Source organism: Salmo salar, chromosome ssa17, assembly GCF_905237065.1.
Source record: "Salmo salar chromosome ssa17, Ssal_v3.1, whole genome shotgun sequence".
NCBI lineage: Eukaryota > Metazoa > Chordata > Actinopteri > Salmoniformes > Salmonidae > Salmo > Salmo salar.
In genome coordinates this window covers 8,017,463-8,089,551 of record NC_059458.1, presented here as the reverse complement: position 1 = coordinate 8,089,551, position 72,089 = coordinate 8,017,463, and the positions used below count along the sequence as shown (strand labels likewise).

The following is a 72,089-nucleotide window of genomic DNA, read 5'->3' as shown; positions in this document are numbered from 1 at the left end:
GTTTAAGTGTGTGTGTCTGTGTGCTGCGGGGTTGAAGCTAGGAGTGAGCCCAATGAGTCCTCTGGTTTCATTCACACAGAACTACCCTACGCCTTGACCTCTTTCTCCCCTCTCTCTCCAGATGACATCCTGCGACTAGTGAGGTCTGGCCGCCCGACAACCTGCCCGCTTGACCCCTTCTCCCTTCTCTAGACAATCTCTGGAGACCTTCTCCCATTCCTCAATTCCCTCATCCCTGACCACTGGCTGCATCCCGTCTGACGTCAAAATGGCCTGAGTTGCTTCCCTCCTCAAGAAACCAACACTCGTCTCATCAAACATCAAAAACTATAGACCTGTATCCCTTATTTATTTTCTTTCCAAAACACTTGAGCGTGCTGTCTCTGATAAACTTTCTCGTTATCTCTCTCAGAACGATCTTCTTGACCCTAACCAGTCAGTCTTCAAGACTGAACCGAGACTGCTCTTCTCTGTGTCACGGAGGCTCTCCGCACTGTACAAGCTGACTCTATCTCCTCTGTTCTCATCCTACTAGATCTATCTGCTGCCTTTGACACCTTGAACCATCAGATCCTCCTCTTCACCCTCTCAGAGCTGGGTGTCTCAGGGGCAGCACACTTTTGGATTGCATCCTACCTGGCAGGCCGCTCCTACCAGGTGACATGGAGAGGATCTGTGTCTGCACTACGTACACTCAATATTGGTGTCCCCCAGGGCTCGGTTCTAGGCCCTCTCCTCTTCTCTCTATATACCAAGTCAGTTGGCTCTGTCATATCTTCACATGGTCGCTCCTATCATTGCTATGTGGATGACACTCAACTACTTTTCTCCTTCCCCTCTTCTGACACCCAGGTGGCGACACTTATCTCTGTGTGCCTGGCAGTTATCTCAACTTGGATGTCTGTCCACCACCTCAAGCTTACCCTCGACAAGACAGAACTGTTCTTCCTCCCATGGGAGGCCTGCCCGCTCAAAGACCTCTCCATAGCGGTTGACAACTCCACAGTGTCGCCCTCCCAGAGTGAAAATAAGTTTGGCGTGACCCTGGACAACACCCTGTTATTCTCTGTAAACATCAAAGTAGTGACCCGCTCCTGCAGGTTCATGCTCTACAACATCCATGGAGTACGACCTTACCTCACACAGGAATACGGCACAGGTCCTAATTAGGGCTGTTGCTTTTACCGTATTACCGTTCCTATACCCCAAGGTGTCTCCCTCCCCATATTTACTGATACCATTCAATTCAATAATAAAAAAGACAATACAAGTAAAAGTTGTGTCTTGCAAAAATGTCAGAGTGGTCAAACCTTCCTGTGAGGTGTCCCATATACAACAGGAGTTCCCTGATCATGGTACAGAATACTGGTTTCTCCCTTCCCATATTGACTGATACCATTCAATTCAATAATTCAAAAAAGACAATACAAGTAAAAGCTGTGCCTAGTAAACATGTTCTATTACCAATGGCAGTTAGGATAGGTATTATCTGACACACAAACAGGTACTATGTTGAAGTTTGAACAGGTCAGATTAAACCTACCCAATTATGGTCTCCCCATCAAACGACTGAGGCTGCAGTGGGAAAAGCATCTAGTCCATCTGTAGAAATAGGCAGAGTTGAGGCAGAGTTCATCAGTGACAGATGAAATGAAAAAGGTGTTGCTATTACTGGACATTTGTGCTGTACTGTATTATTAGTAATCACCTCATTGTGGATATGTTGAGTACCAGTTCTCTCTGCATCTCATGCATCTTTGAAAACATACACACAGTCACTGTTCTATTACCAATGGCAGTAAGGGATACGTGATATCTGACAATATGTTGAAGTTTGAACAGGTTATCCCCATCGATGACTGTTGGTGAGCATACAAGAGGTGAGACTGGAGGGTGAGGTCTTTGCCAGAGCCCCAGTGATGGGCATAGCAGCAGCAGATCAGCTCCTGGCCCCTCCTCAAGGATACTGGTCAGTCACGCACTCACACACACTCACACACAGAGCACTGGTTATGATTAGATTGGTGGAACCAAACTGATTGGTGCGTTCAACTTTCTATTTCCCTTCAGATATAATAAAATGTGATGTGAAATAGAATGGTGAACACAGCGACCAGGTTGGTTCCACCAGGCTAGGTTATGCCATGGACATTATATGCATCTAAGAAGAAGAGAATAAGCAAAAATGATGATTCACGATTGGGTGATCAAATGTATCAAAGTAATGAAGTGGGTTAACTTCTGTATCTCTACAAATGATGAGCCTGTGAAAGCTGTTGCTGCTGATAGGTGAAGGTTGCTGGCCAGATATTTGCCAACATGTTCCATTCATAGGAATACTCATAGCAAGGTCATGTCTGCATGATGCTGGTGAGGGGCCCCTTGCTGGTCTTCTCTATGCTGCATGTTCGGCTGCAAACTGGACATCTCTCGAACAACTGCAGCAGCCAATTTTATGAGGTGGTGTTGACTGGGAGGGCCTGCCACAGGATGATATAATAGACAGCAAAGAGGTAAAATTTATTTAATTCTTAATTTAAGGACACAGCTTTTTTCTAATGGACTTAACGACCGAAATGACTCTACTAGTTGTATCTGCTTGGCTGGGGAATTAGCCTACTATTTTATCAAGCTGTGTATTTCTAAATACAACTTTTCACATAACACACATTACCTGTCATCGTGATGAAGCCGTCTGTGTCATCAGGGCAGTAACCGGGGTCACTATCAGAGGCCTCATGATGGCATGTCCTTTTCATAGGATTGGGGCAGCAGGTAGCCTAGTGGTTAGACTTGTTCTGCCCCTGAACAAGGCAGTTAACCCACTGTTCCTAGGCATTCATTGAAAATAAGAATGTGTTCTTAACTGACTTGCCTAGTTAAAAAATATTATTTAAAAATTAAAAAAATAAATAAAAAAATAATAATAATCAGCAAATCGGTGGCCAAAAATACTGATTACCGATTGTTATGAAAACTTCAAATCGGCCCTAATTAATCAGCCATTCCGATTAATCGGCCGACCTCTAGTGTGGTGTGGCGCTGAGCCATGACTGAGCCCTGGTGGTGTACATGGGTGTGTCTGGGACAACCCTGAGGTGGTGGTGGATTGTATTATGAGGTTAGATGAAGGCCACTGTGAACCCCTGACCCGAGAAGGCTATAGCTACAGTATTCTGTATACCTCAGGTCCAAAACATTTTCACAGGGATCCACCCAGCTTCAGCCACACACACACACACACACACACACACACACACACACACACACACACACACACACACACACACACACACACACACACACACACACTTTGTCTAGTCTGTGTGTGTGTGTGTGTGTGTGTGTGTGTGTGCGTGTGTGTGCGTGACACTGCAGAGAGTTGTGATCGGGCCCTAAAAGGAGGAGTGGAGGTGTGAGGTGATAATGCAGGAAAAATCTGCTGTTTGTTCTACACACTCCCACTGGTTGGCTACTAACTCCCATAACTCCCCAAAGAAACACAGAGTGTCAGCTTACTCCCTCTCCCACCTTTGATAGTGATAGCCTGAGAACCACTTGGGGGCGATTAGGAGCAAAACAACTCAGCTACTGTTTTTATTGGTCATCTGGTGAATGTAGGCCACATTTTCTGTTCATGATAGCCCCCCTACCCACATCTCTCTCTCTCTCTCTTTTTCTCCTTCTCTCTCCTGTCTGCCGTATAATGCCAGACTGACTTTAACTAGCTGCAGCTGGTCACTCTCCAGGAAACTCCAGGGAGACTGAGCCCATGGAGGTGGGCACGACGCACCTTCTCCGTGAGGAACGTCAACGCCACCGTCAACAGGGTCTCTGCTCCTACTGTGGGGAGTCGGACAACCCCAGGAACACCTGTCCCAGAAGGAGAACCAGGAAGCAACAGGCCGAGGAGCGCTCCTGCACCTTCCCAGGTAGACGTGGAAGTTCCTTGCTCCTCTCTGTCCACCCAGCCTGTCCTCCTCCCTGTCACCTTCCCTGACTATCCTGGCCCCCCACTGAGTCCTGCCCTAGTGGACTCAGGTGCTGCAGGCAATTTCCTAGACCGGTCAGTGGCCGTATCATTATGCAATCCTCTAGTCCCTAGACAACCCCCTATCCCAGTCCTTGCCCTAGACAACCGTCCCCTAGGAACAGGACACGTAGTTTTAGGTTTCCCCTGGCAACAGTTGCATAACCCCAGTATATCGTGGACAGAGAGGAGGTTGTTGGGTTGGTCGCAGCAGTGTCAGGGGAGGTGTCTCTGTGTCAATCTGTGCAACCTCCGTGGAAAGTCCGGACCACGCCACCCATGTCCCTATCCCGGAGGAGTACCGGCACCTACAGGTGGCCTTTTCGAAGACTCGTGCCACGTGCCTGCCCCCTCATCGCCCTCTCATCCACCTACTGTCTGGTTCTACCCTCCCGCAGGGGCCATTTACCCTCTCTCGCATGCAGAGACCTAAGCCATGGAGGCCTACGTCGGGGGGGGGGGGGGGGCCAAGGATTCATCCATGGGCCAGCCACCTCCAGCTTATTTTTCATGAAGAAGGAGGGTGGTCTCCGCCCCTGCATTGATTACCGGACACTGAATAAGGCTACTGTTAAATTCAGTTATCCCCTGCTTCTCATACCCACTGTGATCGAACAGATGCACAGTGTTAAGTACTTTACTAAATTGGATTTACACAGTGCCTACAATCTGGTGTGAATCAGAGAGGGGGATGAATGGAAGACCGCCTTCAGCACCAGCATCGAGCACTACGAATACAGGGTAATGCCCTACGGCCTGACAAATGCACCCTCGGTGTTTCAATCATTCATTAACGAGGTGTTTAGAGTCATGTTGGGTCATTGTGTAGTGATGTACATAGACAACATCTTGGTGTACTCCACTATACGCGAGCAACATGTCTCTCATGTCAGGTCCATCTTGGAGAGGCTGATAGGGCATCACTTGTACGCCAAGGCGGAGAAGTGCCTTTTCTTTCAGCAGGCGGTCTCCTTCCTGTGCTATCAGATATCCATCGTGGGAGTGGAGATGGAAGAGCAGAGGGTCAGTGCAGTACGGATGTGGCCTGTTCCATCCAACATCAAGGCGGTGCAGCGCTTCCTTGGTTTTGCCAACTATTTCAGGCGCTTCATTAGGGGTTTCAGCACAGTGGTGGCCCCTCTCACCTACCTCCTGAAGGGAGGTCCTTCACAGCTGCGCTGGAATGGTGAGGCCAACGAAGCCTTCCATGCGCTCAAGGAACATTTAACTAACGCACCTGTTCTGGCTCACACTGACCCGTCTCTGCCCTTCATCGTGGAGGTGGACGCCTCCGAGGTTAGAGTAGGGGCTGTTCTCTCCCAACGCACTGAATCGCCACCTAAACTCCATCCATGCGCCTTCTACACATGGAAGTCATGCGCCTTCTACTCATCGATCCTGGTCTTCCATCACGTCGGGATCCCGGAAGACATCGTGTCTGACCGTGGTCCTCAGTTCACCTCCCGTGTCTGGAAGGCCTTCATGGAACGACTGGGGGTCACGGTCAGCCTCCCCTCCAGGTACCGGCCCCAATCAAATGGACAGGTGGAAAGGGTAAATCACAAACTGGGTAGGACCTTAATAGTTACTGTCAAGACCGGCCGGGGGAGTGGGTTGCGCCTTAGGCAGAATATGCGCCTTAGGCAGAATACGCACAAAACTCCTACCATCACTTCTCCACTAACCTCACACCCTTTCAGTGTGTTCTAGGCTATCAGCCAGCCCTGGCATCCTGGCACCAGAGTCAGATCGAGGATCCAGTGGTGGAAGATTGGTTCCGGCGCACTGTGGAGGTATGGAACACCGCGCACACCCGTCTCCAGCGCGTTGTCCTTCGGCAGAAGGCGCAGGCTGATTGTCACCTCAGTGTGGCCCTGGTCTTTCACCCCGGTGACAGGGTCTGGCTTTCTACGAAGGACCTTTCCCTCCGCCTGCCCTGCCGAAAGCTGAGCCCGAAGAGCGGTGCTGGGTTCCGGCGCAGGATCGTTCTCTCATTCGGGACTTCCACAGGCATTGTCCTGAACGACCGGCCCACACCGTGTCTCTGGGGTCATCCCCAAGGTCGGCGGGGGGGGGGGGGTACTGTCACTGTCATACCAGCCTTCGCTTTGGCTCCCCCTCTTGTCCAGCTAAGGCTAGACCTTCTAGCTGCTAACGAACCTACTGCTGGAAAATGCCCTTCACTCATCATCAATCCCGGACTTGTCTCATCATCATTACACACACCTGGTTCCAATCCCCAATCTATCACTGTATACAGTGGGGGGGAAAAGTATTTGATCCCCTGCTGATTTTGTACGTTTGCCCACTGACAAAGAAAGGATCAGTCTATAATTTTAATGGTATGTTTAATTGAACAGTGAGAGACGGCATAACAACAAAAACTCCAGAAAAACGCATGTCAAAAATGTTATGAATTGATTTGCATTTTAATGAGGGAAATAAGTATTTGACCCCCCCTCAATCAGAAAGATTTCTGGCTCCCAGGTGTCTTTTTTACAGGTAACGAGCTGAGATTAGGAGCACACTCTTAAAGGGAGTGGTCCTAATCTCAGCTTGTTACCTGTATAAAAGACACCTGACCACAGAAGCAATCAATCAATCAGATTCCAAACTCTCTACCATGGCCAAGACCAAAGAGCTCTCCAAGGATGTCAGGGACAAGATTGTAGACCTACACAAGGCTGGAATGGGCTACAAGACCATCGCCAAGCAGCTTGGTTAGAAGGTGACAACATTTGGTGCGATTATTCGCAAATGGAAGAAACACAAAAGAACTGTCAATATCCCTTGGCCTGGGGCTCCATGCAAGATCTCAACTCGTGGAGTTGCAATGATCATGAGAACGGTGAGGAATCAGCCCAGAACTACACGGGAGGATCTTGTAAATGATTTCAAGGCAGCTGGGACCATAGTCACCAAGAAAACAATTGGTAACACACTACGCCGTGAAGGACTGAAATCCTGCAGCGCCCGCAAGGTCTCCCTGCTCTAGAATACATATACATGCCCGTCTGAAGTTTGCCAATGAACATCTGAACGACTCAGAGGACAACTGGTGAAAGTGTTGTGGTCAGATGAGACCAAAATGGAGCTCTTTGACATCAACTCAACTCGCCGTGTTTGGAGGAGGAGGAATGCTGCCTATCACCCCAAGAACACCATCTCCACCGTCAAACATGGAGGTGGAAACATTATGCTTTGGGGGTGTTTTTCTGCTAAGGGGACGGGACAACTTCACCGCATCATTTGACGAGGCCATGTACTGTCAAATCTTGGGTGAGAACCTTCTTCCCCCAGCCAGGGCATTGAAAATGGGTCGTGGATGGGTATTCCAGTACGACAATGACCCAAAACACACGGCCAAGGCAACAAAGGAGTGGCTCAAGAAGAAGCACATTAAGGTCCTGGAGTGGCCTAGCCAGTCTCCAGACCTTAATCCCATAGAAAATCTATGGAGGAAGCTGAAGGTTCGAGTTGCCAAACATCAGCCTCGAAACCTTAATGACTTGGAGAAGATCTGCAAAGAGGAGTGGGTCAAAATCCCTCCTGAGATGTGTGCAAACCTGGTGGCCAACTACAAGAAACGTCTGACCTCTGATTGCCAACAAGGGTTTTGCCACCAAGTACTAAGTCATGTTTTGCAGAGGGGTCAAATACTTATTTCCCTCATTAAAATGCAAATCATTGTATAACATTTTTGATATGTGTTTTTCTGGATTTTTTGTTGTTGTTATTCTGTCTCTCACTGTTCAAGTGAACCTACTATTAAAATTATAGAGTGATCATTTCTTTGTAAGTGGGCAAACGTACAAAATCAGCAGGGGATCAAATGTTTTTTTCCCCCACTGTATATACTCCCTCTGCCATTTGTCTTTGTCGGTCTTTGTAAATTTTACTTGTTTTCCTTAGAGTAATCTCTCCTACTATTTCCTGAGTACTTTATGTTTTACGCTTTTTGTTTATGAAGATTTTTTTATTTTTTTATTTCACCTTTATTTAACCAGGTAAGCTAATTGAGAACAAGTTCTCATTTACAACTGTGACCTGGCCAAGATAAAGCAAAGCAGTGTGACACAAAAAACAACACAGAGTTACACATGGAATAAACAAGCGTACAGTCAACAACACAATAGAAGAAAAAAAAGAAAGTCTATATACAGTGTGTTCAAATGGCGTGAGGAGGTAAGGAAATAAATAGGACGTAATAGTGAAGTAATTACAATTTAGAAAATTAACACTGAAGTGATAGATGAGCAGATGGTGATGTGCAAGTAGAAATACTGGTGTGCAAAAGAGCAGAAAAGTAAATAAAAACAGTATGGGGAGGAGGTAGGTAGATTGGGTGGGCTATTTACAGATGGGCTATGTACAGCTGCAGCGAACAGTTAGCTGCTCAGACAGCTGATGTTTAAAGTTAGTGAGGGAAATATAAGTCTCCAGCTTCAGCGATTTTTGCAATTCGTTCCAGTCATTAGCAGCAGAGAACCGATAGGGGAAAGGCGACCAAAGGAGGTGTTGGCTTTGGGGATGACCAGTGAGATATACCTGCTGGAGCGGGTGCTACAGGTGGGTGTTGCTTTCGTGACCAGTGAGCTGAGATAAGGCGGAGCTTTACCTAGCATAGACTTATAGATGACCTGGAGCCAGTGGGTCTGGCGACGAATAAATATTTTGGGCACAACAGCGGTTGAGTATCGTCCTGCTTTGTTCTATGGTGCTTAAATAAATTCAGTAGTTCTAAACCTGCAACTGCCTCCTGCCTACTCCTCTCTACACCAGTGACAACATCCCTTTTAGTGAGCATTTATCCAAGATAATCCATCCCCCTGACAGGTGTGGCATATCAAGTAGCTGATTAAAAAGCATGATCCTTACACAGGCACACCTTGTGCTGGGGACAATAAAAGACTATAATTTGCAGTTTTGTCACACAACACAACACCACGTCTCAAGTTTTGACGGAGCCTGCAGTTGGCATACTGACTGCAGGAATGTCCACCAGAGCTGTTTCCAGATAATTGAATGTTAATTTCTCTACCATAAGCCACTTCCAACTTCGTTTTAGAGAATTTGGCAATAGGTCCAAACGGCCTCACAACCACAGACCACCTGTAATGCATCATTGGGCGAGCGGTTTGCTGATGTCAACGTTGTGAACAGACTGCCACGTGGTGGCGGTGGGGTTGTGGAAAACTGTGACAAGGTCCTGAGGCCCACTGTGAGGCCCATTTTTTAAAGATATCTGTGACCAACAGATGCATACCTGTATTTCCAGTCATGTGAAATCCATAGATTAGGGCCTAATTAATTTATTTAAATTGGCTGATTTCCTCATATGAACTGTACTGTAAAATCAATGAAATTGCTGCATCATGTGTTTATATTTTTCTTCAGTGTATATATAGGGAAAATGGGAAATGGCAACCTCCCATGAGCAGAACACATTTTATAGAAAAGGTTTTATGTCTAGTTCCTCGTTTAGAGCACATGGAGACAGGGTGTTGAGGAAATGTATCCAAAAGGACTCTCGTCTCAGGAGTAAATTGTCTATATCCCCCCACACTCTCCAATTTACAGTAGCTATTAAAGTGAAAACATACCACGCTATTGTTTGAGGAGTGCACAGTTATGTACTTGAAAATATATATTGACCAATTAGGCACATTTGGGCAGACTTGATACAACATTTTTAACAGAAATGTAAGGGTTCATTGGATCAGTCTAAAACGTTGCACATACACTGCTGCCATCTAGTGGCCAACATCTAAATTGCGCCTAAACCGGAATAATACATTGTGGCCTTTCTCTTGCATTTCAAAGATGATGGAACAAAAAAAAAAGATTATTTTTCTTTGTATTATCCTTTACCAGATCTAATATGTTATATTCTCCTACATTAATTTCACATTTCCACAGTGTTTCCTTTCAAATGGTATCAAGAATATGCATATTCTTGCTTCAGGTCATGAGCTACAGACAGTTAGATTTGGGTATGTCATTTTAGGCAAAAATTGAAAAAAAGGGTCCGATCCCTAAGAGGTTGAGGAGGCAGAACACACCTCAATTCAAACTGTTGTTAGAGAATCATTTGAAATTGACCATTTGAAGCATAGCCTTTAGATAACTAGCAGGCAGCGTGCCTTGGTTTGAGTGCAGCATGGGTTAACTGTCCTGTTGCGTAACAATCACATTTTGGAACACTGAGTGCATTCTGACATAACACGCATCACATTTTTTTTGTAACTCATACTGGGGCAAACGTTAGAGATATTTGAAACTCAGGTGGGAAAAGGTAAAAAACAAGAACCACCAGTCCGAAGGATAGACAGCTGAAGAGGTATCCACAGATATGCAGAAAAATAGGCATATTTTCTTTTACATAGAATGAAGCATACTGATTACAGCTCTAGATTGCAGGAAAAGGGTGTTTCAGGTGTTTGAAAAATACAAAATTCTCCAACCACCCCAAGCTATCCTCATTTACTTTGTGCCCCCTTAGATTTTTGGGGTCCCTGACCATCGACCACCGATTGACCCAATAAACCTTCAATATAAAACTAGCATTTTTCTCCTCTGTACCAAATGTTGCACTACATCCTCCTCAGTTACACTGCGGTGTTTCACTGAAGAAAATAAATCCTTTGAAATATTTTAATACTGGTTGGTTAACAATAGTCGCCCCATAAAATACAACTTGAGTCATGTGAGAAGAGTGGGTAACTGAAAAGTGAGTAACTGAACAGTATGCACAGTCAGTCAGAACATGCTGCACTGTATTAGCCAACAACATAGCTAGTGATAGCCTCTTGACGCTTTGGCTGAGGGATGAAGGAGAACAATACTGCCAGTTGCCTAAGCTGGGCTAATCCTCGCTCATAAAGTTGTCAGTCAGACTTCTGAGGGAGAGCTGGAGGGGAATCAAAGTCTCAAAGATCTGAGCATACAGAGTTGGTTTTGTACCCATTAGCTTTAGTGCTAGAGGGAGCACTGCATAGGCGGCTCCAGTTTTGTTGGCTTTAAAGTCAATTAAATTTCCCTAGCTTTGCTGGCATGACAAAGCAAGGATTACAGTAGTTTGACCAAATCAGGACACAGAAATGACAGAGAAATAACACAACATATTATTCTCAACATAGCCAATGCATGTGATGATGGGTGATATTTGATGCAATAATAAGCATTTATTACTTGTACATCTTCTAACTAACTGAGATCCTCACAGCTGACTCATCCACTATAGAGAGGGAGTTTGTGATCTGCTGTCATAGACACCGAATGCACACATGCATAAAAGGTCAGTATGGTATGTCAGTCCTCGTCTCCCCTTTTCAGACATGCCTTCTGTGGTCACTGATAAGGTATCTCCTATGCTATGTCAGTTTAAAAAACATTAGATTTTTGTACTGATGCCAAATTACACCCTTATGACTCATCCATACCAGGCTATACTTGGATATAGTCTAACAGGAAATGTATGGAGTAAAGGTTAAAGACCAATTGGTTGTGATTTGTGCTATACTGTGTAAGCTCCCTTGACACTCGCCTTTGATTTATACTTGGTATGCACCTGTACTGAGGTTGTACTGGGGAATTCAGTGATTATCAAAATACAGCCAAAGAAGCCAGTAATTAGATCTTCAGAAATGATGAGCAAACACTAATCGGTGCTCCGAGTTGTAGGGAGTTTTCTAAGATGGCTGCCCACACACGTTCACCTTGTGATGGTACCGGAGGGTTGGCAGAAAGCCATGAGGTCAGATTTTTGTGTTATCCTGAGATAAAGTGGGATGAATCCTACATAGCTATGGTTCCTATCAAAAAGCTAGTTTCAACGTTGTTATGAAGAGGCCCAGCTTTCTAACACTGGATTCGGCAACGGATAATAACCAGTAAGGTTAATGACATTAAAAACAAACACTTTCAAAGCATGCTGGGTATTATTCTAATAAGCTCTGCCCCCAAACAAATAGAAATGTGGTCGGTCCGGAACAGATCCAAATCTGAAAGAATGAAAGACGTCTAGGCTACAGTGCATTCGGAAAGTATTCAGACCCCTTGACCTTTTTCCACATTTTGTTAAGTTACAGCCTTATTCTAAAATAGATTTAATTCCTCCCCCCCCCCTCTTTAATCTACACACAATACCTGATAATGACAAAGCAAAAATAGGTTTTAAGAATTTCTTGAAAATGTTTTAAAAATGAAAAACAGAAATCTTAAATTTACATAAGTATTTGGGATGGTGCCAGGTTTCCTCCAAACGTGACGCTTGGCATTAAGGCCAAAGAGTTCAATCTTGGTTTCATCAGACCAGAGAATCTTGTTTCTCATGGTATGAGAGTCCTTTAGGTGCATTTTGGCAAACTCCAAGCAGGCTGTCATGTGCCTTTTACTGAAGAGTGGCTTCCGTTTGGCGACTCTACCATAAAGGCCTGATTGGTGGAGTGCTGCAGAGACGTTTTTTGTCTGGAAGGTTCTCCCATCTCCACAGAGGAACTCTGGAGCTCTCTCAGAGTGACTATCGGGTTCTTTGTCACTTCCCTGACCAAGGCCCTTCTCCCCCAATTGCTCAGTTTGACCAGGCGGTAAGAGTCTTGGTGGTTCCAAACTTCATCCATTTAAGAATGATGGAGGCCACTGTGTTAATGGGGACCTTCAATGCTGCAGACATTTTTTGATACCCTTCCCCAGATCTGTGCCTCGACACAATCCTGTCTCTGAGGACAATTCCTTCGACTTCATGGCTTGGTTTTCGCTCTGACATCTGCGGGACCTTATATAGACAGGTGTGTGCCTTTCCAAATCATGTCCAATCAATTACATTTTACACAGGTGGACTCCAATCAAGTTGTAGAAACATCTCAAGGATAATCAATAGAAACAGGATGCGCCTGAGCTCAATTTCGAGTCTCATAGCAAATGGTCTGAATACTTTTAAATTTTAATACATTTGCAAAAATTTCTAAAAACCTTTTTTCCCTTTGTCATTATGGGGAATTGTGTGAAGATTGATGAGGGAAAAAAAAGATTTAATCAATTTTAGAATAAGGCTGTAACGTAAGAAAATCTGGAAAATGGAAGGGGTCTGAATACTTTCCAAATGCACTGCATGTTTCACGATTTTGAACATCACAGTACAGCAGGGCACAGTTTAGTACAGTAAAGCACAGTAGAACACAGAAGAGTATGGTACAGTACAATATGGTACGGTACAGGACAGTAGAGTTTTATTGAATAGAGTACAGTACAGTTTAATTTATTAGAGTGGAGTACAGTAAAGTACAGGACAGCAGAGAACAGTATAGTTTATTTCAGTAGTGTACAGTATTGTACAGTACAGTAGAGTTTAATTCAGTAGAGTACATTAGTTACAGTACAATAGAGTACAGTACAATAGAGTACAGTATAATTTAATTCAGTAGAGTACCATACAGTTTAGTTAAGTACACTATACTTTACTTTTCTTTACTTTACTGTACTCTAGTGTGCTATATTGTACTGTACTGTACTTTTCTTTTCTGTACTGTGTACTATAATGTACTGTACTCTGCTGTGATCTTCTGTGCTGTACTGTGAAGTCCAAATTTGTGAAACATAGGCCGTGTCTTTCATTACAGTTCATGCATTTTGTTGTATTCTTATCACGGAGGTCTGATTTTGGAATTCCGAACACATCATGCATCTACACCTACATTTGATTGTGTCTACTGTGTCCACATTGTGTCCAGATTCCTTTTCCCTGCGATATATTCAAATACAAGTATGCATTTTGAAAACGGTGGAACAGGCTAAATCTGATAATATCACAACAACAACTTGATGGCAGTAGCTACCGTAGCTAAATAGCCGGTTAACCTCTAACTAGCCAGCAAGCTAGCTAGCAAAGTGAAAGGGATTGCAAACAGGTTAGCATAACTCTAGCCAAACATTTTTTTCCCTAATAAGCTAGCTGGCTAGCATTTATGAAGCCAGCAAACACATTCCTCAAACACTAGGAACATATTTCCTCCAATGTTTAAGGAAAAAATATGCCTTTTGCTCTCAAAACACATGTTTTCTGGAGACTTGTGGGCAGAGTGCTGATGATGTCGCCCACTGTATGCAATTTCGGTGGAGAAATCAGCACACAATGTGTCACTGACCACCTCCTGAAGTGGCCAGCCAGATCTGAACAAAATCCGGCCACATTGCGACTTTCGTGCATCTAGACCTGTCTTTTCAATGCAATCGTTGTACTCTAATAGAAGAAGTTGCATGTAAGTGTCAAGTGCAGACACAGCCATGGACATCTATGATTGGTTTTGAACCAATTATAGACGTCTATGTCTAAGCTAAATCAAGGTCGGTCCGGACCAAATCTGAACATCTACAGTATGTTTGGGCCAAATACAGTTGAAGTTGGAAGTTTACATACACATAGGTTGGAGTCATTAAAACTCGTTTTTCAACCACTCCACACATTTCTTTTTAACAATCTATAGTTTTGGCAAGTCGGTTAGGACATCTACTTTATGCATGACAAAAGTAATTTTTACAACAATTGTTTACAGACTGATTATTTCATTTATAATTCACTGTATCATAATTCCAGTGGGTCAGAAGTTTACATACACTAAGTTGACTGTGCCTATAAACAGCTTGGAAAATTCCAGAAAATTATGTCATGGCTTTAGAAGCTTCTGATAGGCTAATTGACATTGTTTGAGTCAATTGGAGGTGTACCTGTGGATGTATTTCAAGGCCTACCTTCAAATGCAGTGCCTCTTTGCTTGACATCATGGGAAAATCAAAAGAAATCAGCCAAGACCTCAGAAAAAAATTGTAGACCTACACAAGTTTGGTTCATCCTTGGGAGCAATGTCCAAACACCTGAAGGTACCACGTTCATCTGTACAAACAATAGTATGCAAGTATAAACACCATGGGACCATGCAGCCGTCATACAGCTCAGGAAGGAGACGCGTTCTGTCTCCTAATGATGAACATACTTTGGTGTGAAAAGTGCAAATCAATCCCAGAACAGCAGCAAAGGACCTTGTGAGATGCTGGAGGAAACAGGTACAAAAGTATCTGTATCCACAGTAAAACGAGTCCTATATCGATGTAGTGGTCTTTATATGTACTTTATATGTACAGGAGAACCAAGAAATGAAGAGCGACACCACGGCTGTCTTTTTGTTTTTTATGTCGATCTGTAATGGTATTGTGAAAAGACAGGACAGGAACACATCAGTCTCCAATGCACCATCTGACAAGTTGTTCTTTCACTCTGTGTTTTCTCGGACTCACACAATCACATTCATACATAAAACCATAATGTATAGTATAAAATAATAACCAGTCCTTAATACAAAGAATGTATAATCTTAATTCTTAGACAATAGAACCATACCTGCAATAGTATTGTGAAAAGACAGGACAGGAACACATCAGTCTCCAATGCGCCATCTGACAAGTTGTTCTATACAGGAGCATGAAGAAAGGTAAAACACATATCCTGTCTCACATCCCCAATAAATTGCTAGGTGCTTTCAGTGTTGACAGTACCAAAACACAACAACACATGTACAAAAACACTGCACACAAACAAGTTACAATGTGAAATCACCTCTATCCCATCCAGACCTTAGAGGGCCAAAACTACATCTCTCATAATGCAAAGCCAGCACCAGACGGCAGCTCAGCTAACCGTCTGCATCACAGAAAAGCATGCTAGCTAGCAACAGCAACACTTTTTAGCACTCTGTAAACTACATGCTTCAATAGTCTCACACTCCCTTATAACAATATCTACAGCATTAACCTTGGGATGTTTTATTTATTTCACATTATGGACTTTTACAAAAGGAGTAATCTGCAACACATACCTTTCTCTCTCAGTGTTTTCTCGGGCTGAGGAGAACAGGAGGAGAACGAGTAGTACCAGGGTGTTAGTAGGTGACGCAAGCACCCAGATGAAATAAAATACATTTAATGAAACAAAACCCGAAGATGTTAACATCATTCAGCTACTGTAGCTGCCTACCTAACATCAACAGGCAGCACCAGTAGCGCAGCAATTAAAAATAGACACTAAAAGTAAAGTTCCTGGCGATCATAGCGATCTGACTCCCCCCTTCTGTCTGAACTTGGAATATTCCTCTTCGCGGGTTTGGGCCACTGACCTCCAACCTGATTGTTCTGTTCTGTGTTGTGTACTATTCTAAAAATGTGAAGTTTGATGGAATAACCTTTTTAACTCTCCTACATCGACATAACCTGAAAGGCCGTTCAGCAAGGAAGAAGCCACTGCTCCAAAACCGCCATAAAAAAAGCCAGACTACAGTTTGCAACTGCACATGGGGATAAAGATTGCACTTTTGGGAGAAATGTCCTCTGGTTTGATGACAGCATCATGTTGTGGGGCTGCTTTGCTGCAAGAGGGACTGGCGGACTTCACAAAATAGATGGCATAATGAGGATGGAACATTATGTGGATATATTGAAGCAAAATCTCAAGACATCAGTCAGGAAGTTAAAGCTTGGTCGCAAATGGGTCTTCCAAATGGACAATAACCCCAAGCATACTTCCAAAGTTGTGGCAAAATGGCTTAAGGACAACAAAGTCAAGGTATTGGAGTGGCCATCACAAAGCCCTGACCTCAATCCCATAGAAGATTTGTGGGCAGAACTGAAAAAGCGTGTGCGACCAAGGAGGCTTACAAACCTGACTCAGTTACACCAGCTCTGTCAGGAGGAATGGGCCATAATTCACCCAATTTATTGTGGGAAGCTTGTGGAAGGCTACCTGAAACGTTTGACCCAAGTTAAACAATTTAAAGGCAATGCTACCAAATACTAATTGAGTGTATGTAAACTTCTGACCCACTAGGAATGTGATGAAAGCAGGGGCGAAAATCTGATATCAACTTTGGAGGGGACAATTACATTACATTTTCTCAAGAGCAATTCCTGAGGGGGACACCAAAAGTAGTGCTGTAACACATAGCCTACATTGTAATATGGTAAATGTATATTGAGGAACCAAAGAAATAAGGTGTTTGCCGTACTCCTAACTACCGGTACCAAAAACTACACAACTAATCACAACAGCAATACCATTGCCTTTAACAAATCTTAGTTCAGTCACCAGTTTAAGTTGAGAGTGGGGGTATCCATGGCATTTTCCAATTATGTTCCTATTTTACAAGTCAAAAAAATTGAGAACCTTTCATAATGTTGCCAAACAAAGACTCAACAAACTTACCTGAGACTCTCTGTCTCTGCCAGTCTGTCCCTGCATATCTGTCCCCAACTCTGCTGTCTGTGTGCCATCTGTTGCCTGCTCTGCCTAATGACATCATTGTGAAACATTTCCATTAGAATTTCATTTCTTTCTTATGAACATTTTATCAACTAGTCTTTGAGATATTAGGCTACTAGGGTTCTTACTATGCGTTTTGGTGTATTGAAAAATACTCTGATGTCCGTCTTTTATTTTTCTGCCATTTTTCTACCTGGCTGGCTGGCTGGCTACACACACACACAGTGTGTAGGTTATTTACAGTAGGAGATGGGCTTCTATCATCTTCTATCATTCTATTTGGGCTTCGATCTAAAAGGTAGCTAGCAAATGTGAAACAGATTAAAATGACAAGAGTTGACAGCTGTATGAGTTCACCATTTACACAACATATGCTGCAACCTTTTGTAATTTTAATAGTTTGTTTCATATTGGCTGGCTTCCAACAATAGCTGAATTTGCAAAGCTAGCGAGCACCAATTCAGTTTCAGTGGTGTTTGCTATAATCTTTGCTACCCGGGTTAAATAAAGGTGAAATAAAATAAATAAATAAAAGTTCCCTTGTGACAATTTAGCTTTTGCAACGAGACCATTAAATATATTTAAGACAATTGTAGAAGAGAGTGTAGTTCTGTTCAGTTTGGACTTCAGTTTATCGCTAACCTTATCACAGGGACTTTGAAGCACTAACTTACATCATCTGCATGCTGATCTTGGAATAAATTGACGATAGCAAAGATTCCATCTTTGACGACGCCACATAAATGGAATAGGTACTAGCTAGCTTAATAGTTCATATTTGCGCGCTAGCTCTGCATATTCAGCTAGTGTGTGTGCGCGATTGACTGGATTAACCTCACGTCAGTTACGTGCATTGAGTGCCTTTCAGACAGTAGACACGACCCCTCTGTTACCTTGCCAACTAAGGAACTGGTAGTGGATCAAACCATTGAGGGAAAGGGTGGGGGGGTCGTAATCTTTTGAAACTTAAAAACGCGCTATTAACTATTAAGTGTCTATAATCAGCACAATTGCTTTCATTGCGTCTTATTAATATTATTTAAATTACATAGTTATGTTTCAGTGATATATTGGGGGGGACGAATCATATTTTTCCCAGGATGGGGGGGTCGTGTCCCCCCCGGGATTTCCGCCCCTGGATGAAAGAAACAAAAGCTGAAATAAGTCATCCTCTCTACTATTATTCTGACATTTCAAATTCTTAAAATAAAGTGGTGATCCTAATTTACCTAATACAGGGAATTTTTACTAGGATTAAAAGTCAAGAAATGTGAAAAACTGGGTTTAAATGTATTTGCTAAGGTGTATGTAAACTTCCGACTTCAACTGTACAGGCTGGTTCGGACCGGACGTCAGTGGATGTCTATGATTGGTTTAGATTTGGTTCGGACTGGAACAAAAATCTATGTCAGTGGATTTTGAAATCAAGGCCATTCCGGACCATACCAACGGCAAAAAAAAAAATGATGGGAAAAAAATGATGTCAAATGCTTAGTGGGTAAGCACTGCTTGTCCTCTTCCAAACCTTCCAAAACAGAGGAGAGTGAAAGAAAGTAAACACAATCATGTTTTTCCTTGTTCAAGAGAGACCAGTGTCAGGAAAACACACACACACAATCCATTTCTGGGTCGGTCTGTGTTCGTTTGTTGTAAAGATCCATGCTGCCCTCCAGTGGCAATGGATGCTAAAATAACACTTTTTGAGGAAGGTCAAGAAACACCATCATCAGTCCTTCACTACATATTTATAGTTGCCCATGAAGGCATGGCAGATAAAAAATATTGTGGATATAGAGTCTTCATAATGGGGAAAATGCTTACTTCCTAACTTTGCATTTTGACTTAAGTCACCCATTAAGTCTCCCAAGTCTGCGCATGTTCCGAGGCATTTAAACGTGTTAACCCTCGCAAGGCTGCCGGCCCAAACGGCATCCCTAGACACGTCCTCAAAGCAATCGCCATCACACTGCCCTATCCCATCTGGACAAAAGGAATACCTATGTAAGAATGCTGTTCATTGACTATAGCTAAGCATTCAACACCATAGTACCCTCCAAGCTCATCATTAACCTCGAGGCCCAAGGTCTGAACCCTGCCCTGTGCAATTGGGTCCTGGACTTCTTGACGCGTCGCCCCCATGTGGTGAAGGTAGGAAACAACACCTCCACTTTGCAGATCGTCAACACTGGGGCCCCACAAGGGTGCATGCTCAGCCCCCTCCTGTACTTCCTGTTCACCCATGACTACGTGGCCATGCACTCCTCCAACTCAATCATCAAGTTTGCAGACGACACCACAGTAGTAGGCTTGATTACCAACAATGATGAGACAGCCTACAGGGAGGAGGTGAGTGTGGTGTCAGGAAAATAACCTCTCACTCAACATCAACAAAACAAAGGAGATGATCGTGGAAACAGCAGAGGGAGCATCCCTGATCCACATCGACGTGACACCAATGGAGATGGTGGAAAGTTCCTCAGCGTACCCATCACCGACAAACTGAAATGGTCAACCCACACAGACAGTGTGATGAAGAAGGCTTGTCACCTAAAACCCTCACAAACTTTTATAGATGCACAATTGAGAGCATCCTGTCGGGCTGTATCACTGCCTAGTACAGCAACTGCACCTCCCACAACCGCAGGGCTCTCCAGTGGGTGGTGCGGTCTGCACAACGCATCACCGGGGGCAAACGACCTGCCCTCTAGGACACCTACAGCACTCGATGTCACAGGAAGGCCAAAAAGATCATCAAGGATAACAACCACCCAAGCCATTGCCTGTTTACCCCGCTATCATCCAGAAATCAAGGTCAGTACAGGTGCATCAAAGCTGGGACTGAGAGAATGAAAAACAGCTTCTATCTCAAGGCCATCAGACTGTTAAATGCCATCACTAGCAGAGAGAGGCTGCAGCCTACATACAGACATGAAATAATTGGTGACTTTAATAAATGGAACACTAGGCACTTTAATAATGTTTACATATCTTGCATTACTCATCTCATTTGTATGTACTGTATTCTATACTTTCTACTGTATCTCAATCTATGCCGCTCTGACATTGCTCGTTCATATATTTATATATTCATAATTCCATTCCTTTACTTAGATTTGTGTGTATTAGGTATTTGTTGTGAAATTGTTAGATATTACCTGTTAGATATTGCTGCACTGTCAGAACTAGAAGCACAAGCATGTCGCTACACCCGCAATAACATCTGCTTAACACTTGACAAAAAAATTGGATTTGATTTGAATACATGACTGAATGAAAATTCATTTTAAGTGAAAGTTAGGTTTCGCCATGTAGAGAGTAACATCCCCATTGATATCAATACATGACTAAGTAAAAATTCTTCTTATTGGAAGTTATAATTCCTTGACCCAGTGAAATTATAGCTTTCATGAAAGTTAGGATTCACCTTGTAGAGAGTGACACCCTGCCTGAAGGTATGGGGAGGCAGCAACGGGAGGGTTACGCAAATCCAGGTAAGAGTGACAGGCAGTTTCCAGGAGGTCAGAGGTCACAGATAGGGAGGGCCATGGGCACAGGTTGAGCAGGATTAGTGACACGACCAGGTGGGCTCAACTCAAGCCAGGCACATCATCACTTTTCATTGAACAGCTCATGGCACACAGAAATGTATGAAAAGGGCCTATAGAGTCACCCAATCCTAACACTAGCGCCTTCGTGGCCACATCTGAGCAGCACATCTGAGCATAGGCCTGCAGTCTGTTATTGGTGTTCGGCCCATCTATGCCACGCCTCCAACACGCAGCCTCCATTTGGTGTGTTTGGGCCCCTATTAATCCATGGCTCTCTTTGAGATTAAAAACAAGTTTGATTTATCACTCACCACTTGCAAAAATTACGTTTTTACGGCCCTGTTTTTATTGGTCCCGGTTGTGTCTGTAATTCAGAGCGAAGGAGATCGTTAACGAGTTAAACAGCACATTTAATGTTCTGAGGCAATATGGCTGAGTATTGTAGCTCTATATACTAGCTCTGGTCCAGGGTGTTACCGTTGAAAGCCACACTTGCTGATAGACATCTATGTTTGGTTCAGATATGGTCTAGTCCGGCCCAAACATAGGCGTCTATAATTGGTTCAGATTTGGTCCGGACTGAACTAAATCTGAACCAATCATAGACATCTATGTTTCACAAGTTTGGACAGCACAGTACAGTAGATCCCCACCGACCAAATTTGTACTTGTTTGTGGGGCGGAGCTTATCAGAATAATAATCATCATAAAATTTGTCTATAGATGTATTTTCAACTTCTGGAAAATACCTATTTTCGACGTCTGGAAAATACGTATTTTCAGCTTTCGTTCAGCACCTAAAATGCACTTGATTTCATTGTCCGGGAAATACGTACAATGTTTTCAACATCCGTAAAATACATATTGTCAACGGCTGTAAAATAATTATTTGACCTTTCATTCAGCACTTAAAATGCACCTGACGTCAATGTCTGGAAAAGACGTCTAAAAGACATATTTTCAATGTAATTTTGCTTACTGGGATAGGCCTATTTCATTAATATGGTTCACTGAAGCATGCAGTAGCCTAGGATTCTGTCCCAAATGTCACCCTATTCCCTTTAGTGCACTACTTTTGAGCAGGGCCTGCTGTTTGAGTAGAATAGGGTGTCATGTGGTATGCAGCAGCAGGACACAGTGTTAACAAGGATGACCCCACAACCCGCCTGGTGCCTTCATGTCTGGTTATGGCGTGTAAACCCAACACTCTGGATGCATTAATATTACCAGTCTCTTTGGTTGTTAACCAACCCACATAAAACATAATGGCCATATGACACGCAGACTTGATATATACACGCAGACTTGAGGCTTCTGCTGATGTCCATCAGTACTGTCAGTTGACTCATTTCCCTCTATAGTAACTTTTTTCCACTCTTTAATTCTAATCTTACACTTCACTTATTTTTTTATATCTCCCATCAACCCAGTCTCTCATTAATGATGTACTATATGTACAAATTAGCACAATGTTTTTATGTACTAATAACACAGACTCTTGGCGCATCGATCTCCAATGCCACGACCGTTCTGAATCTCCCATCATTATTGTTGCAGCAGTGTGCGAATCAGAACTTCAATTCCCACAATGCACTGCAACAACCGGAACCAGGAAAAACATCTCGTTAGTTACACGTGCGCCTCTTCATCGGCTTCAAACAAACGTATCATACCAAAAGATTCAGGTAAATGTTACTTGCAGCTATGTAATCGAAGAATAAACATTTGGTCTAACATTGTCACTTAGTGTCGTTGAATTTGGCATGTACATGCATTACATAGTGATAATGCAATATCTTTTAAACTCATTCTCGCAAACTAGCTAGCTAACTGGCAATTCAGCTCTCGTCATCAAATTAGTCTACACCGACTAATGCTGCGTTCATAACAACTCTGAAATCTCCGACTTCCGAGCGTTCAAGACAACTGGGAAATCGGAAAAAAACGAGAGACAACTGGAGGAAATCTTTTGAACGGCCGACTTTCCCACCTGAAGATTACTGAGTCATAATTGTATGTCGTATTTTTCCGATTTCCGAGTTGTCTTGAACGCACCAATAACACCGGTATAGACATATTTGTATAATTTAACCAAGACATACCCCAAACTGTTTCCAATGGGAAGAAATGAGTCAGTGGCCAAGCTGGAGTAGGCTCCTATTGGCGCATTCTAGCACACATATCTGAATTTTTCCGTTAGAGAACACCTACTATGTTAAGTGCATGTGTGCAATAACACAATTCGCCTTTGCGCTCCTTCTAAACAACGTGATTTCAAAACGTTTGCAAAGGTATACAGTTTACAAAACGTAGTCCACTCTGGTCATAGCATATTTTAGTTTTGGGAATCGATGGTAGTGAGTGGAAACGTCAAGCGGATGCTTCACATTTGTACGGCTGGTGAAATATGTCTCATTGTTCTATTTTTGGTATAGAACTCACCAACTTGTAGTCCTAATTACTTCTGGGTTCTTCATCCCTATGGGAAAAATTTAATTAAATTGTTGCATGTTGTTTATATTTTTGTTCAGTGTAGGTTTATGCCCCACAGCTACTTATATATGGGTCTATGCACCACAGCATCGTGCTTAGCAGTTTATGAAAGTGAAAGTTGTTTATGAGTGTATAATGGTCATCAGACATCGTAAATGGCACCCAGAGAATATACTTTTCTTAGCCTAATCCTTTTGTTTTTCCACACTTTTACATGGCTGCAGGCGTTTGGGGCAGTTAAAACACTGCTTGTTAAAATGTCGAACATATGTGAAAATACTGTCATGAATTTTTAATAGCTTCATGAAATGTTACAAACTTCTTCTGTTGAACCCAGTCATTGGTCGTGTTCCCTAAAAAACATTTATGCCAATGGCTAGTGGTCTCAGAATTATGGCCACCCAAGACTCTGTTTGGGTTCATTTAGTGCAGTTTTTATTTCTTCCTATGACCATCAAATAACCCCATGACCTCTACCAGTTGCCTGAAATCTATCCTGTCTCAGTTCCAGCACTTTGTATCAACCTTAGGATGACAAACATTTACCTAATAGTTCTGTGTGTGTCCATCTCTGTACAGCTTCTAGTTGAGCACATCACTGTCCCCTGCCTGACATCCTGTGTGTAAGTCAGTGGGCCAGATGTCCTTTCCCACCCCGTTGTACTCCCATGCGGGCCGCGGGCCTTTCACTGACGTGTACGAGCCAGCCGAGGATTCCTTCCTCTTGATAGATGCCCTTGAGCAGGATGCTGACAGACTGAAGAAAATTAGGTGAGCAGCTTGTCAGAACACCTGGGTTGTATTCATTAGTGCTTATGTAGCAAAACATTTTGCAACAAAAACGAGAGTTTCTGTGTTCATTAGGCACCAAACAGAAGAAAACAGACTGAAAAGGGAGGAACTCCCTGGACTGGTCCAATAAGAATTTCTGCTTTCTGTTGAAAAACTTCTTTAAAGGTTTTCTGTTGCGTGCCCTAATGAACACCACCCTGATACCTGTTACTGGTCAACAGTACAGTTACTGACCTTTGACCCTCTTCTCCAGCCCTTCTGTGTGTCTAGAGGTGGGCAGTGGCTCTGGGGTGGTGTCCGCCTTTCTGGCATCCGTGATCGGACCTACAGCTCTATACCTGTGAGTAGGGGTGTGTGTGAGAGAGAGACTGACTGTGTTTGTTAGGATGTGCTTTAGTAACATGCCTATAGCTGTGTTTAGGATGTTTTGTAAAAATAACTGTCTAGAGGGCTTGTGACTCGTATGTGTGTTTTAACTGATGTGTTTGACTTGTTGTGTGTGTGTGTTCTCCCCAGCTGTACTGATGTGAACCCCGCAGCAGCCAAATGCACACTGGAGACGTCTCGCTGTAACGGCGTTAGTCTGCAACCCATCATCACTGACTTGGTGAGACACACACACACACACTAGGGATGTGCATCTTTCTCTTTCAAGATTATTCGATACGTAGCTAGATACATGGGATACGATACAGGAATGATACGTTTTGGTTTGAAGCGATTCGGTTTGATTAGAGGTACGAATGAATGCGATTAGGTTTGATGCCATTCACCCTAACAATGGGAGTCGTCCACGAAGCGGCATGGCGGGCTGTCTAGCTCTCGCCTATCCTTTCTTTGGATTGGTGGCTACATCTCATTATTGTAATCAGTTTTTGAATATTCGATGAGGGTTGTTGAAGTCAACCATCTGTATTCAATGGAGAGAGATGCTATGAATTCATGTCATGAATATGCATAGCCATCTTGAGACAACTCCGATATAAAGTGTTCTCAAAGTTGCCAGGATTTCACGTGACCTACTTATATCAATACACTCGTAACAACTTAAGCATTGCGAAACTTCTATTCGATCAAATAAGCCATATATTTTTGGGTTGACCAAATTTGACACTCATTGACCCCCATTCAAAAACTCCTTGCATGGTGGGTGAAACAACGAAAATACACCACCTGCTGGAGGGAGACAAATTTTCCACTGAGTTGGACCTCTTCATCTCTGATGTAGGTGCCTGAGCTGAGCCATAAGGGAAACTGGACATCCAACACCCCACTATCAGACAAGGGGGGGGGTAATGTTAGCTTTTTTGTTTTGTTTCAACTGCTAGGGAAGGGAAGACAATGCTCCTACTAGTCAGACTCAATCTCACAGGCACAGACATGACTCTAGTCATGTAACCACTGTAACCTCATAGCCCTTAAAGGGTCAGTTTAACATTTTTCTCATCTGTGATGTTTTGGTTTAAAGGCTCAGATCACAAAAAATGCTATGAAATTAAACAATATACCACATTACTTCTTACTAGTAAAACATTTGTTTTAGATACATTACAAAGCATTCTCGTCAGTTTTTTGGTATTTAGTTGTTTTCTTTTTGTTGTTTTTTTCTGAGAAAAAAAAGATTATTTTGGTTGGTAAAAAATCAGAGTGGCTGGTAGATTTTTAAATCAACCTGTCACAGTTGCTGGTGGACCGACATGTACATTTTAGGCCCTGGACCTGCTGCTGCTAACTATGTTGAGTCTCATAGCAAAGGGTCTGAATACTTATGAAACTAAGGTATGTTTTAAATTAGCAAAAATGTCTAAACCTGTTTCTCGCTTTGTCATTATGGGGTATTGTGTGTAGATGGATGAAAACACTGATTGTTAAAAGCAAGACTATCTAAACTATTGCTGATGGTGAACCTGAACAATCAAAATAAATATAATGTAGCCTAAGCCCCGATCAGCAGGTAGGCTATATATCCAGATGAGTCGTGTCTCAGGCGGTTGCTAAGGCTACTTTATTCTGGTAAAACAATTGAACAGCGCATTTGATAACCAATGTAATTTGCTTTGTTATTGTTGTCACTCAACTAATAAAGCCTGATATTGCGCAACCTATTTTACAAACATTTGAATGCTGAAGGTGATGCGCAGCCTACCTCTCGTTGGACAGCGTGTGAAGCAGCACACAATGTGCAGTTTGACTAGGCTACTCGTATTGCCAGTTGTTCGCCATGCAAAAATTACTTGTCAACACAGTTACATGCTTTGTTCCACACTGAAGGAGAGGACGAGAGGTATTTTCAGAAGGTAAAAATAAAGTAATATGAGCCAAAAAATAAGTTAACCGGCGATTCATACCGTTTGAATCGATTTTCATTTGGAACAGTTTGGGGTCCCGCAGACCGATGTACTCATCTTAAACATTTGAACCAGGCACACACAGGTCTGATGAGAAAGACCCACACACTTCCTCTCCATTTGTTCACCCCAACTTCACATCTGTCCTTCTCTGTTTTAGGTGGACTCTCTCTTGCCAAGGTTGTGTGGAAAAGTGGACGTTCTTTTATTCAACCCTCCTTATGTCGTCACACCATCAGAAGAGGTAGGAAAGTAAACTAGTGTTTGGTTGTTCTCCATACCACAGTGACGGAATTGTGTTTTATAGTATGCGTATTTGTATACCGCAACAAAGTGTGTGTATGTTTGTCAGGTGGGTAGCAAGGGCATTGAGGCAGCCTGGGCTGGTGGGAGGTGGGGCCGAGAGGTGATGGACAGGTTCTTCCCGCTGCTTCCAAAGCTACTGTCCAATCAGGGGTTGTTTTACCTGGTCACTGTGGCAGAGAACAATCCAGGTGAGCCTCCCACTTCCATTCTCTTTTGACTTCTTGGTTTATATTTACTCAGTCTACATTGATAAATGACATACGGCCTGATGTTATTTGGCACTGATGCATTTTTTACTATCTTTGTGAAAAAAGCAGTCTACCCTGTATAGCTTGTTTAGGTCCAGGGTTAGAATACCACTCCTTGGAATGTTTTGTCATTTGTGCAGAATGAGTGAGTGACACTGACTGAAGTATGTAGGTGGGATCATTAACATTTAATTACCACAACCCTGGTCTTTGCAACAACAAAAAAGACAGTTCCTCCCTGTTTCAGTTCATTTCCTTCCATTTGATACCTAATGAACACTACCCTACTGTAACCTCTTTCTTCCACCAGAGGAGATCACCACTCTGCTGAAGAAGTTTGGCCTGCAGGGGGCGCCTTGTCTGTCCCGACGAACTGGTCCAGAGAGCCTGTCTGTTCTGCGCTTCCACAGAACAACGTGATCCTCCCTATCCCACAGAGACCATGAACCTGGTGCTCTGACCACAGCGGTTTTAGCTTCATCTCAACAACCATGAGTGGTCACCTGAACTTGAATGTAAATTGAGTGAAAGCCACTGTGGGTTCATGGGAGCATTGGTCAAATAAGTGACCATGTCTCAAGACTTTAACCCAATGCACTATACAAAGGTTAACAGGCTGTCCATGCTAAGGAGTGTTCAAGTTTCCTTGAACCTGTTTGTATTGGGAGAGGATCCAGTCAGTGTCAGTATTGAAGACATGTGGTACAGGTAGAATTGACATGCTGACTACACCGGGCACGTGCATGTTGATTTTATTCATCCACACCAGACGCCATCAGGAGACGTATGTTAAAATATCTAGATGAACTCTGAACCAACTATATTAATTTGGGGACAGGTCAAAACATTCATGGACATTTAGCTACCTTGCTATTGCTAGCTGATTTGTCCTGGGATGTAATTAAACATTGGATTGTTATTTTACCTGAAAAGCACAAGGTCCTTTTTTTCCTGGATCTTAGGAGAATTCTGTACACAATCCAGATAAAAGGGGAAATTTAGTTAAGTAATCTCTCCTCCTTCAGTCTTCTGTGGACTTTATATGGTGGTTGGCCACCAACTTTAAGGTGCATTACCATTACCAACTGGACTGGTGTGGACCTCAGTTCATCTTTCAATCACCCACATGGGTATATGCTCCTAAAAACCAATGAGGAGATGGGAGAGGCGGGACTTGCAGCATGTCACGTGTCAAAAATAGTTATATAATAGTTATATTTTAGCTCCTAGCTGCGCAGATGCTCGTGAACAGTTTGGATGAAATGATTAACATGTGTACATTTATTTTGCAACGCAAGCGATGTGGTAGGCAAGTGACTGACCCAAAGATTGTCTTTGGACTCATTTCATCTTAGGACTCGATTCAATCCATAGCGCTTAAGATCTGTGCTATACCGCAGTTGAAATGCAGAGATCATTTCCGATTGAGGCAACATGCAGCGTTTACTGTGAGTGGATGCAGTCCCGCGTACATGGGAACATTGCCTTTAAATTTCATATTCCGCGCTACGGATTGAATCGAGCCTTTAGTTGATTGCACCATTGTGGTTTCCACAGTCCTACCTGGGATGCCAACTGCAGTTTTAAAGGTATATTTTGGTATTTTATGTTTTTTTGGATCGAGGGGAGACAGGTGAATGAGTTCTGCTGAAATAGCAATGGGCCGGATTCGAACACATGCTGCAACGGAGGCAGCAGCTTAGACCAAATATTGTTCACTCAGGCTGCTTACCATTCGGGGAAAAAAGTGTTCCTGTCTGCTTAAGTGTGGCTCTCCCATAGACAACAATGCAGTAGCATCTGGATCTGGTCTGCTTAGTTTGACTTCAGTTGAACAATTACAAAAAAAGTGGGGTGTCTTGCTTCCTCTTCAGTCTCCGGTTTAGACTGCTACGCCACCGTAGGCCACTCAAACTGCAGTTTTGTGGATATGAAAGTTGTTTAAAATAGATGTGATCAACTATCAGTTTATGAAGGTATAACATTTGTTTATGTAGTTAAATATCCCCTGCATTACTCATAGTGTAACATGATGTTCAAATGTTATGAACATAGTTCATGTTTGAGCAGAGTTGAAATTGGCGGTGTTTATGGTGAATGCGATCTCTATGAACGTTGGAGTAATTGCCTTTAGTCGACAGTAACATTGAAGGTTACCTTTATTTTGAAAAAGGGCATCAACAACATTCAAACATGTAACCTAGGCATTGGGATGGGGACTAGTCCACAGTGCCAACGGGGGGAGGGCACCAATGTCAATGTTGCACATTATTAAAGCTGCTCAGTCAATTAGAACGTGATTAGATGTAATTAGTTTGGAAGGTTGGAAAACAAAATGTCGCAACCTGTAGTTGAACTGGGGACCTTGCGGGTTGGGTGTAATGATTTTTCAAACTAGTTTTCATTGGGAAGGCAGATAAAGCAATCACTTTTGCATGTGAAAACGCAGAATCCTACTCATTACTCCACCTCTTAACCTACACTACGTGACCAAAAGTATGTCGACACCTGCTCGTTGAACATCTCATTCCAAAATCATGGGCATTAATATGGAGATGGTCCCCCCTTTGCTGCTATAACAACCTCCACTCTTCTGGGAAGCATTTCCACTAGATGTTGGAACATTGCTGCAGTCCCATTTAGCCACAAGAGCATTAGTGAGGTCGGGCACTGATGTTGGGCAATTAGGCCTGAACCGCAGTCAGCGTTCCAGTTCATCCCTAAGGTGTTCGATGGCGTTGAGGTCAGGGCTCTGTGCAAGCCAGTCAAGTTCTTCCACACCGATCTCGACAAACCATTTCTGTATGGACCTCGCTTTGTGCATGGAGGCATTATCATGCTGAAACAGGAAAGGGCCTTCCCCAAACTGTTGCCACAAAGTTGGAAGCACAGAATCATCTAGAATGTAATTGTATGCTGTAGCATTAAGATTTCCCTTCACTGGAACTAAGGGGCCTAGGAAAAACAGCCCCAGACCATTTTTCCTCACCCACCAAACTTTACATTTGGCACTAGCAGTCAGGCAGGTTGCATTCTCCTGGCATCTGCCAAACCCAGATTTGTCCATTGGACTGCTAGATGGTGAAGAGTGATTCATCACTCCTGAGAATGCGTCTCCACAGTCCAATGGGGGTGAGTTTTACCGCTCCAGCCAACAGTTGGCATTGTGCATGGTGTTCTTAGGCTTGTGTGCGGCTGCTCGGCAAACGAGCTCCCAATGAACAGTTTTATTTTTTAATTTATTGAATATCCGAAACATGCAGTGAAGCTGCTCAACAACTACATCCTACCAGTCATCCAACAGATTCCCATTCAGAGCGACACACAGACGCATCCAGGGTCAATGCGCTGCTCAAGGGCACATTGACAGATCTACCACCAGGCCAAAAAACGTGAACCCGAACCCTCCAAGATCCCCCCCCACAGTTCCCCAATCATCCGACACCCAACCCACAGCCCCCCCCCCCCTCCCCAAAGAAAAAAAATGAAATTAATTCCATTCCCCCAAGAACCCTCCAATGCACCAACCAGAATGAATTAAAGAGAAAAAAGGAAAAGACAAGAAAACAGCAAAACAATACATTTTAAACAAAGGACATCAAGGACAACTAAAATAACAGCAATGCCAACTGTATTTGTTTGTGTGCATGTCTGGCACAATTACGTGTGTATTTGAATGAGAGTGTGTGTATATGCATGTGTACAAACACCTGCACAGCATCAGCCTCAGGCAAACCTGCAAAAACACTGCCCCTCTGTGTCATTAAAATGTACTTATGTTTTCTTTTGACTTATCTTTGACCGTCATTCTATCTCCCACACAGCAACTCCACTCCCACTTGTCTCCAATTCCACATCCCAACCCATCGATCTCTGCTGGCCACCCACATCTTTCAACTATTCTGGGATTTTTAACGTACAATTTCAATATCTAGTCGAATAGAATCCACAGATGGCGAGTTGAAGATAACTATTGTTACTAAGAGTATTAGTAATTGACTGATCCGGTCTCTCCAGATCTCCTAACAGTACTATTTTTTGATCAATGCTATGCATTTTCAGCCATTCATGAACCTGAGACCAGAAACAGGCTACCTGAGGGTAATACCAAAATAAATGGTCTATTGATTCTGTATCATCACAACCAAATCTGCAGAGCTTCGATGATTTCATGCAATAATTTTTGCTGAAAAGCACGAAGTCTTGAATCTTGCGTTTTATATATCAACTCATGCATCATGGAATCAGTACATTAAAAATCTTTTCCCAACTATTTTGCAATCTGTATGGCACTGTTGTCAACATCCTGGTCTTCAAGTGAAACTGGTATACTTTCCTATTTCTGCTATTTTAATTCCTCGGCCAGTTTTGAGCCTTTATATAGGGCAGACAGACCAGTTTCCTACCTCTTCCCGCTGCCACATTCCTCCATTTTTGGGGTAATGCTGTAATCAATTGGTTGTACTCTTGGATTGAGCAGACCTTCCTGTACAATTCTGATAAGTCCATGAAGGACATAACTCTACCATTCCAATTTACAATATCATTTAAGAACAAAATACCCCTTTCAAACATCTTTCCTATAAATACAGGTATTTTATCAGCCATAATATTTGTTCTATCTTTTCAGGGGGGTGAAATTGAAGCCAGCTCTGCAATGCTTGTTTGAAAATGAGACATGGCAGTAAGGCCATTTTTAAACAATGGATGAGCTTTTCTTAGTAATCTACTTGAGAACCATTTAGGGTACAAATACAACTTTGAATGAGTGAAGCTTTTAGAGGTTTTGTACTTTTATATTTAATCTCAACCCACCCAATTCATGTTAATTATATAGATTGTCTGGTTTAGCATCCCAGATAAACCAAAATATTTTTTTGCTCATATGATTTGAAAAAACGAATCAGGAGTAGCCAGCGCCATAAGTATGTAAACTGAGATGTGACTAAGGAGTTAAATCAGGGTAATTTTTCCATAAATAGGGAGGTATTTACCTCTCCATGGTTGTAGGATCTTGTCTATTTTTGCAAGTTTTCTATTGAGAGCTTATTTATATCTTTTATCAAATGAATACCGAGTATGTCTACTTCACCATCAGCCCATTTTATAGGTAAACTGCAGGGTAATGTAAAAGCTGTATTTTTTAAAGATCCGGGACGTAATATTGTACTTATCATAATTAGGTTTTAGTCCAGAGTACAGAACGAAGCACCTGGCTCACGCCCGCCCGGGAGGCAATCAACACTAACCAGGTTCACCCAGGGCATTAATCGAATCCCCTCAAAGAATAATGAAACTTCAACTGAACAACATTTCCAGGGCTTATTCTCAGTCTTCTGCCCTCGCCTCCTAAAAACGCATTGGACGGAGCTTGGATCCATTGTGCTTTGAGATGAGAGGCATCAAGGAAAGACTACTTAAGAAGTCAAGGGCATGCCTTAACGTAAGTGTTAAACCAGCTTTCACCTTTCCAGTCATTTGTAATAAGTGATTACGTCAAGGGATGCACTAGCTAAATGTGGCCCAGGTCTGCGTCCTTTCTCCTAAAGTGTACACTTATCTCCTTTATAATTTGAAAGTAATTGACTAGTAGAAGAGAATGGAAAATCCTAACCAATGCCTACACCAAGGAGGAGAGTGCAGGTAAAGTACAACGGAGCTAGGCAATTTGTTAATGTTTTCAGTTGTAACAAGGGAATGTTGTGCAACCTAAATACGAACATTAAATGATTCAGTAAATTTGAAATATTTTATGTTGGAACACCTGTCACATAACCTAATGAAATATTCTGAGAACATTCACAGAACCAATTTTGGTTTGCAGGGAAGACTGTCATAAGCCTTACGTTACATTTCAATAACTTTATTGTATGTTAAGTCTGACAAAGAAGTCTTTCTGGTTTGCCGATAAACTACAAAATAAACAGTTGTTCAACAGAGCAAGTTTAATGCAAGGACAGGCAGAAATAGCAGTTTCGGCATTGTCGCTAAGTGTTAAAGTATATGCAGAGAACAACCTTGACCCACTTCATGACAATCATACTACGACTTGCTATGACTGGTCATGCAATGTTGAGGATATACCTAAAATCATAGGTCAAGTACTACTGTAACATTCTTACATAATAGCACACATGGAATGTGCACAAGGGGAATTACTTAGTTATTTTGACATTGTAGCAATGGCACAAGGAATGCATCTGGAAGAAACCAGTTTGTAGCTACCCGAGACGAGGGAGGTATTGTCATGGGAGACATTGCTTAAACTAAGGCAATCTATTTGCTATGCAGGTCAGTAGAGCCACTGCTTTTAGGCGGGGCCCAATGTATTCTGAGGTAGGGGGGTAAGGTATTTTGGGTGTGTTGGGGCAGGTGTGGTGGTACTGTGTTGAGGTTTAGCCCTGTGCGTTGGGGTTCCAGATGACGCGTCCGTCATCCCCCAGCCTCACGCCGCCCCCGGCCACCAGCTCCAGGGCGGCAGGGAAGGCCCGGTGTTCCGCCTCCCGGATACGATCTGATAGGCTCTCCTCAGTATCATTCATCAACACCGGCACCGCCTCCTGAGCAATGATGGCCCCGGCATCAACCTCTTCCTGTGGACAAAAGGAAGTTGAGAAAGCTGGGAAATATTTAGGTCCTCTCCAAAGACAACTCTGCCCAAAAGCCTGTTTTAGCAGGGCATTGCCATTTTGAAGTAGTCAACTGGGGGACTTCCTATGGGTTAAAATTTCACTAAGGTAGGGAGCAGCATTTGGAATTTTGGATGAAAAGCGTGCCCAAATTAAACTGCCTGCTACTCAGGCCCAGAAGCTAGGATATGCATATAATTGGTAGATTTGGATAGAAAACACTATTTTAACAGTTTTGGAAACTTTAATGTCGGTGTGTATAACAGAACTGATATGGCAGGCAAAAACCTGAGGAAAATCCATCCAGGAAGTACTATTATTTTGAAAGGCTGTTTTTCCATCGAAAGCCTATCCACCATACAAAGACTTAGGACACAGTTCACGATCTCTATGGCTTCTTCTACATGTGGGCATTGTTTCAGGCTTTTACTCTGAAAAATGAGGGAGATACAGCACTTTCAATGAGTGGACAGTGGACATTTCCAGACATGAAGCCAGCGGGTGATCGGGAGTGCGCCTTTCTTGGTTCTCCTTTTCTTTTGACGAAGCTTTTGTCCGGTTGAAATATTATTATTTATGACAAAAACAACCTGTGGATTGATTTTAAACATCGTTTGACATATTTCTACGAACTTTTATTCTACTTTTTTGACTTTTCGTCTGAGTGTTGAGAGCGTGCTTTGTGCCTTTGGATTACTGAACTAAACGCACCAACAAAACTGAGCTTTTTGTACATAAAGAGGGACATTATCGAAACAAAACGAACATTTATTGTGTAACATGGAGTCCTGGGAGTGCCACCAGATGAAGATCAAAGGTAAGTGATTAATTTAAATTGCTATTTCTAACTTTTGTGATTCCTCTCCTTGGCTGGAAAATGTCTGTATGGTGTTTTTGTGGCTAGGCGCTGTCCTAACATAATCGCATGGTGTGCTTTCGCCGTAAAGCCTTTTTGAAATCTGATACACTTGTTAATCCAGCCGCTGTATCTTTAATCCTATGTATAACACTTGTATCTTTCATCAATGTTTATGATGAGTATTTCTGTAATTTGATTTGGCTCTCTGCAATTTCACCGGATGATATTTGAGACAATGCATTACTGAACATAAAGAGGGACATTATCGAACAAAACAAACATTTATTGTGTAACATGGAGTCCTGGGAGTGCCACCAGATGAAGATCAAAGGTTAGTGATTAATTTAATCGCTATTTCTGACTTTTGTGAGTCCTCTCCTTGGCTATGAAATGTCTGTATGGTTTCTTGTGGCTAGGCGCTGTCCTAACATAATCGCATGGGGTGCTTTCGCCGCTAAGCCTTTTTGAAATTGGACACTGTGGTTGGATTAACAAGAAGTTTATCTTTAAAATGGTGAGGAATTTTAATCCTGTTTGAATTTGGCGCCCTGCAATTTCACTGGCTGTTGTCGAGGTGGGATGCTAGCGTCCCAATGATACCAGAGAGGTTAACTTCTCTAGGGTAGGGGGCAGTATTTTGACGTCCGGATGAAAGGCGTGCCCGTAGTAAACTGCCTGCTACTCAGGCTCAGAAGGTAGGATATGCATATTATTAGTAGATTTGGATAGAAAACACTGAAGTTTCTAAAAGTCTTTGAATGATGTCTGTGTATAACAGAACTCATATGGCAGGCAAAAACCTGAGGTGTGTAGTTTTTCAAGTGATTGCCTATACAGTGACTTAGGGTTCATTTTGCACTTCCTAAGGCTTCCACTAGATGTCAACAGTCTTTAGAACGTGGTTTCATGCTTCTACTGTGAATAGGGGGAGAATAAGAGCTCCTGGAAGTAGATGAGTGAGAAAATGACATGAGCTCAGTGGGGCGCGCTCACGTGAGTGTTAGCTGTGTTCCCTTTCTTTTTTGAAGACAAAGGTCTTGTCCGGTTGGAATATTATGGAAGATTTATGATAAAAACATCCTAAAGATTGATTCTATACATCGTTTGAAATGTTTCTACGAACTGTAATATAACTTTTGACTTTTCGTCTGAACTTAATGCGCGAGCACAGCGCATTTGGAGTACTCGACCAAACAAAAAGGAGGTATTTGGACATATATATGGACTTTATCGAAACAAATGAACATTTATTGGGGAACTGGGATTCCTGGGAGTGCATTCCGATGAAGATCAAAGGTAAGTGAATATTTGTAATATTATTTCTGAGTTTTGTTGACTCCACAAAATGGCGGGTTTGGTTTCGTGTCTGAACACTGTATTCAGATTATTGCAAAGTGTGCTTTCGCTGTAAGTTTTTTAAAATCTGACACAGCGGTTGCATTAAGGAGAAGTGCATCTATAATTCTTTGAATACCAGTTTAATATTGTATCAATGTTTATGATGAGTATTTCTGTAAATTGATGTGCTCATTCACAGGAAGTTTTGGGAGGCAAAACATTTCTGAACGTTACACGCCAATGTAAAAATTGGGTTTTTGGATATAAATATGAACTTTATCGAGCAAAACATACATGTATTGTGTATCATGAAGTCCTATGAGTGCCATCTGATGAAGCTCAAAGGTTAGTGATTAATTTGAGCTGTATTTCTGGTTTTTGTGACACCTCTCCTTGCTTGGAAAATGGCTGTGTGGTTTTTCTTGTCTAGGTGCTATCCTAACATAATCTAATACTATGCTTTCGCCGTAAAGCCTTTTTGAAATCGGACAATGTGGTTGGATTAACGAGAAGTTCATCTTTAAAATGGTGTAAAATAGTTGTATGTTTGAGAAATTTGAATTATGAGATTTTTGTTGTTTTGAATTTGGCACCCTGCTATTTCACTGGCTGTTGGCAGTGTGTCCCGCCGGTGGGACGCTAGTGTCCCACATACCCCAGACAGGTTAAGGAAGGAACACACAATTCCATCCATCATGAGGGATCAGCCAATGAATTATACTTGTGATAAAACATTCCATAACTGCAGGTGGCAGTAAACCGCCAACATTGGCTTTATACATAGGTATGCACCCTTTCAGTAGTAGATGACCTCAATGGCACTGCCGTGCTCAGACACCATACTTGGAGATAGACAACTTATCTTTTGTGTATCTAAGTCTAGGGTCCTGTCCCGGAACAACCCATAGCCTTTAACCCTGGGTACTTGTGTATCTGAAAGAACTAGATAGGTGTAGGCAATATGGCTATAATTCCACCTAATGTATCATAGAAATCCGTTTGGAGCTTGTGCTTAGCCCTAGGGGTTTCTGGATAAAGCCTTTTCGGTATCAAGATATGGATAACAAAACTAAATGTGGATCCATTTTTCTAATGTTCTGCAGTGGACCAGGAAACACAGGATAAGTTTGGCTTAAGATCTGATCCGAGCTGATTTTTATAGCAACATCTGGTTATGGTTAGTATTGGTGAGCTGAGGCAGGATCTGTTCTGAGTACAGTACTTACAGCCACAAAGTGGACAGTGCAGCCAGTGACCCGTGCCCCCGCCTGCAGAGCCTGCTTCTGGGCATTCACCCCCTTGAATGAGGGCAGCAGGGACGGATGGATATTCAGCAGTTTTCCTACAACACACAAAATATATTATTCTCACATGTGCCCACAAACATAATATCAAAGCATTAACAATAGAATGAAAGCGTACCCAAATATGCTCCAGCCCAGCTTCATCAAAAAAGTACAAAATAAATAAAAGATTTGGGCGCTCGACTAGGATGAACATTTTAAAAAGCATTCCTTTCCCCATGTAACTTCAGGGAGAGCAAGTGAAGTTAACCTGTTAGGGCTAGGGGGCAGTATTGACACGGCTGGATAAAAAAACGTACCCGATTTAATCTGGTTACTACTCCTGCCCAGTAACTAGAATATGCATATAATTATTGGCTTTGGATAGAAAACACTCAAGTTTCTAAAACTGTTTGAATGGTGTCTGTGTATAACAGAACTCAAATGGCAGGTCAAAACCTGAGAAGATTCTGTACAGGAAGTACCCTGTCTGACCATTTCTTGGCCTTCTTTGCCATCTCTATCCATTACAAAGGATCTCTGCTGTTACGTGACACTTCCTACGGCTCACATGGGCTCTCAGAAGGCGGCAAAAAGCTGAATCGTGGCTTTGCAGGCTCTGGCTGAAAAAAAGTAGCGCGTTTGGGTAGTGGCTGGTTACAGTACTGTGAGACTCAGGCGTGTGCCCGCGTCGACCGAATGCTTTGTTTTCTTTCCTCTGTTTACCTAAACGGAGATTCCCGGGCGGAATATTATCGCTTTTTTACGAGAAAAATGGCATAAAATGGTTTTTAAACAGCGGTTGACATGCTTCGAAGTACGGTAATGGAATATTTAGACATTTTTTGTCACGAATTGCGCCATGCTCGTAACCCTGATTTACCATTTCGGATAGTGTCTGGAACGCACGAACAAAACGCCGCTATTTGGATATAACAATGGATTATTTGGGACCAAACCAACATTTGTTATTGAAGTAGCAGTCCTGTGAGTGCATTCTGACGAAGACAACAAAGGTAATCAAACTATTGTAATAGTAAATCGGAGTTTGGTCAGGGCTAAACTTGGTGGGTGTCTAGATGGCTGGGCTATCTACTGAGAATATTGCAAAATGTGCTTTCACCGAAAAGCTATTTTAAAATCGGACACCTCGATTGCACAAAGGAGTTCTGTATCTATAATTCTTAAAATAATTGTTATGTTTTTTGTGAACGTTTATCGTGAGTAATTTAGTAAATTGTTAGTAAATTCCCCGGAAGTTTGCGGGGGGTATGCTAGTTCTGAACGTCACATGCTAATGTAAAAAGCTGGTTTTTGATATAAATATGAACTTGATTGAACAAAACATGCATGTATTGTATAACATAATGTCCTAGGTGTGTCATCTGATGAAGATCATCTAAGGTTAGTGCTGCATTTAGCTGTCTTCTGGGTTTTTGTGACATTATATGCTAGCTTGAAAAATGGGTGTCTGATTATTTCTGGCTGGGTACTCTGCTGACATAATCTAATGTTTTGCTTTCGTTGTAAAGCCTTTTTGAAATCGGACAGTGTGGTTAGATTAATGAGAGTCTTGTCTTTAAAATGCTGTAAAATAGTCATATGTTTGAGAAATTGAAGTAATAGCATTTCTAAGGTATTTGAAAATCGCGCCACGGGATTCAACTGGCTGTAGCGTAGGTGGGACGAATTCGTCCCGCCTAGCACAGAGAGGTTAAGGACTTTTTCTGTGTGATACATTGTCATCACAGATAAAATACACACAAACCTACTATTGATACACACAAAGCTGGGTGGTCCTACCGTTCCATTTCCTGACGAAGGACCCTGTGAGGATCCTCATGAAGCCGGCGAGACACACCACCTCCACATCAAATTCCTCCAGCACGTGGTCAATGGTGCCGTCAAACTCTGCCCGGCTACCGTACAGCTTATGGTCAACGACCCGTGTCTGAATGCCAGACAGAGAGGCCCTTTTGAGGCCCAAGACCCCCGGCTGGTTGGAGATCACCACCACGATCTCTGCTGAGCTGGACGTTCTCTTGGCCTGCTCCATCAGTGCCTGCAGGTTGGTGCCTGACACACACACAATACATTTAAGGCACTGCACACTAGTATAAAAATGTAACTTATAACTGCAATTAGCTATGGGGCACTAGTATCCACTTAACTGCAATTCTACACATATGTAGGCTCTACTTAGACAACGTTCACAGTAACGAACCATCTGAAATTTGGGTGAACTATCCATTTAACAATGGACTACAGCAGGGGTCTCCAACAGGTTGATCGCGAGCTACTGGCCACGTATGAGTAGCTCGCCAAATAATTCTTAAAATATATGCAATTTTCATGTGTTCTACTGCAAACGGTCTTAAACAAGTATCAGACACCGCAAGCCCACAGCTACTATCTAATGAACGCAACACTGACATTATCCCACCCCTGGTTAGCCACTATCGGCTTATAAAATGCCAAACCTAACATAGCATCTCCAAATTAATTACCAGCAATATTGCTCGTCGGTCTGTGGTGCACGCGTTTGTTTATCGCTCCATGTGTAGCCAGTTTACCTGATAACCGTCTTGTTGGTTGACAGAAATTAATTTCCTCATTTAAAATGTTAACTGTAAAGCAGGCTTACCTGGCAGAAGTATATTTTGAGTAAGTATATCATTTGTATCTATTATTTGAAAACCTTGCCATGACATGAGCAGCAGCAGTATAGAACTGTCACTAAACTGGCACATTTCTCACTTGCTAGATGCACATAGAAAAAAAAGGAAAAAAAAAAAAAGGGCAGACGAGCAATTAAAAGGGGAAATATTTTTTTTTTTAAAGTATCGACATGGACTCAAAACATCGAATTTAGTTGTTTCTCCATGAATAATTGTAATTTTAAGAGTGATTAATAAAAGTGAGTACATAATTTGGGAAAATAGTCAACAATTTGGGGAATCTCAGATTTTATAGTGCCCCTTTAGTTGTTTTTTAACCATTATTTTACAAGATTCTGAGGCCCAAATTTGTCTTTGTGATACGCAGAGTAGGTGACCGGATGATCTCTGCATGTGTGGTTCCCATCGTGAAGCATGGAGGTGGGGGTGCTTTGCTGGTGACAGTGTCAGTGATTTATTTAGAATTCAAGGCACACTTAACCAGCATGGCTACCACAGCATTCTGCAGCAATACGCCTTCCCATCTGGTTTGCGCTTAGTTTTTTGGTTACTACATGATTGCATATGTGTTATTTCATAGTTTTGATGTCTTCACTATTATTCTACAATGTAGAGAATAGTAAAAATAAAGACAAACCCTTGGATGAGTATGTGTCCAAACTTTTGACTGGTACTGTATCTATTTCACTGCTATTATCAGGCAGTGAGCAGGCTATTCCTGAGTGAGTGAGTGGTGGGGAGGGCCGGTGGTGCGTGTGTAGAGCAGCGCATGTCGTGACAACTTTTTACCAGTTGTAGGTAGGCTATTTATACTGAACAAAAATAAAATGCAATATGTAAAGTGTTGGTCTCATTTTTCATGAGCTGAAATAAAAAGATCCTAGAAATATTTCATACGCACAAAAAGCGTATTTCTCTCAATTTATGCATGTGTTTACATCCCAGTTAGTGTGCATTTCTCTTCTGCCAAGATAATCCATCCACCTGATGATTAAACAGCACGATCATTACACAGGTGCACCTTGTGCTAGGGACAAAAGTCCACTACTATAAAATGTGCAGATTTGTCACACAATGCCACAGATGTCTCAAGTTGTGGGAGCGTGCAGTTGGCATGCTGACTGAAGGAATGTCCAACAGAGCTTTTGCCAGACAATTTAATGTTCTATTTTCTACCATAAGCCGCCTCCGTCGTTTTAGAGAATTTGTCAACACATCTAACCAGCCTCACAACTGCAGACCACATGTATGGCGTTGTGTGGGCAAGCGGTTTGCTGATGTCAACATTGTGAACAGAATACCCCATGGTGGTGGTGAGGTTATAGTATGGGCAGGTATAAGCTATGGACAATGAAAACAATTGCATTTTATTGATGGCAATTTGAATGCAGAGATACTGTGACAAGATACTGAGGCCCATTGTCGTGCCATTCCTCCACCACCTCATGTTTCAGCATGACAATGCACAGCCGCATGTCACAAGGATCTGTACACAATTCCTGGAAGCAGAAAATGTCCCAGGTTTTTCCATGGCCTGCATACTTACCAGACATGTTACGTTGATATTTTTGTTCAGTATAATAACATGGCACAATTGACAGAAATTAGCCTAACTTTTTTTTATTTTTTATTATTAAAATTTTTTCCCCGAAGTGTTTCTTGCACAGAGATCTTCTGGCCAACTTTATCACTCAAACTCTCATGTTGGATTTATCTATAGTTATGCACATGCGCAAAAGGGATTTATTTAAGTAATAAGGCCCGAGGGGGTGTGGTATATGGCCAATATAGCACAGCTAAGAGCTGTTATGTGCGGCGTGCCTTAGTCGTGGTATATTGGCCATATATCACAAACCCCCGGGGTGCCTTATTGCTATTATAAACTGGTTACCAACGTAATCAGAGCAGTATGTCAACAACTACAGACCAGTATCCCTTCTTTCTTTTCTCTCCAAAACTCTTGAACGTGCCGTCCTTGGCCAGCTCTCCTGCTATCTCTCTCAGAATGACCTTCTTGATCCTAATCAGTCAGGTTTCAAGACTGGGCATTCAACTGAGACTGCTCTTCTCTGTGTCACGGAGGCTCTCCGCACTGCTAAAGCTAACTCTCTCTCCTCTGCTCTCATCCTTCTAGACCTATCTGCTGCCTTTGATACTGTGAACCATCAGATCCTCCTCTCCACCCTCTCCGAGTTGGGCATCTCCGGCGCGGCCCACGCTTGGATTGCGTCCTACCTGACAGGTCGCTCCTACCAGGTGGCGTGGCGAGAATCTGTCTCCGCACCATGCGCTCTCACCACTGGTGTCCCCCAGGGCTCTGTTCTAGGCCCTCTCCTATTCTCACTATACACCAAGTCACTTGGCTCTGTCATATCCTCACATGGTCTCTCCTATCATTGCTATGCAGACGACACACAATTAATCTTCTCCTTTCCCCCTTCTGATAACCAGGCGGCGAATCGCATCTCTGCATGTCTGTCAGACATATCAGTGTGGATGACGGATCACCAGCTCAAGCTGAACCTCGGCAAGACGGAGCTGCTCTTCCTCCCGGGGAAGGACTGCCCGTTCCATGATCTCGCCATCACGGTTGACAACTTCCTTGTGTCCTCCTCCCAGAGTGCTAAGAACCTTGGCGTGATCCTGGACAACACCCTGTCGTTCTCCACTAACATCAAGGCGGTGACCCGATCCTGTAGGTTCATGCTCTACAACATTCGCAGAGTACGACCCTGCCTCACACAGGAAGCGGCGCAGGTCCTAATCCAGGCACTTGTCATCTCCCGTCTGGATTACTGCAACTCGCTGTTGGCTGGGCTCCCTGCCTGTGCCATTAAACCCCTACAACTCATCCAGAACGCCGCAGCCCGTCTGGTGTTCAACCTTCCCAAGTTCTCTCACGTCACCCCGCTCCTCCGCTCTCTCCACTGGCTTCCAGTTGAAGCTCGCATCCGCTACAAGACCATGGTGATTGCCTACGGAGCTGTGAAGGGAACGGCACCTCCATACCTTCAGGCTCTGATCAGGCCCTACACCCAAACAAGGGCACTGCGTTCATCCACCACTGGCCTGCTGGCCCCCCTACCTCTGAGGAAGCACAGTTCCCGCTCAGCCCAGTCAAAACTGTTCGCTGCTCTGGCACCCCAATGGTGGAACAAGCTCCCTCACGACACCAGGACAGCGGAGTCAATCACCACCTTCCGGAGACACCTGAAACCCCACCTCTTTAAGGAATACCTAGGATAGGATAAAGTAATCCTTCTAACCCCCCCCCTTAAAAGATTTAGATGCACTATTGTAAAGTGGTTGTTCCACTGGATATCATAAGGTGAATGCACCATTTTGTAAGTCGCTCTGGATAAGAGCGTCTGCTAAATGACTTAAATGTAATGTAAATGCAGTAAAAATACATGTTTTGTCATACCCGTGGTATACGGTCTGATATACCATGGCTGTCAGCCATTCAGCATTCAGGGCTCGAACCACCCAGTTATAATTACAAGGTGGTTTGAGCCCTGAACGCTGATTGGGTGAAAGCTGTGGCATATCAGACTGTGTACAACAGGTTTGACAAAAAAAATAGCCTTTAGTTGTAATATATTGACCATATACCACACCTCCTTCCTCCTTAATCATAGCAGTCAAAACTCGTTAACGCGACATCCATTGATGGAAAATGATCTGGCAAGTTTAATAAGGGTGAATTATCTTTTCTATTGTGACATTCTTATGCTCACTATTATTATTTTGATGGAAAAACTACTTTTGTTTCTTAGCCTTGGAAAAACACATTTTGTTTCTTAGCCTATGTTGTTACAAATTAAGCCGACATTCCTTCTTAATTTGCTCGATAACGTTATGGAAAAATGGTTAATTGGATAAATGTGGCAACTTCTCTTGCTGCGTAAAATATTGGGCGGGGCTAGTTTTCAGGCCTTGTGGGTGGGTTGAAGGGTCGTTGGGGCTAGAAATGTTTGCTTGACCTGGCAACCCTGGTGCCGACATTAGTATATAGCCAATTCTGCTACAGAGATTTGATGAGCATGCGCACGCATCACTTGAACATGATGTTTGTTTGCTTGTAATAAAAAAAAAAATGGTATACACATCTGTTGACACTTGGCAGTGTATTCAATTTCAGATAGTGACACACACCATACGCAACACTAACCTGTGCCTGAGATGAGGACGCCCACCCTGGTCCTCCTGCGGGGGACGGTGCTACTGCTGTCCCCTTGAGATGCTCCGTTCTGCATGGGCCCCAGGTCTACTACACAGGGAGAGGGGCCTAAACGCAGGCTGTGCTTCAGGTTCCTGATCACCACCGGCTCGGCCCCTTCACACAAACACAACTCAGTAAAATGACAAAGATGAATACCACAAAGCGCGGTGTGAGTTAATGGTGTGCGCGTGCGTTTGAACCCATCAATACAAAAATGACATTTAATGTGAACATCTGAAGAGCATTTCCTCATTAACAAGATTGATTCTATTCAACATACAGTTTGTTTCCTTATCGCTCTGTGAGTGTACAGAACCCATAATTCCTGTAGCATTGTTATGAGTTTCACTACACATACTTTAGCTCTCGTCTCTCACCAGGCTGCTTGTGGGCCAGCGAGCCCACAATCCACGCATCCTCGTGGGCTTGGAGCTGCCTCAGAACCCTCTGGGCGTCCGGAAAGGCCACCACCAGCACGGCCCCAAGGCCACAGTTGAAGGTGCGCCCCATCTCCTCCTCACACAAGCCCCCCTCCTCCTGGAGCCATGAGAACACAGGAGGGATGATCCAACGGGAGGCGTCTGGGTGGGACAAAGCACACAGAGCAGCTCACACACGCATTCAATATGAAGTAAATACCAACCACAGTTTAGGGTTGACCCCAATTAGTCGACTGGTTGATTGTTTGGTCGTTAGGCTGTTGGTCAACCGAGATTATTTAAGTCGAGCAGTAACACAAACACGTATATATTTACGCCCATCTCGGTGAACTAAACGATTGCGGGGGCCTAGACTAAAAGCCAATTTATGCTTGAGCTGAAAGTGTGGTCGGAGGCTCAATTGCAATTACGGAGCCTCCAGAGACATGCATAGGCCAATTCGAGCTCCGTACCACCATGCGCCTCACAATTTTTTGTAACAATGCTGAGGGCTCTGTATAGCTCCACATTGACATGATTGGTTGAAGATAAGTGGGGGCGGTACTTCCTGTATAAATACAAACAATTCCTTGACCACAATGCTCAGCAAAGCGCAAGAAGCAACTTCTGCTGAGGCCATATCACTGTAAATGCTGCATGGCCAACGTAGATGTTAGATTGACCATGCGCCCAGATGAACAATGCACTTTTCCCTCCAGAATGCGCTCTCTCCTCCATCCATTTTTATGACTTCATTTGTTCGCATATATCAATTCCCCATTACATAAAATCACTAGTAGTACATTTCCCATTCATTCCTAATCTACAATGTTTGTTAAAGTCATTTATTTCAATGCATTCAATATTATTATTCCAGTCTTCCCGGTATCATTGTCAGAGTGGACACATTGTTTGCAGAGTGCACAACCTATGAGACACTTGTGAGAAACAAGTTAAGGTTTATTTCATTCTATTTATGGAGTTTTAGTCATCGTCTTTTGTTTTGAGCACTCCTGCCAATGTTGAGTAAGGACACGCACACAAAGGCTTATAGGCTACCTGGCCTGTGCGCAAATGTAGGCAAATAAATGTGCCGATTTGGGGATCTGCTAGTATTTCTGATTGGCTTAAACGCACCACCCCTAATGATCTGCGGAGCTTCTCAAAGTAATGTTTCCTTCACCTCAAAACAGCAAGCAAACAAAGTCTGTTTTTACATCCTTTGAGAATTACAATAGTTCCTCAATGCATTTGAAAAATCTTTCCAGTGGTCTCCCTTTCGATAACCATGTCATGCTCTGATCCAATGGAAAAGTCATAAAGGCCTACCTAATTACTTCTTATTAGTGCTTGACTTGGACTGAAATGGGTACGATACTAATTTTGGGCACTGGTACTGTTTATATTTAGGAGCTCCACAATTCCTTTTAGCTAAGATTCTATAAGAGGAACAGGAGCTCAAGCAGTAGAAAATGTGAGGTGTCGGTGTACTCAGCTCCGGTGAGCTCCTGCCCAAGTCAAGCTCTGCTTCTTATCCCTTGTGCAAATAGCCTACAGCTGTGTCTGTCCCGAGCTCACTGGCACTGGAAACGGAGGGCCCAGAATATTTTAGACATCGTTTTAAGTTCGCTAGAGCAAGCTTCAGGCCAGGCCCAAGTAAATAGATGATACAATGTTTCAAGTTTGTTGCAGACAGGCCATGTGTAACCAATGTGATTTATAGGATATTTATTTTTAAAATCAGGATATTTTCTACCTGTAGGCTGCAATTTTTATTTGTTGGCTTTATACATAGTTACATATTTGTACATAGTTGTCAATGACAATAAATACATTTTTAGGTGAGTATCATTTCCATTTAGATAAAATTTTGATTAACCACATGACAATGACTTTGAGATAAGACGATATTATCAATTAAACTGTTTCGCAAAAATGTGCATATGAAAACCATAACTGGCACGCAGATAGGTGAAAATGGTAAGATAAATTGGCATTCCACATGAGAAAGGTTGCAGACTCCTCTTGTAGCCTATTACAGGCACTTCAGGAGAGTAATGGCAGAATCTGCGAAAGTCAGCAGGACTGGGAGGAGAATAGTTGGTTCAGGTTAAGGTTTTTTGCCTTCTGGTTATCTAGATCTCGGCACCCGAGGCATTTGTCTTATTTCATCAAACGGTAAGCTTTAAGCATCAGACAAGCTCAATGCATATAGTTGATTTAATTAAAACAAATAGGCTGTGTCTATATGGAAAAATGCATGTTAAAACATTTTAACCAATCAATTGGTTGAAAGAACAGACAATTTTCGGTCAACTAAGATTTTTTTTGTCGGAGACAGCCCTACCACAGTTAGTACAACTCAAAACAGCATCAGGTATCTGATATGGACAACTGTTTCATCCTCATATACATTGTTTACCACTACACTTTAAAAACCAAACATGGGCAATAAGAAAAGTGTTTTTCTTCTCTCTCACCCAGGTCAACGGACAGTTCCTGAGGCAGCACTCGGGGGATGTTCTCCAATAGGCCGCCCCCAGTGATGTGGGCGTAGGCCTTGATGGCGCCGCTGCGAAGGATTGGCAGGAGCAGGCGGCTGTAGATCTTAGTGGGCGTCAGGAGAACCTCGCCTGTCAATCAACATGGGGGGGGGGGACTTTAGACGGGGAAAAGGGACCTCTACGGGGAATTACTTTAATTATGATACATTGGATTTATAGAGCACTTTTCTAGGACCCAGATAAACTCTACAATAATACAATTGAACAGTACAAAAGAAGACCAATAGAGAATGGGATAAGACCGCTAACAGGCAGGAAGATAGTACAAGGTAAGACACCTTACGCAGGTGAACCCTACTTAGTGGAAAATATAAATGACCACAAAACTGTCCATTTACCTCCTTTCAAGAGAAAGTACGAGAGAAGATTGGGCAGACACACCCAGAGAAATTCCCTCTCAAAGAAACATAAGTTTACTCTGTGTAAGAGCTTGTATGATCTCATTAACCTACCCACGGTTTGTCCAGGTTTCCCGAAAGGTGCAGGGGAGCTGTAGGTGACTCCTGCCCTCTCCAGGACCTTCCGAACCAGGCTGAATCCGTTGCTGTGCACCCCAGAGGAGGCCACCCCGATGAGCAGGTCTCCCTCGCAGATGTCCCCCAGCCTGGGTAGCAGGGCGCCCCTCTCTACTGCCCCAACACAGAACCCTGCCAGGTCGTACTCTCCGGGGCCGTACACGCCGGGCATCTCCGCAGTCTCGCCGCCTAGATGAACGAATGGAAAAACGCACACAGTTGTTAACAGAAATATATGATCAAACACACATACATGCAGTTGCAAATGTGCGCGCACACACAATGTAGAACCCAGAAATTGATGGCTGGCTCACACCCAAAATACAGATGGTTTCCAGTGTAGCAACTAAAACCCTACTTTGTTGTTTTCGCTACACCCCCAGTATACAGCCAGCATCTCCACTTTCTTACCGCCTGAACACACAAAATAGAGCGCGCACACACACACCCATCCATCCATGCATCTTAACGATGACAGACTGTCCCCCTCACCCAGCAGAGCGCAGCCCGCCAACCCACAGGCCTCGGCCACGCCCCTGATCACGGTGGAGGCCACGCCCACATCCAGACGGCCACAGGAGAAGTAGTCCAGGAAGAAGAGAGGCTCCGCCCCCTGGGCCAGCACGTCGTTGACACACATGGCCACCAGGTCCTGTCCCAGGGTGCTATGCTGCTGGCATGCCTGGGCAATCTAGAGAAGGCAGAGATGAGGGCAGAGGTGAAGTCATGAAGAGGTTGTACGATCTTAATGTTTTTGTGATTCCTGGCATAATCTCTCCTCACCTGCTTAAAACGCATTAACGAAGGAGGTCTAAGGATGGGAACCTTGGACCTTCTCCGCCAATACAGCAGAGGCAAGGAATCACAGAGTAATTGAGAAACAGCTAAAACATATGCACATGATCCTACAGCTAACTTTGCAAGGCCAAAAAGACTGATTTTTTTTTTTTTAAAGCCTGTACTTGGAATATTATGCTCCCTAGCTTTATTCCAGCACCAAAACATGCAACGTGGCTGGCTGCAATGTCTCATATACAGTTTCTGTTTTAAGAAGTCATGCATACCTTGAGCTTGGTCCCTACTCCGTCTGTCCCAGACACCAGGATGGGGTCGATGAAGCCTGCAGCTTTGAGATCAAAGAGGCCGGCGAAGCCTCCCAGCTCAGCGTTACACCCTGGTGGACAGGAGGGGAATAAAAGCAACTGTTTACTACACACTCACTGGTCTTTTACAAACGAAGAACACATCAGGGAAAAAGTTTAATACACCAATTAAAAACATAGAATATTATTACTTTTTTTTTTTTTTACTATCCAGTCTAGGATCAAATAAACATCTTGTTGATGTAAAGGTAACTGGCGAAATAAAGGAAACACCAACATAAAGTGTCTTAATAGGGTGCTGGGCCACCACGAGACGCCAGAACAGCTTCAATGCACCTTGGCATAGATTCTATAAGTGTCGAACTCTATTCGAGGGATTCAACACCATTCTTCCACAATAAATTCCGTCATCGGTGTTTGTTGGTGTTCCCATTAGTGTTCCATTGGGTTGAGATCTGGTGACTGACAGACACAGTTTAAACCCCCTATGCTCCTTTGAGACCCCTCTATCAAAGTCACAGATCCCATGGTAGGACAATTAAAATGGGCAACCAGGCATTTTTATACATGACTATAACAATGATGGGTTGTTAATTAACTCAGGAACCACACCTGTATGGAAGCACCTGCTTTCAATATACTTTGTATCCATCATTTACTGTGTTTCCTTTATTTTGGCAGCTACCTGTATGTCTTAAATAATTAAAATAATAATCAATCAATCCATCCATATGTAAACTCAGGAAAAAAAGAAACATCCTCTGTCAACTGCATTTATTTTCAAAATCAAAAGTAACAGTATCTGGTGTGGCCACCAGCTGCATTAAGTACTGCAGTGCATCTCCTCATGGACTGCACCAGATTTACCAGTTCTTGCTGTGAGATGTTACCCTACTCTTTCACCAAGGCACCTGCAAGTTCCCGGACATTTCTGGGGGGGAATGGCCATAGCCCCCACCCTCCAATCCAACAGGTCCCAGACGTGCTCAATGGGATTGAGATACAGGCTCTTCGCTGGCCATGGCAGATATTTGACATTCCTGTCTTGCAGGAAATCAGCCATACTGCTCGTTCTGTGCGTGGTGGCATTGTCATGCTGGAGGGTCATGTCAGGATGAGCCTGAAGGAAGGGTACCACATGAGGGAGGAGGATGTCTTCCTTCATCCTCTGTGACCTTAATTGTCTACCGTCTGTAAACTGTTAGTGTCTTAACGACCATGCCACAGGTGCATGTTCATTAATTGTTTATGATTCATTGAACAAGCATGGGAATCGGTGTTTAAACCCTTTACAATAAAGATCTGTGAAGTTATTTAGATTTTTACGAATTCTTTGGAAGACAGGGTCCTGAAAAAGGGACATTTCTTTTTTTGCTGAGTTTATATTGTAGAAAACTAATTTAAGCTTCCTGCAGCAATGTGTTTGCAGTTCAAATCGAGAAAACTGTTCCAAATTCTGTTTTAGTAAAACTGTAGCGATTGCAGACTGTCTACAGGTACAGTATTTGTTAAAGCCCTGGGCACTACAATAAATCAATTACTTTAATTATCCAACACCCAGGTAAAGTAGACAATACAAATAACCTAATTTCTTTCCTCACGTTCATTTCACAAGGGAAGGACAATCATTTACCTTCTTGGTGCTTCATAATTAGTTAGATAAGGTGAAACCATGATAGGTTGACTGAGAGACTGCTTTAGAGCAGAGCATGTAATGAAATGCCCAATCCCAAACATCTTGTCCCTCTAAAAATAGGCTAGGTATAGGTTTTTGCCATAAGTGTTGCCCAGCCATTCCACTCATTTGTTCAATTCCAGTACCAGCACACCTGATTTAACTAATCAGAGGCTTGACGATTAGTTGACCTGAATAGTTCAAAAGGTGGAATTGGAACTGGCAGGGTACTCAGTGAGATTTGGGAAACTAATCATATATCCAATCTTACACAGATCATTACAAGTGGATAGGTATGAGTTTGGGAAAAGCACTGCAGTTCTTCAGGCTGTCTAGCTAGTAGCTCAGCTGTAGCTGTTCTGATTAACGGCAATGAGAATGGGTTGACGCGACTACCTGAGCGAGAGGTGGCCTTGGCAAATGGCTTGATCATGTCTACCAGCCGATTTCCCGTGGCGATGTCCACTCCGCTGTCCTTATAAGTTAAGCCTCTGTTGGGGGAGGGACACACAGCAAGGGTCATAGGTTATGGTGAGACGACCACCCAATCAGGCTTGAGCTATTTGCCCTCTACCAATGTCAGAGTGATGCAACAGGCTATTATCTGTCTATGTCAAATCAGGTGGTCCCTCAACTCAACTTCTACCTCACATTACCAGATGAAGTTTAATCATACGAATCTAAAACAATAAAAACTGTCATCTATAAGTGACTTTGGGTCGACCAATTCTTAACAAGGGGTACAAATCATAAGTCATGTGCTAGCTAGGCCAACCTACAATTTAATGCAGGTTACCAGGATAACTTAAGCCAAGGATTACACCAATCCAACATAAATAACTAGGAACGTTCTTCAAATATGAAAACAAAAAGTCAGACTGGAATTCTACACGATAACACTATACAGAATGAAATGTAACTAGACAATCTCTACTGGAATGTGAGAGTTCATAGTAAATTCATACTAAATGCACATACGTTTCTGGGCCAAATGTACATGTACAGTTGAAGTCACAAGTTTACATACACCTTAGTCAAATACATTTAAACAGTTTCACAATTCCTGACATTTAATCCTAGTAAAAATTCCCTGTCTTTGGTCAGTTAGGATCACCACTTTATTTTAAGAATGTGAAATGTCAGAATAATAGAGAGAATGATTTATTTCAGATTTCATTTCTTTCATCACATTCCCAGTGTGTCAGAAGTTTACATGCACTCATTGGTAGCATTGCCTTTATAATTGTTTAACTTGGGTCAAACGTCTCGGGTAGCCTTCCACAAGCTTCCCACAATAAGTTGGGTGAATTTTGACCCATTCCTGCAGACAGAGCTGGTTAACTGAGTCAGGTTTGTAGGCCTCCTTGCTCACACACACGCTTTTTCAGTTTTGCCCACAAATTTTCTATAGGTTTGAGGTCAGGGCTTTATGACAGCCACTCCAATACCTTGACTTTGTTGTCCTTAAGCCATTTTGCCACAACTTTGTAAGTATGCTTGGGGTCATTGTCCATTTGGAAGACCCATTTGCAACCAAGCTTTAACTTCCTGACTGAGGTCTTAAGCTGTTGCTTCAATATATTCACATCATTTTCCATCCTCATGATGCCATCTATTTCGTGAAGTGCACCATTCCCTCTTGCAGGAAAGCACCCCCACAAAATGATGCTGCTACCCCAGTGCTTCACGGTTGAGATGGTGTTCTTCGACTTGCAAACCTCCCCCTTTTCCTCCAAACACAACGATGGTCATTATGGCCAAACAGTTCTATTTTTCTTTAATCAGACTAGAGGACATTTCTCCAAAAAGTACAATCTTTGTCCCCATGTGCAGTTGCAAACCGTAATGTGGCATTTTTTTATTGCGGTTTTGGAGCAGTGGCTTCTTCCTTGCTGAGCGGCCTTTCAGGTTATGTCGATATAGAACTCGTTTTACTGTGGATTTAGATACTTTTGTACCCATTTCCTCCAGCATCTTCACAAGTGCCTTGGCTGTTGTTCTGGGATTGATTTGCACTTTTCACACCAAAGTACATTCATCTCTAGTAGACAGAACGCGTCTCCTTCCTGAGCGGTATGACGGCTGCGTGGTCCCATGGTGTTTATACTTGCGTACTATTGTTTGTACAGATGAACATGGTACCTTCAGGCGTTTGGAAATTGCTCCCAAGGATGAACCAGCCTTGTGGAGAACTACAATTTTTTTCTGAGGTCTTAGCTGATTTCTTTGGATTTTCCCATGACATCAAGCAAAGAGGCACTGAGTTTGAAGGTAGGCCGTGAAATACATCCACAGGTACACCTCCAATTGACTCAAATGATGTCAATTAGCCTATCAGAAGCTTCTAAAGCCAGGACAATTTTCTGGAATTCTTAAAGCTGTTTAAATGCACAGTCAACTTAGTGTATGTAAACTTCTGACCCACTGGAATTGTGATAGTGAATTATAAATTAAATCTGTGTAAACAATTGTTGGAAAAATTACTTGTGTCATGCACAAAGTAGATGCCCTAACCGTCTTGCCAAAACTATAGTTTGTTAACAAGAAATTTGTGGAGTGGTTGAAAAATGAGTTTTAATGACTCCAACCTAAGTGTATGTAAACTTCCGACTTCAACTGTAAACATCAGACAAACAGAGGTAGACTTTGTCTAGGGTTAGTCAATACTCCCTCCTGTCAATATGTACTCAAACAAAATGTAGGGTTCTAACATTAAGATGGTCAAACTATTACAGTGAAATGAATGAGGAGTGTTTGTGTGTTCAGTGCGTGTCCACCCTGTCCACTCACACACACCTGTGCTGGGTGAGGTGGGCGATGGCTCGGTGACCGATGTCACGTCGGTACACTGCTCCCGGGAACCCCACAGCGGCCACGCCCCGATTGGCTGCGTGCACGGCCATCTCCAGGGACGACCTAACAGCGGTGACAGTGAGGACACGCCCCCCACTGGAAACAACATCCCCTTCCTTTAGTGACGTCCCGGCGTGGAACACCTGCACCCCCGTCTCCTCCACCTGAGACAGACCTGAGAGGGAGAAGAGAGTGGAGGTCGACCGATTAATTAGGGACTATTTCAAGTTTTCATTAAAAATCGGCAAATCGGTATTTTTGGACACCGATTCTATTTTAAAAAATAATAATTTTACACCTTTATTTAACTTGGCAAGTCAGTTAAGAACACATTCTTATTTTCAATGACGGCCTAGGAACGTGGGTTAACTGCCTTGTTCAGGGGCAGAACGACAGATTTTTACCTTGTCAGTTCGGGGATTCGTTTTTGCAACCTTCCGGTTACTAGTCCAACGCTCTAACCACCTGCCTTACATTGCACTCACGAGGAGTCTGCATGGCAGGCTGACTACCTGTTACGTGAGGGCAGCAAGAAGCCAAGGTAAGTTGCTAGCTAGCATTAAACTTATCTTATAAAAACCAATCAATCAAAACATAATCACTAGTTAACTACACATGGTTGATGATATTACTAGTTTATCTAGCGCGTCCTGCGTTGCATATAAATTCATACGGTGCCTGTTAATTTCTCATTGAATCACAGCCTACTTCGACAAACGGGAGATGATTTAACAAGCGCATTTGCGGGAAAAAAAGCACTGTCGTTGCACCAATGTACCTAACCATCAATGCCTTTCTTTAAAATCAATACACAAGTATATATTTTTAAACCTGCATATTTAGTTAATATTGCCTGCTAACATGAATCTCTTATAACTAGGGAAATTGTCACTTCTCTTGCGTTCCGTGCAAGCAGTCAATGTATATGCAGCAGTTTGGGCCGCCTGGCTCATTGCGAACTGTGTGAAGTCCATTTATTCCTAACAAAGGCCGTAATTAATTTGCCAGAATTAGTCAAAAGTTATGAAATACAAATCGTATAGACAGAAATAGTCCTATAATAACTACAACCTTTTATTTTTTTATTTCACCTTTATTTAACCAGGTAGGCTAGTTGAGAACAAGTTCTCATTTACAACTGCTACCTGGCCAAGATAAAGCAAAGCAGTGTGACGGGGGCAGTGCTTTGGCAAAGTGGGTGGGGTTATATCCTGCCTGTTTGGCCCTGTCCGGGGGTATCATCGGATGGGGCCACAGTGTCTTCTGATCCCTCCTGTCTCAGCCTCCAGTATTTATGCTGCAGTAGTTTATGTGTCGGGGGGCTAGGGTCAGTCTGTTACATCTGGAGTATTTCTCTTGTCTTATCCGGTGTCCTGTGTGAATTTAAATATGCTCCCTCTATCTAATTCTCTCTTTCTCTAGGAGGACCTGAGCCCTAGGACCATGCCTCAGGACTACCTGGCATGATGACTCCTTGCTGTCCCCAGTCCACCTGGCCGTGCTGCTGCTCCAGTTACAACTGTTCTGCCTGCGGCTATGGAACCCTGACCTGTTCACCGGACGTGCTTGTTTCACCCTCGACAACTACTATGATTATTATTATTTGACCATGCTGGTCATTTATGAACATTTTAACATCTTGACCATGTTCTGTTATAATATCCACCCGGCACAGCCAGAAGAGGACTGGCCACCCCTCATAGCCTGGTTCCTCTCTAGGTTTTTGGCCTTTCTAGGGAGTTTTTCCTAGCCACCGTGCTTCTTTCACATGCATTGCTTGCTGTTTGGGGTTTTAGGCTGGGTTTCTGTACAGCACTTTGAGATATCAGCTGATGTACGAAGGGCTATATAAATAAATTTGATTTGACACATGGAGTAAACAAACAAGCCAATAACACTATAAACAAGTCAATGACACAGTAGAAAAAAAAAGAACATTTATACACTGTGTGCAAAAGGCATGAGGAGGTAGGCAATAAATAGGCCATAGGAGCGAATAATTAAAATTTTGCATTTTAACACTGGAGTGATAAATGAGCATATGATGATGTGCAAGTATAAATAATGGTGTGCAAAAGAGCAGAAAAGTAAATAAAAATCAGTATGGGGATGAGGTAGGTAGATTGGGTGGGCAATTTACAGATGGACCATGTACAGCTGCAGCGATCGGTTAGCAGCTCAGGTAGCTGATGTTTAAAGTTGGTGAGGGAAATAAAACCTAAAACTTCTTACCTGGGAATATTGAAGACTCATGTTAAAAGGAACCACCAACTTTCATATGTTCTCATGTTCTGAGCAAGGTACTTAAACGTTAGCTTTCTTACATGGCACATATTGCACTTTTACTTTCTTCTCCAACACTTTTGCATTATTTAAACCAAAATTGATTTTATTGATGTATTATATTAAGTTAAAAGTGTTAATTCAGTATTGTTGTAATTGTCATTATTACAAATAAATGTATTTAAAAAAAAAAAATTGAAGGAAAAAAAGATTATATATATACATACACACACAAAAAAATGTACAAAAAAATATTTAAATTTAAAAAAATAAACAAATTAAAAATAAATAAAAATGAAATCAGTTTTAAGCAAATACTCTAAAATCCGCATTTAAATTATTTTTTTAAGTGCATTTTACCACCAGAGATACATTTCCATAAAAGGCTGTGCATAATGACATAGCGCACATAAAAGTAACTTCTGGGGTTAAATTCCCAAGTACCGAATAAAAGTTAAATGGGTTTCCATTGCGTTTTCAACTCAATTGATGGTTGTGTCACAATAAATGTGTATTTCACGAATGGGCACACTCTAGTCTAGGCAAGTGCGCTCTATATAGAACGGTTCGGAGATACAGCGCTGGTTTAACCTACATGAGATTATTATGGACAAAAAAAAAAGTATTTTTATTTGTCAAACAGCAGCCAAGGATCAATTATCATGTCACCAGAATAATATAATATTTATTGGAAAGGAGAATCAAGCGTATCACTGTGCACTTTCACCACCCTGTGAAGTTCATCACTTATTCCAACTTTTCCACTCAGGGCCCCCCTTCCAGCATTATAAGATAGCTGGGCTAAAAAACATTGGACATTTCTGACAAGTTATAAATAGCTCTAAGTTATGCAATGACTGACATGACAAGAGGAACTGATGACCCAATTTACAAATTGCACTTTATGCATTCTACTACAACTTTCAAGAGCAAATTTAAAGCCGGCCTGAGTTCCTTCAATTTATTTACAGTACCAGTCAAAAGTTTGGACACCTACTTATTCATTTTTTAATTGTAGAATAATAGTGAAGACATCAAAACTATGAAATAACATATGGAATCATGTAGTAACCAAAAAGTGTTAAATCAATATTCACTGCTCAAAAAAACAAAGGGAACACTAAAATAACATCCTAGATCTTATTAAATACTTTTTCTTTACATAGTTGAATGTGCTGACAACAAAAATCACACAAAAACAATCAATAGAAATCCAATTTATCAACCCATGGAGGTCTGGATTTGGAGTCACACTCAAAATTAAAGTGGAAAACCACACTACAGGCTGATCCAACTTTGATGTAATGTCCTTAAAACAAGTCAAAATTAGGCTCAGTAGTGTGTGTGGCCTCCACGTGCCTGTATGACCTCCCTACAACGCCTGGGCATGCTCCTGATGAGGTGGCGGATGGTCTCCTGAAGGATCTCCTCCAAGACCTGGACTAAAGCATCCGCCAACTCCTGGACAGTCTGTGGTGCAACGTGGCATTGGTGGATGGAGCGAGACATGATGTCCCAGATGTGCTCAATTGGATTCAGGTCTGGGGAACGGGCGGGCCAGTCCATAGCATCAATGCCTTCCTCTTGCAGGAACTGCTGACACACTCCAGCTACATAAGGTCTAGCATTGTCTTGCATTAGGAGGAACCCAGGGCCAACCGCACCAGCATATGGTCTCACAAGGGGTCTGAGGATCTCATCTCGGTACCTAATGGCAGTCAGGCTACCTCTGGCGAGCACATGGAGGGCTGTGCGGCCCCCCAAAGAAATGCCACCCCACACCATGACTGACCCACCGCCAAACCGGTCATGCTGGAGGATGTTGCAGGCAGCAGAACGTTCTCCACGGCGTCTCCAGACTGTCACGTCTGTCACGTGCTCAGTGTGAACCTGCTTTCATCTGTGAAGAGCACAGGGCGCCAGTGGCGAATTTGCCAATCTTGGTGTTCTCTGGCAAATGCCAAACGTCCTGCACGGTGTTGGGCTGTAAGCACAACCCCCCCACCTGTGGACGTCGGGCCCTCATACCCCCCTCTGGAGTCTGTTTCTGACCGTTTGAGCAGACACATGCACATTTGTGGCCTGCTGGAGGTCATTTTGCAGGGCTCTGGCAGTGCTCCTCCTGCTCCTCCTTGCACAAAGGCAGAGGTAGCGGTCCTGCTGCTGGGTTGTTGCCCTCCTACGGCCTCCTCCACGTCTCCTGATGTACTGGCCTGTCTTCTGGTAGCGCCTCCATGCTCTGGACACTACGCTGACAGACACAGCAAACCTTCTTGCCACAGCTCGCATTGATGTGCCGTCCTGGATGAGCTGCACTACCTGAGCCACTTGTGTGAGTTGTAGACTCCGGCTCATGCTACCACTAGAGTGAAAGCACCGCCAGCATTCAAAAGTGACCAAAACATCAGCCAGGAAGCATAGGAACTGAGAAGTGGTCTGTGGTCACTACCTGCAGAACCACTCCTTTATTGGGGGTGTCTTGCTAATTGCCTATAATTTCCACCTGTTGTCTATTCCATTTGCACAACAGCATGTGAAATGTATTGTCAATCGTGTTGCTTCCTAAGTGGACAGTTTGATTTCACAGAAGTGTGATTGACTTGGAGTTACATTGTGTTGTTTAAGTGTTCCCTTTATTTTTTTGAGCAGTGTATTTAATATTTGAGATTCTTCAAAGTAGCCACCCTTTGCCATGATAGCTTTGCACACTCGGCATTCTCTCAACCAGCTTGAGGTAGTCACCTGGAATGCAATTCAATGAACAGGTACACCTTAAAAAGTTAATTTATGGCATTTATTTTCTTTTAATGCGTTTGAGTCAATCAGTTGTGTTGTGATAAGGTAGGGGTGGTATACAGAAGATAGCCCTTTTGGTTAACAAAAAGGGCAAGTACATATTAAATGGCAAGAACAGCTCAAATAAGCAAAGAGAAACTTCAGTTCATTATTACTTTAAGACATTAAGTTCAGTCAATCTGGAAAATTAAGAACTTTGAAAGTTTCTTCAAGTGCAGTCGCAAAAACCATCAAGCTCTATGATCAGGGATGCAAACTGGCGAGGGCCCAAAGGTGACACTTTTTTTTGCATTGAAAAATACAAAACAAATCCCTGCTAGGGGGAAATGCAGTTTAATCAAACAAGAAAATGATCTACTGATCAGTCTCTGTGTGTAAAATTAACCAATTTTTATGTGAAACTAACTCACAGCTAAAAAATGTAAAGAAAGCAATCCAAAGTTATTTGTTGCCTAGACTTTACTGCAAATGACACTCAAGTCTTGAGAGAAAAACAATACACTAATATTGCAGTTAGCCATGACAGCCTTTATAATAGAGCGCTTGTGACCACACAAGTATTGCACTTGGGAAAGAAAACATCTTAAAGTAGAAATAGAATGAAGCAAACAGGCATTCCGTTTTTTCTCTATTATAGTGGCCACTATAGTAGACATCGATCAAGTGCACAAGGCCACATGTGGGCAAAAACAACATTCAACACAAAAGCAATATCTTTGGGCTACACTGCACATTCTTACACTGTACCCTTTGACTGTGGACATCTGTTCTACAATGTGCTAGCAGAGCATGATACCCATTGTTGGCATAATTGATCTCTTTCAGGCAGAGAGTACACCTGGCATACCCCTTTATACCACTGTATTGAAAAAGTGAGAAAGTGTGTGGCGTTCCTCTCACCTCTATAGTGGCATCTAGCTTAAGCCAGGCTCGGCTCCAGCTACACTTGTTTAATAAGCAACGCCTCATTTTCACCTACTGTAATTCTCTCATTAACCACATAGTGTATAGGGAAAACAGTTCACAGATAGTAGTTTGTTAGCTAGTTAACATTTCACACAGATTGCCTGGGTCCAGTAAGCAACTAACGCGTTATAACTTGAAGAACGGCAAGGAGTCATATAACGTTACAGTACCAGGACACCTACAGCACCAGATGTCACAGGAAGGCCAAAAAGATCAGCATGGACAACCACCCGAGCCACTGCCTGTTCACCTCGCTACCATCCAGAAGGCGAGGTCAGTACAGGTGCATCAAAGCTGGGACCGAGAGACTAAAAAACAGCTTCTATCTCAAGGCCATCAGACTGTTAGCCAGCACTAGCACATTAGAGGCTGCTGCCTATAGGCATAGACTAGAAAATCACTGTCCACTTTAAGGAACAGAACACTAGTCACTTTAATGTTCACATATCTGGCATTACTCGTCTCATATGTATATACTGAATTCTATACTATATCTTAGCCCGTTCAGCTCTGACATCACTCGTCCATAGGCACACTACCGTTCAAAAGTTTGTCACTTAGAAATGTCCTTGTTTTTCAAAGAAAAGCAATTTTTTTGTTATTAAAATAACATCAAATTGATCAGAAACAGTGTAGACATTGTTAATGTTGTAAATGACAATTTTTTATGGAATATCTACATAGGCGTACATAGGCCCATTATCAGCAACCATTGATCCTGTGCTCCAATGGCACGTTGTGTTAGCTAATCCAAGTTTATCATTTTAAAAGCCTAATTGATCATTAGAAAATCATTTTGCCATTATGTTAGTACAGCTGAAAACTGTTGTGCTTATTAAAGAAGCAACAAAACTGGCCTTCTTTAGACTAGTTGAGTATCTGGAGCATCAGCATTTGTGGGTTCGATTACAGGCTCAAAATGGTCAGAAACAAAGAACTTTCTTCTGAAACTCGTCAGTCTATTCTTGTTCTGAGAAACGAAGGCTATTCCATGCGAGAAATTGCTAACTGAAGATATCGTACAACGCTGTGTACTACTCTCTTCACAGAACAGCGCAAACTGGCTCTAACCAGAATAGAAAGAGGAGTGGGAGGCCCCGGTGCACAACTGTGCAAGAGGACAAGTACATTAGAGCGTACAGTTTGAGAAACGATGCCTCACAAGTCCTCAACTGGCAGCTTCATTATATAGTACCCGCAAAACACCAGTCTCAACGTCAACAGTGAAGAGGCGACTCTGGGATGCTGGCCTCCTAGGCAGAGTTCCTCTATCCAGTGTGTGTTCTTTTGCCCATCTTAATCCTTTCTTTTTTTTGGCCAGTCTGAGATATGGCTTTTTCTTTGCAACTCTGCCTAGAAGGCCAGCATCCCAGAGTCGCCTCTTCGCTGTTGAAAACTATCTCACCTTGTGTAGAGCATTTAGTTTTGCCAACATTTGGAAAGTTCACTGACAAATGTGCCATTTCCATCAGGCCTGTTGTAACATTTTTTATACTACATGTACTTCACTCACATTAAAAAGGTTGATAGGTCGGTTGTTCAGTATCGGTTTCGACTGACAGCAAATCTGTTCCAAACGGGTATATTCACTAGGATCAAAAGGGAACCATACGAAAGAAGAGGCAAACGGAATGAAACGTGGAGGAATTTGTCCAATGGAAACTTATTTCCGGTGCAAAACACTTTGCAACAGTGTGACTAATGAATACACCCCAGTCAAGTAGCGATCGACAGAAGCGTACCTACCTGTGATTGCGACACCTTTCTTATAGGAGCCGGGGTAGCCAGGGCTGGCCATGACCACGGTAACTGCAGAGCTGTCCTGGTGCCACTCAGGTGCACTGGATGCCAACTTCCCCTCCAGGGTGCTCTGAAGCACCTCATACAGGTCACTCTTCAGCAAGGGCATCAGCACCTGGAACAGGGTCACATTCAGTAGGAAGAAAATATTTAGATTCAGAGTGAAACAGGGATGTAATACTGAAATGTCAATTTTCCCACTACAAAATGTTTAGGTACGGTTGAATTGTCCTAATAGGCACAGATTAAGGACCAGTTCATACTCCATTTATCTTAACCTTACCCATTAGTGGAGTACAAGTGCAAAACTTGACTTATCAGCTCTATGATGATAACAGAGCAGTGACATATACCAATAACACATGCTCACAGACACACACACACACACAGTTGACCAACCTGACACTCTGGGTCGCCAAAGCGACAGTTGAACTCCAGGACCTTCGGCCCCTGCTTGGTCAACATCAGCCCAGCATACAGCACACCTGATACAGGATGACAAAATTTAAACGAGTGAGTGAGACAAATAAGAGAGAAAGAGGGACAAGATTTTGCACCCCTTTCATTTCCACTCAATAACCAGTGTGCTGCCTGCAGTTCATTACTCACCCACATAGGGGGTTCCCTCCTCCTTCATGCCATCCACAGTCTTCTGGAGGACAGTCTCTCTGATCTGCTGCAAAAGCTCCTGAGACACCTGGACACAAATGGACATTTGATTGACAGACAGAGGACAAACAGATGGACAGACAATAGCATGTTGTGTACAGAGAGAGAGAGAGTCCTACACATTCTGAGCAATGTGAGACAATGGTCGGTGGTTGTCAAGTGTGCGTACCTGAGGGGTGGGGCAGTAGGCCCCCATGCCGCCCGTGTTGGGGCCCAGGTCCCCGTCCTGCAGGCGTTTGTGGTCCTGGGCCGGGGGCATGGGGGACACACTGCAGCCATCACTGAAACACAGACACTACATAGGGAAGGAGAGACAGAGAAAGTAGTTAGTAAATGCCAATAATGGAACTGCATATTGAATTGTCGTCAGGGTACATACAGGCCGACATTTTGCACAAGCAAATGGCAGTGAGCAAAATAACCATAACATTTTAAATAGACATGGAAAGCACATTATCCAATGTATTCTTTGCATAGATCTGTGCTATTTTGCGCGACGAAAATGTTGCCCACTGTGCATGTAAACGTGGGTATTTCACAAGAAAAAGAAAGAGGACCGGACACTCACAGACACTTCTTCTCCCTCCAGCAGTTCCTCCACCACCACAGTCTCCCCGGCAGAGCCGAACGTTTTGTCCTGCAACACACACACACACACACCCCTTATCTTTAAAATGGGAGCTGGATTTGTCGAGTTGCGACGAATACAACTGGTGTAGAACTGCTTGCTTACCAGCCCTTCCCAACGATGCAGAGTTTAAAAATATAAAATAGTAACAAGAGGAATAAAATAAAGTACACAAGAATGGAGCTATATAAAAAGGGAGTACAAGATCAATGTGCAGAGGTACGAGGCATTTCAGGTAGATATGTACATGAAGGCAGGTTAAAGTGACTCGGCATCAGGATAGCTAAGAGTAAAATAAAGAACAGAGTAGCAGCAGGAAATTATGAGTGTAAAAGTGTGCGTACATGCGCGCGCGTTTGTGTTGTCGGTGTGTGTGCGCATATGTAGTGTGTGAGATTGAGTGTGTATATATAGTCTAGTGAGTGTGCATAAGTGACACCTCATCTCCCCCAAAAGAACAACATTCAAGGCCGAGCGACATTCTTATGAAAACTGCTGTACTGAGGCACACACACAGATACCATTTGTGACAATCAAAAGAAGATAGACTGTGGTATTCTTAACTATTATGGTGGGAAATGCAAAACTAACTTTGGGTCACTTTGAAACGATACCTTCATTATGTCCAGCACAGCCTGGCAGGCCTCCTCCTGGTCCTTGGCCACAATGACACCCTTCCCTGCAGCAAGGCCACTGGCTTTCACCACCAGAGCAGGAAAACTGGCCCTTGGGTCAGGGTTTAAAGGTTAGAGAGCCACAGAGGCAGGGTCAATTATATTTCAGTTCAGGAGATGGGTAGAAATTCATCTCACAAATGACACATTGTTGAGATGACAGACTACCTGGACTTGTCCAATTAGAAACACTGTTTTCCCATGAACATAACCCATCTATCCAACAACTTCACCCCCCCCTCCCCACCCCGGTACTGACGTGCGGATGTAGCTGCAGGCCTCCTGGGGGTCGGTGAAGGAGCACCAGTTGGCTGTAGGGATGCCGTGACGGTCCATAAAGGCCTTGGAGAAACTCTTATTGGCCTCCAGCTGGGCAGCCTTCGCCGAGGGGCCGAAACACGGAACCCCTGCCGCTTGCAGGTCATCTACCATGCCTGGGGGGAGGGGGGGGACCAGAGAAGAATGGGAGGAAAGGAAAAGTATTATATTCATAGTGCATTGATACTTATATATTTTCTACACTTTACTTATCCAAGTGAGTCAATTAAGAACAAATTCTTGTTTACAATGACGGCCAACTTGACATTTCCTTTGTACCTGTACTGTTTCAGAAGGCTGAATCTGAAACGGGGAAGATAAGGATGTGTGCCACTCACCTGCTGCCAGAGGCACTTCGGGCCCTACCACCACCAGCCCCACACTATGCTCCTTACAGAACTGAGCCAGGATGGAGTGGTTACTCACAGACACCTCTGTGCAGAGGGGTGGGGAAGATACGCACACACAAATTTTAGATGCAACGGAGTGGCTAAGAGTTTTTCTAGATCATACGATTCCTGGTAATGTCAGGTGATCATAAAAGACCTCAGACAGATCATGATGTGAAACAACAGTTATGCATGTCCTTCTCACCAGAGTTGGAGATCTTTCCACAGTTGGCGGTGCCAGCGTTCCCTGGCGCCACCAGGACCTGCTGGATGTGTGGTGACTGTGCCAGCTTCCATGCCAGGGTATGTTCCCGCCCACCACTACCAATCACCAGCAACCGCACTGCCATGGCAACTGAATCACAGGTAGATGGAAAAACCAATCACACAACATACACACGTGATCAAATCACATCACCGAACCAGGATGGTGCTCAGTAAGACAACAACATCATGGAACTTTCAGACAGAAATATATTCTGTAGAACAGACATGCTTCTGACATGTAAAATAAAGAAACTTGTCAGCTCTATACAACACATTTCTATCTGCAACCTTCAGAACATTGCACCCTTCGGGAATTCAACCCAGGTTAGTCACTGGGCATTAACAGCGACAGTAAATAAAACAGCTTCTCAAATGACTAATTTATCATCCCTAAAGGAAGCTATTTAATTGCATGTGAAAATTGACCTATGGTGCAGGGAGCCTGCAAATGAGGACCTTACCCAAGGCCTCATCACCAGGCTGCTGTGAAGGATTGGTGACCTTTTGCTGGGGCCTAGCATTTAAATCACCTATTCATACATCACATTGGTAGGGACACTGCCACCCATAAAAATCTGTCTCCAATTAGTTGTCATTGTCCAAGAGCCCATTCTGTGTAGGGACCCATTAAAAACGGTGTAATTTGCATAAATTTTTTTTTTAAAAAAATGTTAAGCAACATATCATGTATCATTGTGTTAATGACAGTAGAAACAGGTTTGGGGGGCCTAACATGTACAATCCCTTGAATACTGTTTTTGTGTTTAATTTGCCTCAGAAAGACGTAGATCAGGGATGGGCAACAGGCAGCCCAAGAGCCTCGGATCAATTTCCAAAATGGGGAACGATGTCGGGGTCTCAACTTACTGTTGAGTTAGACTAGACAAGGTGCAATAGCCACATTTGGTTATGGATCAGCAGCCTTTTCTTGTTCTTCTTACATCAGTCACTGACAGTCAATTAGACCATGTCAGCAACATTTTGGTGGGGGATTGCTGAATTAGAAGGCCGCTAAACTGTTGAATTAACGGCCAGTGGGCCCCCCGTTGATTTTGTTAGTCAGTCTCACTCAGATGTCATATAAAAACAGATTTGCAACCATTTCTCTCCGCTGTCAACAGGGGAGCCACTCAGGTGGGGTGGGTACGGCTGTGGGTACGCAGACCGTCGAGCAACTGTGCCCATCGAGTTTTTGGTGGCCCCCACCCGCATCTAAGTTTGCTATCACTGTTGTAGATGGCCAGTACTTGGGTTGAAGAAGTGGTGGGCATGCGCCTTTGCCCCAATCAATACTCCCCCTCCCCACAAAACAAACAAACTAGGGGCTCAGAGCGTAAACCAGTGCTATCTCCCATTTTACCAGGCAATGTTCAGTTGCCAAACGTTATGAACGTTGCAGATTGAAATGTGTGAATAGAGTCGATGTGCTTCCTTACTCTACATATCAGAGAGGCTGTTTGATCTACATAGCCTATTTCTATCTGAACGTTGAATCCTGCTGAACATGCCTCTGGAACGTCACGGCTAGAAGGGATCAGTTGCCAAATTAACGTCAGAATTTACTTTTCATGGCAGGTTAGGAGAACTTAAGCAGCAGGCTAGGATAATCAACACCTAATTATCCTAACCTGCTAAGTTAAGGTTAGGAAAAGGGTTAGCTTAAATGAAATAAATAAACCCATTTTTACGTTAAATTTGACAAAAAGCTGGATCCCTTCTAGCCATGACCCCCTGGAATGGCATCTACGCCTAATGATACAATTCCTGAGGAGTATGTACAACATCTAAATTACATCAGCAGACTATCAAATATGAGCTTTCACACATAATGTGAGTAGCATGATGCGCGTGGTTCCCAATTAGTCGACTAGTTCCCTTTGATTGGAAACTCATGTGACTCACGAGGCAATGGGACATTTACAGAGAATTGAGAACTTTTGAAGAGATAATTTACTATAATGTATAAATGATTGTCCGCAGCTCATCGTTTTTATTTTTAAATCAGCACAATTGATGCAATCAGCACTAAAAACACAGGGTGGACAAGGAACTTTTTTTACATAGTTTGTTGAACAGCGATGGCAGAAGAAGCCCACTGGCTACAATTTAACATGTGGGTGGAATGGGTCCACAAGCAAAGTTAAACTACATAGTTAGCTAGCTACAACTGTAGCCAGTTAACTCAAAAGCGGTAGTTTCGCCACACTATCGTTTGCTAATTTCATTGACGTATCTATATATTTGCAGCCACATGCAAAAATACTAACAATAATCACCCTCTTTCGCAATGAGCCGTGTTCTTGTAGTTTTACCTAGGTACTGTATGTAGCCAACTTCCCCAGTTGATTCCAAATTATAATTAGCATCACGATGGTAAAACTTCGATTCAGTGACCACACGTGCAACACTGCAAGTTCTCATAAAACAACTTAGATTAAGTCTATTAAAGCCAAACTCACATGTATCTTGTGTAGTGGCGAGTTCGTAATTTTGATGACAGAGCCCACGTCCAAATATACTTTCCTTGCACACAGCTAGGGGAGACTACCCTGTGTGCACGCGGGCAGTAAGCACGCGGAGTATTGCAGCGTTCAATTTCTAGTCGAAACTAGCAAACTCGTACATTTTAGACTTTAAACTAGTTCTTGTTATACACGTGCCGCATTCAACCAGTTAACAAGTCGGACTTTTCCTAGTTGCAACTAGCACTTGAACGCAGCATATCAACTCAAACCACGTGGACCCAATATGATACGCAACTGTGTTTGTTTAGCTTTTAAACGCGGGTCAAATAATAGATAGATGTAACTTCTATAGGCCATTTTTGTAGGCAGTGTCTAGTAAAAGGTCTTAAGATAAAGTTAATAATGTGCATATCAAGTTTTGTTTCTGTAAAACATGTGTTAACTTCCTTAGCCTCTAGTCGTTTTTCATTCAGAGAATCATGGGAGTTGTAGTTTTTAGGCCAAATCTATATTTTAAGCCTGTAGAGCAGCGTCATTCAACTCTTAAAGGCGCTGCATGGTCAATCTGAATCCCGCATTGGCCGTGCAGCATTTTCGACGATATGGCCTCTGCAGAAGTCAGGGCATTCATACATTTTGCTCTTTGTGGAGCAGCACAGAGCTGTTGAGCAGAGCTGTTGTGATGGGAAGTTGTCAAGGAAGTACATTTGTTTATTTAGGACCTCCCACCCTCACCTACTGTCAGCCAATCATGCCAATGCATGATGCATGAGCTATATGGATCCCTCAGCATTGTAAAATCCAATTTATGTTTGATCAAAAAAATGTGGTCGGAGGCGCAATATGGAGGGTGCGATGCAATTGGCGAACCTCTGGAGGAATGCAGAGGCCACATTGAGCTAAGTACCGCATGGCAGTGTGCCACTCAAATGTGTTAATAATCCGGATGACTCCATATAGCTCTGCATTGACATGATTGATTGATGGTAGTTCCTGTATAAACACACTCACTTCCTTGACAACTTCCTTCACAACAGCTCTGAGCTGCGCCGCAAAGCAAGAAGTATGACTCGCCGACTTCGGCAGAGGCCATATCACCATAAATCCCTCAGCACAGTCAATGCAGATGTCGGAATGACCATGCAGCGCCTATTAATCCTTTTACAAAATGTTTGAGGCGCACAGCGATTTGGTATGGAGCTCACTTTGGTCTCTGCGCCAATGGAGGTTCCGTATTTGCGTCAAACCATCTGTACGGCGCCTCAGACCACATTTCTGGATCAAGCATAAATTGGCTCTTACGCTATGAGGACCGGAGCCTGCTGGTTTTCTGTTCTACTTGATAATTGCATCCACCTGGTGTCCGATGTCTAAATCAGTCCCTGATTAGAGGGTAACAATGAAAAAATGCAGTGGAACTGTCTTCGAGTTACAGAGTTTAGTTTTTTATTATATTTAACTTGGCAAAACAAATTCTTATTTACAATGGCGGCCTACCGGGGAACAGTGGGTTAACTGCCTTGTTCAGGGGCAGAATGACAGATTTTTACCTTGTCAGCTCGGGGAATCGATCCAGCTACCTTTCGGTGGGAGTTGAATAAATAAAAGGGAGTTGAATAAAAAGCATGAGCAGGCGCACTCCCAGAGACAATTATTTTGTGTAGAGGTGCTGACTAATGGCAAATAAACTGTAAGCTCTGAGAGAACCACATTTAGAGCAAAAAGTTCATTCGTACCTCCCCTCAAAGGCATGTGCATCCATGGAAACCTTCTGCAGGATTGTTGAAAATGATGTAAGTGACCTACTGAAAGACAAACAGAAACATAAATCCTATGATAACCTGAGTAGAGACGAGAGAATGACTCTTAAGGACTTTACAATCAGATCCTTCGATTATCATAAAAAAATGTGACGGAGGAGGAATTTGTATACAAAACAAATGTGACTATGTGAATGAATGTCACCAACAACTATTTAAAGGTGACTTCTATCACAAACTGAATTATGACCCTACCCTAGAATTCCTGCATAATATCACATCCACAGTGGAAAGCTGTTTGGAATCAGGACAAATCACCAAAAAAGAATGTGAATTTCTGCGTGAAATTTCCTAAGATACCAATTTTTTATTATGTCGCTAAATTACACAAATTATCTGCTCCCCCAGGTAGACCCATTGTAGCTTCATTTGACTCTGTGACGTCCAACATTTCTAAATTTGTGGAATACCACATTAAACCGATGGTTGAGAATCTACCATCTCACGTCAAATACAAGAGACTAGTCACATGATCTCATTGATAGAGGGCTTAAGAATACCAGAGGGCACCCTGCTGGCCACTTTTGATGTGGAGAGCTTGTACACTAATATTCCACACACTTGAGGCATGCAGGCACTGCAACACTTCCTTCAGCAGAGACCCTTCCCTTGCTTCATCCAATGATTGCATCTTGCAACTCACTGAACTGGTATTATCCAAAAACGACTGTCTTTGTGTCAGACTTTTTCCTTCAAATTCGGGGTGTAGCCATGGGCTTCCACTTTGCCCCCAACTATGCAAACCTGTATGTGGGACAAATTGAGGAAGCACACATTTACAAAACAGAGACACACCCCCTACTTTCGAAAACCCTCCTATGGAAGAGATACAAAACTGATGTCTTTGTGCTCTGGGAAGGAAGTCAGCAGGAACTAAATGAATTCCAAACTCTGCTAAACGAGAGCTCTGAATACCTCAAAATCACCATGCAGACTGATGAGAGAAAAATAAACTACCTGGATTTATGGATCAAAGAGAATGATGCATTACACACAGAGTTAAACACAAAGCCCACAGACTGCAATACCCTGCTGCATGCGGATAGTATGCATCCCCTTCCCCTCAAGAATGGTCTACCATATAGCCAGCTACGCAGGGTTAAATGAATCTGTGGCCACCAGTCAGATTTTGACAGCAATGCTAAGAAAATGACAGAAACATTCAAAATGAGAGGCTACAAGGACAAAACCCTTGATGCTGCAATGATGAAAATCTCAATATCTCAGTTGCTAAAAACTAAACCGAAGAAGAAAAACAATTCAACAGTCTGTGTGTTCAGAGAAAATGAAAGCGAGTAATCTATCTCATCACCTGTTCATGTGAGAAAGCCTACGTAGGACAAACGAAAATACAAGTAAAATAAAGCATTGCTGAACACCGCAGCTCAATCAGGTGTAAGACTACTGACTATCCAGTAGCAGCGCACTTTGTTGAAGCTAACCATCCTCTCTCTCCCATCAAATACACAGGCATTGAGCATGTTCATCTACCAAGGAGAGGAGGTAAAAATCGAGATCCTACTACTACAGAGGGAGGCCTACCAGATATCCTGTCTAAAAACATTGACCCCTAGTGGTCTGAAAATTTACTTGGATCTCAGGCCCTTATGTACAGTAAGTCTTATAAATTAATATATTATTTCTACGGCTTATCAGCAGCGTACACCCAATATGTTCCCCCTTTTGATGCTTATTATGCATTATGGTTGAACCAAAATATTACATGTAACAAAAATGTAATGAATTTGGAAACAATTAAATATATACAGTGCATTCGTAAAGTATTCAGCCTGCTTGACTTTTTCCACATTTTGTTATGTGTACAGCCTTATTCTAAAATTGATGAAATCGTTTTTTCCCCTCATCAATTGACACATAATACCCCATAATGACAAAGCAAAAAAAGTTTAGAAATTTTTGCAAATGTATTAAAGATAAATAACGGTCTCTCCAGAGATGATTGAACGGGTTCAAGTACGGCCTCTGGCTGGGCCACTCAATGACATTCAGAGACTTGTCCCGAAGCCACTCCTGCGTTGTCTTGGCTGTGTGCTTAGGGTCGTTGTCCTGTTAGAAGGTGAACCTTCGCCCCAGTCTCAGGTCCTGAGGGCTCTGGAGCAGATTTTCATCAAGGAGCTCTCCGTACTTTGCGCCGTTCATCTTTCCCTCGATCTGACTAGTCTGCCAGTCCCTGCCACTGAAGAACATCCTCACAGCATGATACTGCCCCCACCATGCTTCACCGTAGGGATGGTGCCAGGTTTCCTCCAGACGTGACGCTTTGCATTCATCAGACAAGAGAATCTTGTTTCTCATGGTCTGAGAGTCCTTTAGGTGCCTTTTGGTAAACTCCAAGCGGGCTGTCCTGTGTCTTTTACTGAGGAGTGTCTTCCGTCTGGCCACTCTACCATAAAGGCCTGATTGGTGGAGTGCTGCAGAGATGGTTCTCCCATCTCCACAGAGGAACTCTGTCAGAGTGACCATTGGGTTCTTGGCCACCTCCCTGACCAAGGCCCTTTTCCCCGATTGTTCAGTTTGGCCGGGCAGCCAGCTCTAAGAAGTCTTGCTGGTTCCAAACTTCTTCTTGGGGACCATCAATGCTGGATAATTTTTTTTGGTACTCTTCCCCAGATCTGTGCCACGACACAATCCTGTCTTGGAGCTTTACGGACAATTCCTTCGACCTCATGGCTTGGTTTTTGCTCTGACATGCACTGTCAATTGTGGGACCTTATATAGACAGGTGTGTGCCTTTCCAAATCATGTCCAATCAATTGAATTTACCACAGGTGGACCCCAATCAAGTTGTAGATACAGCTCCAGGATGATCAATGGAAACAGGATGCACCTGAGCTCAATTTGAGTCTCATAGCAAAGAATACTAATGTAAATAAGTTATGTTTTTCATTTTGAATAAATTTGCAAACATTTCTAAAAACCTGTTTTCACTTTGTCATTATGGGGTATTTTGTGTAGATTGATGAGGATTTTTTTATTTAATCCATTTTATAATAAGGCTGTAATGTAACAAAATGTGGAAAAAGGGAAGGGATCTGAATACTTTCCGAATGCACTGTATTTAACAGTTTCACTCAATTCATTCACACCCCTCACTATTGTCATTGGTTACACTAATTGCACCGTTTGTCTTCATAACCTGGTTCAAGCATTCATGACATTACCCTGAAGAAGGCACAGTGATGCAGAAACCTTGGTGTTTCACCCAAGAAATGACTGGGAGTTTTTATATGTAGATCGTGCGACCCTCTTTATGTATTTTGATAGCTTACAAATAAAAGGGAGTTAACATGACAAACATCACAACCTGGAACGACAACAGATACACATTGATTGATTTAAACATAATTTCATATTTGGTTGGTTTCCTGGACACAGATCAAGCCTAGTCCTGGACTCAACTGCTACTGTTAATGGAGAATCTCCATTGAACATCATTCTTAGTCAAGGACCAGGCTTAATCTGTGTCTGGGAAACTGGCCAAATAAGTTGTAGCCAAAAATCTTGACCACAGAAAACTGCAAATCATGAGCACACTCAGATATATACCTAATCTGTATCTGTGTAGATGAGCACAACATCACATTTACATTCCAGTGCCACATGATTTAGCTTATCTGGTATTGCACAGAGTGGCGCATTAGGGTTGATTGTCCTGCTGCAGTAGAAAGGGTTTCAAACTGTGCAACCATTTCAATGTGCAGGGCACAGGGGGTGGTTGCACCTTAATTGGGGGGGACGGGCCCTTGGTAATGACTGGAGCGGAATTAGTGGAATAGTATGAAAT

The 72,089-nt window shown here is 43.0% G+C and overlaps 3 protein-coding genes across 5 annotated transcripts in view; 1 reads left to right on the top strand and 2 right to left on the bottom strand.

Annotated features, from left to right (window-relative positions):
* The first annotated feature begins 22,488 nt into the window (after positions 1-22,488).
* hemk2 (HemK methyltransferase 2, ETF1 glutamine and histone H4 lysine) lies at positions 22,489-28,003 on the top strand. Of its 2 annotated transcripts, none has more exon segments than NM_001140643.2 (7): positions 22,489-22,569; positions 23,957-24,148; positions 24,423-24,509; positions 24,686-24,776; positions 26,678-26,761; positions 26,870-27,011; positions 27,382-27,999. In NM_001140643.2, coding segments are annotated over 6 exon segments (645 nt in total). In that variant the 5' UTR covers positions 22,489-22,569; positions 23,957-24,017; the 3' UTR covers positions 27,492-27,999.
* A 4,998-nt stretch (positions 28,004-33,001) lies between these two features.
* On the bottom strand, positions 33,002-66,707 carry gart (phosphoribosylglycinamide formyltransferase). 2 transcript variants are annotated; one of them, XM_014151335.2, is made up of 21 exons: positions 66,459-66,707; positions 63,938-64,087; positions 63,682-63,777; positions 63,285-63,459; positions 62,966-63,077; positions 62,292-62,360; positions 61,893-62,018; positions 61,664-61,751; positions 61,454-61,539; positions 61,001-61,169; positions 53,153-53,384; positions 50,753-50,847; positions 48,643-48,752; positions 48,071-48,269; positions 47,516-47,767; positions 46,980-47,132; positions 44,458-44,661; positions 44,030-44,194; positions 38,984-39,256; positions 37,124-37,239; positions 33,002-33,664 (listed from the first exon to the last, which is right to left on the bottom strand). In XM_014151335.2, the coding sequence occupies exons 2-21, from the start codon at positions 64,080-64,082 to the stop codon at positions 33,467-33,469; spliced, it is 3,063 nt and encodes a 1,020-aa protein (XP_014006810.2). In that variant the 5' UTR covers positions 64,083-64,087; positions 66,459-66,707; the 3' UTR covers positions 33,002-33,466. The 2 variants fall into 2 exon arrangements, with proteins under 2 accessions (XP_014006810.2, XP_045554712.1); XM_045698756.1 differs by lacking the exons at positions 38,984-39,256; positions 66,459-66,707.
* Positions 66,708-71,495: 4,788 nt separating this feature from the next.
* LOC106575121 (uncharacterized) overlaps positions 71,496-72,089 on the bottom strand; it is a 5,806-nt gene continuing 5,212 nt past the window's right edge. Inside the window, exon 5 of the mRNA XM_014151336.2 lies at positions 71,496-72,089. This exon is cut by the window's right edge and continues 947 nt beyond it. The gene's annotated coding sequence lies outside the window, so the exon portion shown is untranslated.

Bases quoted from the DNA above. Each gene is read 5' to 3' on its own strand.
- hemk2 (XM_014151228.2), top strand. From the start codon at position 24,018: ATGTCCTTTCCCACCCCGTTGTACTCCCATGCGGGCCGCGGGCCTTTC. The intron at 24,149-24,422 runs GTGAGCAGCTTG...CCTCTTCTCCAG, and splicing joins GACAGACTGAAGAAAATTAG to CCCTTCTGTGTGTCTAGAGG. The intron at 26,762-26,869 runs GTAGGAAAGTAA...TATGTTTGTCAG, and splicing joins TCGTCACACCATCAGAAGAG to GTGGGTAGCAAGGGCATTGA.
- gart (XM_014151335.2), bottom strand. From the start codon at position 64,082: ATGGCAGTGCGGTTGCTGGTGATTGGTAGTGGTGGGCGGGAACATACC. The intron at 62,361-62,965 runs GTATCGTTTCAA...TGTGTGTTGCAG, and splicing joins CTGTGCTGGACATAATGAAG to GACAAAACGTTCGGCTCTGC. The intron at 37,240-38,983 runs GTAGGACCACCC...TGTGTGTTGTAG, and splicing joins CTTCGTCAGGAAATGGAACG to GAAAACTGCTGAATATCCAT.